The sequence below is a fragment of the Vidua macroura genome, chromosome 17, assembly GCF_024509145.1.
Source record: "Vidua macroura isolate BioBank_ID:100142 chromosome 17, ASM2450914v1, whole genome shotgun sequence".
NCBI classification, from domain to species: Eukaryota; Metazoa; Chordata; class Aves; order Passeriformes; family Viduidae; genus Vidua; species Vidua macroura.
In genome coordinates this window covers 10563943-10633776 of record NC_071587.1, presented here as the reverse complement: position 1 = coordinate 10633776, position 69834 = coordinate 10563943, and the positions used below count along the sequence as shown (strand labels likewise).

Here is a 69834-nt window from a genome sequence, read left to right as displayed (position 1 = left end):
CTCCCCTATCCTCCCTTGCAAACCTCACCCTTAGAGGGCTGGGCAAGATAGGGGATATTTTCCATGTGCTCCTTGGTTTTATTCCAATTTTCCCATTTCCCATTCCCCTGAGCGTGCCCTAACCCAAAGCCACGCTGACCACAGGGTGTGGGCCAGCCCTGGCCCTGCCAGCAGGAGATGGGAGCAGGGCTATGGCCCCCCTGACCTCCCCACATGCCAGTGAAGCTGTTGTCTTGGCAGCTCACCCCAGATGGGAAATTGCATCTTGCTTTTATTTATCTATTTTTCCAACCACGTGTAGCTGGTGGTCAGGAGGACCCACTGAGCAAACTTCCTCCTCACTTAAACAAACAGCAAAATCATTACAAAATCCTCTCCTGAGCATTGCAGTTGCATATATTCACTTATCCTATAGAGCAGAATCATGGGGCATTGCTTAATTAAGGATGTGGGTGTAGAGGCTCCAGGAGCAGAGATTTCACTTGCAAATCTGGCTGTGAGCATAGCCAGGGTACATAGGGAGCATATTAATGCTTTGTGCACTGAGCCCCCCTGCCTAAATCAGTGCTACACCCGTTCTGAGGGAAGGAACTCCTGTGCTGAGCAGCCCTGGGCTCTTTGCTCTTGCTGAACTTCATTATTTACCCAAAAGCATCCCCGGGATGGAGCAAGAGAAGTGAGGGCATCTCCACACAGCCCATCAGAAGTCCCTCCCTCATTCCTCTCCCTGCCCTGAAATAATGATATAAACCCAGCGTTTTCAACAACTTCTTCCTTTTTTTTTTTTTTTTTTTTTAATGGTAGGACATAATTCAGGTTATTGCCAAGAACTGCAAATTGTTTACCAGCCTTGTGCAAACAAAGACTCCAATCAGCCACAGAAGCACAGCCCTGAGGCTTTCCAGCAGTCCGGAATTCTTTAATTACTTAACAAAAACTCAGTCTTACTTTTTTTTTCTTCTTCTTTTTTCTTCTTTTTTTTTTTTTTTTCTTTCCCTCAGCTGTTACCTTGGAAAACCACAATCCTGGATGTCTTCCATACCACACGCTGCTAAAAACCTCATTTAGCGATGATTTTGCCCAAGTAGTTCCCCAGCTGGGAATGAAGCAGGGCCATGCTCCGTCAGGAAGAGCTGCCTGGAACCAGCAAAACGGCCTCAGCAGGAACTTTCCTGGTGGTAAAAGTTTCTCCTGAACACACACATGTGCTCGTGGACACACGGAATGAGCACCTCCTACAGAGCCTGGCAGCGGGCAGTGAGCATCCTCTAACTTATCTCCAATTTTATACCTCAGTCTTTGCTCAGATCGGGTTTTGGCCACCCCAAGAAGTGTTTTGGAGACAAGCAGGCAGCTGAGTTCTCACAAACGTAGTGGGAAAGGAGAGCAGGCACTGGGAATGCACATTGTAACTCCCACAGGCAAAACCCATCACTCCTCCAGCAGCAAGAGAAGGGAGAAAGAAATCACCATCCTTTAGCTCTCCCCTAAAACAGGCACCACCCCACCATAGTCAGGGAACAGCAAGGCAGGTGGAAGGTAGAGTTCCCCAGAATTTTGTAAGATGCCTAATTTTTACCGTCTCGAAGAAACCTCCAGCCCCTTTTCACTGAAAAAATAATCTGCACATTTGGGAAAAAGAAAAAAAAAAACAAACTTTTTAACAAAGGAGGCAAATTTGCATTGCATTAACTGAGGAGCAGTTCAAGGTGCAGAATAATTCACTGTCAGTCTCAGGGAGGTGTCTGTGGAGGGTAAATCAGGCTCTTGCACAGCCAGCTCAGTGTAAGCTGTCATTGCAGCCAAGGCATCAGTCAGGAGAAAAACATAATGTCGGTGGATCTCAGAATACATAAATTAAACATGCTTACCACTTGCCATCAGCGAAAAAGTTTAAAAAAAAATTTAAAAGCTGCCTTTTGAGCTCCCCCCCCACACACACCCCTCCTTATCTCTACTGCTTCTCCTTGTAGCATAAATTCAGTTTTCAACATCTCTGTTTTCAGACATCCAAATGGACTCTAAGGAAAAGGGGGAGGGGTGGAAAACAAACCCAGAAGTTTGGCAAAGCTGTGAAAATGCCAGCTCAGCACAGAGAGACGGCATCAGCCTCATCACAGCCCCAGGTGGTGATTCCCGGGGTTTGGGAAGAGCAGGAAAGGCATGGCAGGGTGGGGCAGGATGGGCTGAGCTCTCAGCATGCCCCAAGAACCCCGATTTTCCAGCCTGGACCCTGGACAGCCGTGACACCGATGGCATCTCCCAGCCCTCTGGCAAACAACCCCATCAATCCCCAATCAAATCCCTGGCAGCACCAATGTCACAGTCAAATGCAGCGAATTGATTTGCCATAAATCATATTTAATGTCTCAGCCATAAATGTGTCAAACCCAATTTTTTTCACTGTAAATAACGCCAGAAATTCTCCTTTTTTTAGAAGCTTCCACTACAGAACCTCCAACAGAGAACAGGAAGCGCTGTATAAAAGTGTGGGGGGTGTCAGAGCTGTGTTTACTAAAATATCTGATCCAGACAAGTTTTGCTTCATCCTCTGGGATCTACCCTGGATGGGGAGGCCAGGAGGGAGGTGGGATGGTGGCAGCTGCAGGACTGGAGGAAGGTGCAGGTGAGACCCCACACAGGGCACTCCCCAGCAAAGAGAGGAAGGTCAAGAGGGAGGGCTGGTATTGCCTTGCACTGGGTTTGCTTTTCCTTCAGCTCCTGGGGGAATTGCACCCCTAGAGCTACTTGACACTGCTTTTGGGGATGGTTTGATAAAGCTCAAGGCAAATGGCTCTGAGATGAAGCCTGCTCACTGCCAGCCTCTGCCTGTTCTGTCCCCACATCCTGAGTGCTGCCAGACTTCCAGAGCTCCCTGTGGCTGTGTGGATCCCTGCCTCACAATCAGGGATTTGGGCAGTCCTTGCTCACTGAGACCATTGCATCCAGCTTGTTCAGGGTCTTGGTTCTCACTAGAACAGCCAGAGCAGCACCAAACTCAATGCACTGCCTCATACTCTGCTCTGCATCACACCTGTGAGTCAAACACATCTGTCTCCTAAGAGCACTCCCCGGGTTGCTGCCAGACCAGGGAGAGACAGGACTGCAGTAATTGATGTCAAACTGCCCTTGCTGCCGAGGTTTCGGGCTGATCTGACAGTACCAATGGAAATCACAGCTCAGGTTTAAGAGAAACTCTCCCTGAGAAGGAGCCTGAGCTCCTGTCCTCCCCCTGCCTCTTTGAGCAGTGCTGGGAAACATCTCCTGACACATCCCTCACCTCCTCCCCGTCTGTCAGGACCATCTTGATGGTGTTTCCCTCCTCCCCTCTCCTTTCTTTGCAGTCATTTCTCTTTCCATCATTCTCCTGTCTCTGCTGACAGGATCAAAGCTCTCCCCCCTAAACCCATCTAATCACAGACAATCATTCCCATTTCCCTGGAGTTACACAACAAAATCAGGGTGTGAGGCTGCAGGAGAGTCCCTTTGCCACATGGATAAGAGCACCAGTCCCTTCCTCCAGCCCTGCCCAGCCTCTCACTGTCCCACCTCAGGCATCACTGGTCAAAGCTCCATGTCCAAATCTACCCCACCAAATGAGACCCAAATGAAGAAGCAGTGGGTCATAAATGTCAGTTCTCCTCCAGCTTTCTGCAGCAGAAATCTCAGCCCTGAGCTGAGGATCCCAGTGCCTTCATCACAAGGCTTTTCCTCCAGAGTGCCTGGCTGATCCCACTTCATCTGTTCTGTGCTGCCTGTGGAGCCCACAGAGGCATCCCTCAGAATCCTGTCCCAGCCGTGGCCCACAGCCATCCCTGCTGGCTATCCCAGCAGGACACCTGCTCTCATTGCCAAAGACCACCTTGGGACACGGTGACCTTGCTGCCACCTGGCTCAAAATGAACTTCTTTGGGCACAGGACACACTCTCTGAGGATTTAGGTTTCTCCTGCTGTTACATAAATGCTGAAGCAAAGCCAAGCCTCTGCAGCAAGTGGAGGAGCTGCTGATGTCTTGGGCTTGTGGTGGGGTGAAGGGCTCGGAGAATCATTGAATAAGCTGAGTTGGAAGGGACCCACAGGGCTTGAGTCCAGCTCCTGCCCAGTCCTTGCTGCAGACATCAGAATGATGTGGTTCAGTGGTGTCCGTGCAGGGGCTGGGCCTTGGGGGTCTTTCCCACCCATAATAATTCTATGAGTCCATGATTTCTGTGTCTGCCTGACCTCCCACCTGCCCTGGTACAACTGAACCACCACCCACTCTGAAACCTCTCTGGCCAGCTCTGGGTTTCCCTCAGTGTTAAATTGCAGGAGCTGCAGATGGGATTTCACACTGGAAATTAGAAATAAGGGCACTGCTTTGTGAACTTCCAGCTCACTGATGCTCTCCCTGATCATTAAAGCCAGCATCCTTTCAAGATGAGCACAAATCTCCCATTAAACATGCTCCAAACCAGAAGGCACACAATGGAGGCAGCAATTAGGAGCGATTACTGCATAGACAGAAAAATAATTGATCAGTATTTCTTTGGAAAAGCAACTGGGAGAGCAACTGAGCTGGGGTGGAACAGACTCCCCGGCCATCCCTGTGATCTGGACATTTTCCAGTTTTATATGGGGATAGAAGTAAGCAAAAAAGGGTCTGTGTTGAATTTTGTTTGCTAAATGTTGAAAGGTGGAAGCACCAGAAAGCCTTGGGAAAGGACACTCCAGGTGGGAAGGACAGGATGACTCTGCTCTGACTGAGGACAATTTCAGTGTCTACCTCTGTCAATGCCACCTCCAAGCACCCAAAACACTGCTCCACTGGGGCAAGCCATGGCCTGATGCATAATTTCTTTATTTTTTAACAGGCTTTCCGATTTGTGTCATGCCTAGCATCTCCTGGGCTTTGTCTGGGAGCTGTTGTTGGAACAGGAATGCTGAAATCTGCCCCTCCTGGTGTCACCTGTCAGTGGAGGGTGTCCCTCACTGGAGCAGGCTGGTCACACAAACTCACTGCTGCATATTCAACAGCTCCAGTTTGCCTCCTGAACTCTAATTTACTCAAGGTCTCTATGGGATCCTAAATGGACTTTGAGATATTTAATAAATGGACCATTAGTATTCCCTTGGTTTTCCACGTTCAGCAGTTTCAACATGTTTCTAACGTATGGCAGAGCTTCCCAAACGAGCCAGGTTCCCTCCCTGTGTCTCAAACTAAGCTTCCTGCTTTCCTCTGCTGCATCAGACCAAAGCCAATCTGACACAGCCATGGGAGTGGATATGAAACCCCCAAAAAGCTTATGCATTAGATCCTCACAGCAGCAAAGCCTTTCTTTAAATCAAATAAAGAAGACAGACCCTTCCTTCCATCCACTGGCAAAGTTTAAACTCCAAGGATAAAGTCTGCCACCAATTAAAAAGAAAAATGTGCTGTGCTAAAGGATGCAGAGGGGAGGTGGTGGTGGATGAAGCACAGCAGAGAGGCAAAGAGCGTGCTTGGACGCTTGATTTAATTTGGGCTGAGAATTACACGCTTATCTACATTTTTTTTCCAGGCTGATTGGAAATTTCACAGCTTTTCACGAGTGGCCCACGGACGATTACCAAGGTACCTGGTTCTGCCGACCCCAGAAGTGCTGCGAGCAGAGTGGCAGCTGGGCAAAGCCTGGAATTGCTCCCTTCCAGCTCAAGGCAGACAGGGATGAGGGGTGGTGCTGACCCCCGTGGAGCTGGAGGGCACGACAAGGTCAGGCGGTGATGCTGCCTTGGTGTCACCTCCTGAGGGAAAGAGCAGAGCAGCCCTTCCAGCCTCCCTGCCGTGGAACCGGCTGTACGGCTGAGAAACAGCCGAATGCAAGCACTAATTACCCTAATTCTGATACAGTCTAAACTTCCCACGCTCGGCTCTGCAACAGTAGCGTTTCTTTCCCTCATCCGGTCGGGTGTGATTATATTTAGGAGGGAGGAAGCGCAAGAAAGCAGAGCCGAGCACGTGTGGAGGAGTTAATGCTTTAGAGGCTGCTTTCCTGTTATCTCACACCTCACTCACCATATAATCAGACATGAATCCAATATGCAAAGGAGACACTGCATTAAAAAAAAAAAGCACTTGAAAGTTGCTTATAGTTTTGTTCCGTACAGACAGCATTGATCTCCCAAAACATTGGCATTTCAAGGTGCAAATGAGCCTTTCCTGCCTCTTGCAGGCTTTTCTAACGCTTTGACTCCTTGTAAGCGAGGTTAAAGAAGGTGTGAGAAGCACTTAATTACAAACACACCGAACTGCTTTGACAAGTCCAAATGAGAGTTTGCCTAAGCAAGAATCATTTCGATCCCAGCACAGAGCCACCACAGCCTCTGAACCATGTATGGGGAGGTGAAGGCAGAATAATTTAAATAAAAGTCAGGGGAAATAAATTCTTTGACTGCGAAGTTCATCAAGGAGAGTTGCTGTTTTTATACAAAGCTACTGATCTCAAGGGAGGGAAGAGTTTGCAGATCCAGTGAGGGAAAAACACAGAAAATTTGCTCAGAAGTTTGAAACACGGACTGAAATTAATAGTATGGGAGCTAATGCTTGGGTGAGTACTGCAAGAAATAGCCACTGAATTTGGAAGCTGAATTTTTAAACGTACTCACCTCATTTAGGCTGCTCCTCTCCTCACATTCACTTCCCATGAATATTCAAGCGGAGCAGAGAATTTGCTGGCAGGAATATTAGCGAGAGCAGTGCCAATATCAGAGCATATATTAGCTGGTCCTGGAAGGGATTCACAGGAAAGTGCATTCCAGAGCTGTAATTGCACTCGGCAGTGCCCGTTCAGCAGGGCCTGGCAGTGCCCTGCCAGCGCTGGGCTGGGCTGGGCACGGAGCTGAGCACGGAGCCAGGCAGCTCCTGGGGCCATTCTGGGGTCTGGCACCTCCTCAGACCCTGAGCAGCCCCAAACGGACTGGCAGCCCCAGGCAAAGGTGCAAAAACCAAGGTGGGATAAAGGAGGCTGTGAACAGAACCCTGGAGAGCCTCAGCTCTGGAGCTCATTCCAACCCAAGCTGTTCTGTGCCCATCCCAGGATGGGGGCACCAGGAGAAGAGCAGGACACACCACGGGGACAGGGAACTCATGATCTCATTGAGTCTGGTCATATTGATGAAGATGAAACCTGCCAGTGCTTTAGCAGATCCCATCCTCTTCAGATGTGAATGGAGCACATTTGTCCCCCCATGGCAGCGAAAATCTATTGATGTTCTTGATGCCTTTTGCTCAACACACTCCAATTTCTCTATCCAGCAGAGTGTTACATGGAAATGCAGACTGAAACCCATGAAAAATCCTGAGTGGAACGGGGCTGGAGGATTGTCCTCATGGCATGCACAGGATGGAGTCTGCAGAACAAAATTTAAGGGATTTTCTCCTGTGTAGACACACCTCAAACCCACTCCCACCTGCCCTCTCCCCCAGGCAGCTGAAAGCACATTTTTGCTGAGGAGGAAGGAGGGTTGGTCCAGCATTCCCTATTTTTGGCAATGTCCATATATCTTGGGGAGCCTATAGCCAATGAATTAGATGGCACTCCAGGGGAAGTGGCACTGAACATATGGCTCTGCAGTGTAATATATTCAGAGAAGTTTGATTTAATGGTAACAGGGAGGTAGGTGCAGGTCCCACAATCTGTTTAGGGGAAGCCATACCTTTCAAAGAATTTTGAGGCTATTTGCAGTGAAATGAGATGTGACACGGAGCCAAGCTGAATGACCCCAGTGCTGAGAGCATGGGGACAACATCAAAGAAAACTGCAGGAGATGCAGTGAGCTCAGGTGTGTCTGGACTGGGCTCAGGTGGGACCTTCCCACTGCTCAGAGGTCACAGCACAGCAAGAGGCCCTGGTGCTGCTCATGCTGGAAATCTGAGTCAATGTCAAGCAGTTTCCAGGGCTTTTTTTTTTTTTTTTTTTTTTTTTTTTTTTTTTTTTTTTGAGCTCCCAAGTCTTAAAACAAACAAACAAAAAATTATTTAAACAAACAAAAAAAGTAGTCCTCAGAGACCATGTGCAACGTCCCCACACCCCACATGTGCTGACTCCTGCCCAGGAGCAGGAGGGAGCCAAAGTTGAGCCTCCAGCCTGCAGCAGGGACCTGCTGGTCAGACCCAGGCTACTCCATGTAGGGTTCAAAAGAAATAATTAGGTACAGTAGTTTAAAACACACAGAGCAGCATTCTGCTGGTCGGATGACCTTAATTAGGCTGTGAAGTGGGGAAAACATTAGTAGGAAACAGTGCCTGTCTAGAGATGATAAATAAAATGCATTGATCTCTAAGTACCAAGTTGGCAATTCTTTATTTGGAGGAAAAAATATGATTAAAAGCAATCCAGCAGTTAAATCTAGCCCATCTCCCTGCCATCTGCTGTGGGACAGGTTAGTCAGGCACATCTCTGCCTCCAGTGCAGGACCAGCTGCATGGAGCTACAGGTCAGCTCTGTACAGAAACTTGGGACTGTCCTTCCCAACCTCAAAGCTGGGGTCTCTGCAGTCACCGATGTGGTGCTCGTGAGGCAGAGGGAGATTTCCTTGGAAAATTCCACTTGAACTCCCAGATGCCAAAGTGGGGAGGTCATCACTCACCTGCCTGTATCACCCCCATCTTTCACCCTGTGTCACCAGCAGCCCCTGGCAGGCTCACGTGGTTCCTCCAGGGCACAGCCACAGCCCCCATTTCCTCAGTGCTTCCACTGCAGCAGCCCCAAAGCCTGGAGGGTCAGTGCATGGTGCCAACACACCTGGAGGGCACCTGGGGCCAGGTGGAGCCAGGTTCTTAATACCTGCTCATGGCCAGCCTGGCTATAAACTGATTCTCTGCAGACCAGGAGTTCATTACTGGAGTCGTTCAATGCAATTACATTTTCCAGGCCTCATCTGGGAGAGCAAAGGTGAATCTCTGCAAGAGCAGGAAGAAGGAGGATTTCGGCACTGGTGTATCCCAGGGGTTTGCAGGTGTTTTCCCCAGCAAGACATGCTGGCAGCATATGCATCATCTCCTACACATCACACAGCTGGGGAATGGATCTTTCCCCTCACAAAGCCCCTTTCCTCCTTCCTAGGATGTGTCCCCCAGTGTTATTCCAGCTGCAGTTAATGGGGCCACAACGTCTGGCACATCCACTCACTGCTGCCCCTTGCTTGGGGAACAGAGGGGAAAGCAAGCAGGGAATTTATTTTGTTGGTTTTGCCATTAAGTGATTTCCACACAGCTGAGGAAGTCAGAATGTCTTGGTGAAGGAGCCCTCAGTGAGCAGGGCTCAGTATTTCTCATTCCCACCATTCCCACATCCACAGGGTGTTTTGCTGGCCCCCTTCCCCTCTCATCTCCCAGTCTCCAGTGCCCCTGTGCCTGTCATTTTCACCCTGTGTCTTTCTCAAAGCTAAAGAAAACCTGGAATCATGCTATACCTCTGCTCCCACGAGTACACACTAAATGTTGGGAGATGGGCAAACAGCATCAACATCAGATTTGCAGGCTACAGGCAAGAAACCTGGAGCAGAGTGTCTGCCTGGGTGCACTTTTAATTGCTCACATCCCTCCTTTTCACCCAGAAGTGCCTTCTCTGTCCAAACTGCAGTACTGGTTTTGCATGACATGTGCTTGGTTTGGGATGTGTTTTAAGGGACTTCTCTGCAGAGCTATGTATTAAATTCCTTTCCAATTCATGCTTGTTTGGTGCCAGAATTGTGTTATCATACACCAGATGGAGCTAAATAAAAATACCACGAGTGCTGCAGTACATTGATGCGATAGATATATAATAATTAGATGTGCTGTAAAGCCATTAAGGCTGCAAATCTGAAGTATCTATTATATTTTCTCCATTTCTATTTCCACAACATCCCTCATAGCTTGGTGACAACTGGCAATGTTAACATCCACATACATCTTTTTTTCAGGCACAAAAAGGCTGTAATATCTGCAGGATTTATCTCGGTGTGACTCACTCTATCTGATAACAACAGAATGAAAGCAAAGCCCTCTCCCTGCACAGAACTCGTGGGGCCTGGGGGGATTCCTCCCTGTCCGGGGGTGTGGGAGCAGCAGTGCTGTGAGGATGGCCAGGGACAGAGGGACAGTGCTCAGAGCATCCAGGGACAGCGTTTCTGGTGGGGAAGTGTCACCACTCACCAGCCAAGGGTTTGCAGAGAAACCAGCGTGGGGACAGTGCTCCCTGCTTGCAGGCAGCAGGAACACACCCTCCGAGCTCTGCCTCCCGTGGGATGCCAGCGGCTCCTCACGGATTCCTCGGCGTTGTAGGGCCCCATTCCAGGGGCAGACTCAGTCTGCAGGGAGTGGAGCATGTCTGAGCCAGCATGGGGGAACGAGCCACCTGCCTCTGGCAGGTCCACTGGAAAAGCATCCCTGAAACAGCATCTCTCTCCTGCATTTTCCCCTCCAGTATCCCTCAAATTAAGGGACCAGCACCCCCAGGCTTGCACCAGGCAGCAACAGCAGCCAAATGTGCAGGGGGATGAGCTGCCAAAGCATTTACTCTATTTTTGTGGAGAGATGGCAGCTGGCAGGGGGTGCCCTGGCTGAGCCATCAGCCCTGGAGCATCCCTACAAGGCTTTGGTGGAAAACCACCCACCCCTCGTGCTTCCCCTCTGCCCCATCCACATCCCACACACCCGCCCCGTGCAGCCAAAGGCACCTGGACTGACTTTGCTGTGCCAGAAATGCCATCCCCCACCCTGCTGCCCCCATTCCTGGCAGGGGGAAGCAGCTTTCCAGCCCTGGTTGGTGCCAAGCACCAGCCTCAGCACAGCCTCCCACCCTTTATCCATCGGCTTTTCCAAGTGCCTTTGGGCTGTTGTGTTGGCATTTCTCTCCTGAAACACTGGGTTTTGTAGCTACCCTGTCATCTGTGATGAGTAGGCTCTATTTTAAATCACTCTTTATGTTATTAAAAAAAAAAAAAAAAAAAAAGCCACTTCCAAGAAAAACATAACAAAAATCCCACAAAAAGCCACCTCAGGAGCACTGTGCCAGCTCCACACAGAGCAGCAGCAGATGCATTCATAGAATCACAGAATCATTAAACTTGGAAAATACCTCCAAGATCATCAAGTCCAACCAAACTCCACCTTGCCCACTATACCATGTTGTCCAGTGCCAAATTTACTCATTTTTCCAGTGCCAGTGCTCCTGGAGCTCTAGGCCCTTCTAAGCTCAAGCCTAACCCCCCTAACCTCAACTCTTTAAAATATAAAGGGAAAGGGGGGTATTTTCTGCAAGAACAGCTTTCAAATAAGTCTTAATTTAAGTAATTGAACAGGCAGCATTTATTTTTCCTCTCATTTTTATTTTCCTACCAGCTTCCCTGTCAGTTTAACTCACAGATAATGTGTTTTTTTTTTTATCAGTGAGCTGGGGCATGTCTGTGGGATTCTATGGGCTCTGAATCCCTAAAGATGCTTCAGGATCTTGGCACATCTGTCCAAGACCCGTGGGGTTGGTCCCATCCTGCCTTTCTTGGATGATGTTTCTGCCCTCTGTCAGTCTGCAGGAGCTGCCTTCACCTGAGCAGCCCTCCCTTTCCCCAGAGCTGCAGCCAAACCTCCAGAGTTTCTGCTTGCAGTTTTTAAAGAGCTTTGGGATACATTAGACAGGATAAAAATTTTATAAGGGAAACATTATATACACTTTTATATGTATAACCCTCATGTTTCAAGGTAAAAGGCACCTCCTAACGGCCTGGGGTAAGGGGAGGAGCTCCTCCACTGGATGCATTAGAGCCTAATTGTTTGTTTTGGATGCTATGTGGTAAGTTTTTGATACAACCTCCAGATTTAGGCTCACACATTAAATAAAAAAAAAAAAAATGGGACAGGACACTTGGGCTTGGTGCTGGGCAGGGTTCACCATCAACCACAGAAGATTGGAGGGAACTGCCTGCCCACAAGCCTGGGACAGGGCCTGGGCACTGACACGGACATGGTGGGATGGGGAGCTGAGGAGGGGCTCAGGCACAGCCCACCCCCAACTCCCTGAGCACCTGGGCTCCCACAGCGCCTTCTTCCTACCAGCAAACACAGCCAACAAACCTGTTTACATTTGAGTTGGGAACGGTGTCACATCCCCTAAGTGTCTTAAAGTAATACTTGATGATATTCTCTCCTTCAGTAAACATATTGATTAGATTACAAATGAGATTACGACTGAACACGGCCCTTCGCGGCACGTGAGGCATCACCGCGGCTTCCTCCTGCTAAGCAGCTTCGAGTTCATTTGTTACAGAAGCTCTTGATTACTGTGATTTAATGTGACTCTGCTCTTCCTCCCCCATGGGGACACCAAACAATTAGTGGCTGCATTTTGGGGTGATTATAACATACCTTGGGGGTGTTCAGGAGGCAAAGAATTAAAGAGCAAAGGATTTAACGACCTAGAAAACAGCGATTCCCTGACACGGCGCTGCCCGTGGGGTGGTTTGGCCTGGAATCCATGCAGCAGCCAGGGCTGGGACGTGACAGTGCTGGCAGCCAGGACCAAGCCAGCCCCTGAGCCACAGAGTGACATTAGAGTGGGGCTTTGGGAGCATCTTGGAGGTTTACAGTGACTTGAGCACTCAGGGAAATGGGAAAAGGAGCAGACTCAACCCTCTGATTGCTGGCAGCATGGATGGATGGATGGATGGATGGATGGATGGATGATGGATGGATGGATGGATGGATGGATGGATGGATGGATGATGGATGGATGGATGGATGGATGGATGGATGGATGGATGGATGGATGATGGATGGATGGATGGATGGATGGATGGATGGATGGATGGATGGATGAATGGAAGGATGGATGGATGGAAGGATGGATGGATGGATGGATGGATGAATGGATGGAAGGAAGGATGGATGGATGGATGGATGGATGGATGGATGGATGGATGGATGGATGGATGATGGATGGATGGATGGATGGATGGATGGATGGATGATGGATGGATGGATGGATGGATGGATGGATGGAAGGATGGATGGATGGATGGATGGATGGATGGATGGATGGATGGAAGGATGGATGGATGAGATGAGATGCAAGCAGGGTCACCCCACTGCTGTCCCCACAGCCTGGACCTGCACCCACCTCTCTCCATCACTGCATCCCTCACTGATGGATGAGGGAAGGGAAATCCCTGTGATGCACAGCTCAGCACAGATTAACTGGGATGTAGGGCCAAGTGCCACAGGGATCCTGGCTGGATCCAGGCAGCTGGGAAGCCCACACCAGCCTGCTCCTCCACGCAGCAGTTAGGTTAGGGTAAGGGCAGGAGGCAGCAGTGGAGGAAAAGAACCCAGACAGACCCTGCTCTGCAGACCCGCAGTCCCAAAGCACATTCCTGGAATAGTCGGGATTTTTTACCTCCAGCATCCACAGCTCCTGGCTCAGTTTACCTCCACCCTTTCCAAACACAACTCACGCGGACCCCCTTCCATTTGCAACTTGCAGGAATTGCAGCACTTGAAAGAAGGGGGGAAATTAAATGGCAGTGGTTAAAATGTTGATTCTGTGTGTACTGTGCTTCTTACACCAGCTTTCTTACACCTTGCCATCACCAGACATTCCCTTTGAACATCTCTGTCCTGTTCGTAAATGTTTCTAAATGACAGTTTCATTTTCTTTGTACTTTTACCCTCAGCTTGTACCTGCCTTTGCTCTTGCAGCTCACAGACATTTGCTCCACTCAGTGACTGTGCCTCCCAAAAAGCCTTAAATACATAAATAGTATGGGGCAGGCATTCTGATCAAACCCTACTGAAGCACAAATTCCTTTTCTTTAAATTAATTATTTTTAATTGGAGTTCGGCAGAAAGGGTGGGGGGGATGCAAGCTACATCCCCTTTTCTCCCCTCCCCACTTTCAGTTATTTAACAGTCAGCAAATTAATAATTAATACTTCGCATTAAGCAGAAAAATCATTGCCTCCACCGCGGGCCGCGGCTTGGGCAGGGCTGTGTTTTCGAGCGGGGCTGGAGCGGGGATGGAGAGGGGATGGAGTGTGGATGGAGCGGGGATGGAGCGGAGCTGGAGAGGGGATGGAGCGGGGATGGAGAGGGGATGGAGGGGGGCAGGAGCGGGGATGGAGCGGGGATGGAGCGGAGATGGAGCGGGGATGGAGCGGGGCTGGAGCGGGGCAGGAGCGGGGATGGAGCGGGGCAGGAGCGGGGATGGAGCGGGGATGGAGCGGGGATGGAGAAGGGATGGAGCGGGGATGGAGCGGGGCAGGAGCGGGGATGGAGCGGGGATGGAGCGGGGCTGGAGAAGGGATGGAGCGGGGCAGGAGCGGGGATGGAGCGGGGCTGGAGAAGGGATGGAGCGGGGCAGGAGCGGGGCAGGAGCGGGGATGGAGCGGGGATGGAGAAGGGATGGAGCGGGGCAGGAGCGGGGCAGGAGCGGGGATGGAGCGGGGATGGAGCGGGGATGGAGCGGGGCAGGAGCGGGGATGGAGCGGGGCTGTGCGGGGCCGCAGCCGGAGCGCTCGGGCGCGGCGTAGCCGGGCTCAGAGCACCCTCTGCCGCCTGACGAGGCGAGCCGGCCGTGCGGGCTCCCAGCCTTTCCCTGAGCAGGGAGAAAACGGATACGGCTTCTTCCTAATGAAATAACAGCAATTACAGAGCGTTTCCCAGCCGAGGGTTTCCATGTCCTCCCTCAGCGGGAATTCAGCTGATGGGATGGGATGCAGTCGGTGTTAATCCCCTCTGACAGGTGGAGGCACGGGAAAACAAGGACCAGCTGCCTCCACGATTCTCACCTCTTTGTATTATTTTTCCCAGGGGGTCATTATTGCCTTCTCCCTCACCCCCCAGGGCACGGAGAGCCCAGCGCTGACCTCTTTCCTCACCCCCACCCGGCTCCACACTGCCCCGTTCTCTACCATTAAACTCCTGCTGAGTGCTGAACTACTTTGTCAACACTTTGATTTCTTCGTTCCCCTCAACTTCTCACACTTCCTCACACCACTCCCTTTCCAAATCCAGCCACAAAATACTCTACAACCAGAGTGCTCGCTGGATATAAGGGGAAAAAGACCAGGAATTTTCCTTTAAAACTTTCCTTAGCATCCCCATCCTCAGAGGGAGCATCCCTCTGCATTTTCCATGTGCAGGATCAAACATCCAGGAGGCTCCTTGCTAGACAATTATAGAATGATTCCATTTTATACCTTTAAGCAACTTTGAGTGACACTTACACTCCCCAGTTTTGCAAAATCAGCTTTTGTCAGGATCAGGGATACAGGAGAGCTGGTGGGGCACAGAGTCAGCCCCACTTGCATGCATCAAAAATATGCATCTTTCCCATATATAAAGCTGACTTTTATAAATACCTCTTAGTGTATGCATGTATTTATACACAACTATATATACAGACACACATATTTAATGTATGTGTATATATATGTGTGTGTGTGTGTGTGTGTGTGTGTGTCCATAAATTAGGTGGGCTGGGTGCAGGGGCAGCTCATGCCAGGAGGAGCCCAGGGGATCCCAAACCTCCTGACCTTCCCTCCATGCTCACAAAGCAACTTCAGAAACTCACAGAAGAATCCATCCAAGGCTACAAACCCTCCAAGACAACACTTCCCTCTCAAGAATGTGACGTTGGCACTGGGGGGTTGAGCCCTCACCTTCTCCACGGCCACTGCTGACCACACTCACCCACCACACTCCACCTTCCCTGCTCCCTGGCTGCTTCTGTTGCCAAGGAGATGGGGATGCTCACACAGACCTGCTTGGTGTTGTGTAGGTATCAGGTTTAGCTATTTTTAGGGTATTTATTTTTTTTTTTAATTTATGGGCAGCGCCAGGCACATTCCCATAGGATGAATGTACTCAGAGCTTCCACCTCACCCACCCTGCACTGCCTCACTCCTCAGCTGTCCAGGTCTCTCATTTTCCCCTTCCCAGCTGTCAGCTCCTGCCCTCACCCTGCCCACATGAGCTCCTGGGCGTTTTTCCATCAGGGAACTGAATGTTGGGGAGTTTTTCTGGGATCAAGCTGAAGGGATGGGAGGGACAGGCCTCCCTTGGGTTTGGGGAGGAGAGGGCTGGATGGGAATGGTGCTCATCTCCACTGGCACACTCAGCTGTGCTCTAAATGGAGACCTTGAAATATCAGTATCAAGAATCAGCAAATACACACAAAATATATTCCCACCACTTGAGTAGGAGTAAATAGGAAAAGTAGGATTTCACACCATGCAAATAGAATGAAAAGGGCAAACAAAACTACTACAGGAAGGAAACCCTCCCACAACTTCAAATCACACACCACTGCTGTGCATCAGTGTGGAAAGTGAGAATATAATTATTTTTAAAGGAACTTAACTCTTATTTCTCAAATATAAACAATCAGTCCCATCAATTCCACCTGAAGATGAAGAGCCTTGCCTATAACTTACCCAAATTTTACTCTTGTCCCTCTCAAAGTGGAGCAAAGGAGCTGAACAGTGGCACACTCAACATGACATGAGGATTTTCATTTTCACTGAGCAAGGCTGTGCCTAAACATCAGCACGTTGCTCTCCTGGGAAATTAGATATATTGTTCTTCATATTCCAATCTGCAATAATTGGGCAACCCTCCAAAGTGTTCGCTTGAAATTAGAGCACCAAATGCATCACAGCAAACTAGAAAGCACTCACAACTTTTTTTTTTTTTTTTTTTTTTTTTTTTTGGCAACTTGATTTTGTTATTGGATTGAAAAAGTACATAAGTGCTTAAGTTAAACCATGCAGTACTTTTACAGAGCAGTAAAAGCCAGATTTGTTATGCATTTATGCAGCACTTTCACAGCAGTATGGTACCATATCACAGCCCAAACGCTGTTTGTGTTGTTTGTACAAGTCCTCTGTTGACTTCAGAACAGGGAAACTCCCAGGAGGAAACCAAACAGGGTGCAACCCAGCTGCTTCCAGAGAATAACAGTAAATAAGCTGAGCAGGAAAACAAAGGGAAGATAAACTGTTTCACAGAAAAGTTATTTCTGAAGGGGCAGAACAAAGTAAGATCAGGCAGTGGCTACGAGGCCTCCTCAGAATGTGCCCAGAGCTCCCCTTGCCTTCCCACATCTTGCAGCAGCACTGGGAAAGTTTCCCTCAGCTGACACAGGAAAACATGACTGAATTCCCAACAGCAAGTTTTAAAGAATGCATTCCCTTTCTCTCACAGCTCTGTGGCCTCTAGTAACAACACAAAATGAAGGAGGTCTGGCTTGCCCCTGCTGGGCTCTGGCACAACCATTCCCAGGACTCCAGTGGGAGAGGGGAGAGTGCAGGGTTTGGCCACAGACTTGCAGGAGGAAGACAGATCTGGGCTAGTAAAATGCAGTTTTAATTCCCCTAGTTGTCGTCCTGTGGGATAGCCTAACTGGGGGAAGCTTTGGTGGTGGGCAAATAAAAGTCAGGTCAGCCATGGCAGAGCAGCCCTTAAGGTGCTGCCCTCCCCATTTACCCCTCCAAGAAACATCTCCCAAATTCATCAGCCTGGCAACTTCCATAGACAGGGAAATGTCACCTGCTAAAAAACCTCCCCAAATACTGAGGAGCAATCCTTTCCAGGGGGGCTGCTGGCATGGCTTTCCCAAAAATCTAAAGATTGGGATCAACTCATACTACCTAAACCTTTTCCTCCTGGCACTTTACAGATTTTAACACATCAGGTCCTTGCCTAAAGCCCTGCTGCGCAAAAATCCTGGCACAAGCACTGGAATTCTTTGAAGAAGGGACCCTCCCACCTTGCACAGCCAAGCACAGGGCTCTGCACACTCACCTGGGCAGGTGGATCCACACTCCCACACTGCAGGGAAATGTCACTCCTGAAAGTGCCACCACCCCAGCCCAGCTGCCACCCTCCCTCACTTACCCCAATGGTCAAGACTCTTCTCTGCAGATGGACAAACAGCTGTAAACCTAAGAAAACAGTTAAAACTGTCATTGGAGCTCTTTTAAATTTGCAATTTAGACAATCTCAGAAATGTGGGGAAACTTGAATCACAGGGAAACCTCCAATAAAATCTTAATTACTGTGAAACTGGTGTTATTTATCATGCATGCATCTCTCACTATATATTAAAAGGTTTCCTGAAGATGTATTTATTTAATTATAAACCTGTGAAATAAGAACAGGCTGAATTCAGAATGCCTTATTCTATCCTACCTGTTCTGATCAATTTTTCTGCTGGGAAAATAATGATATCAACAGTTCAGCAACATTAGAGCTATGCAGTACCCGATCAAGGGTGTTAAAAAAATACAGGGACATCAAGACTTCTGTAAAACAGGGCAGAGAGCTCACTGCAAGTCACAGACTTACAAGAGAGAAGGAACCTGTCCCTGACACTGAGCTGAAAGAGTGTGATAAAATAAAGGTGCAATAAACCCTCACTGACTCACACACAGAACGTGCCAGCTGTGGCAAACTGCAGTTTTGGGGGTGCTTACAACAAAGGTGCATCAGTCTTGGTACGGAGAGCCAAGGAAAGGGGCAGTAAATTCTCTTCCATGGTCAACCCCAGTCTCTGGTGGAGCTGCACAAGCTTTGGGGCCAGGAAAGAATCATAACTTCTCTCTCTACATGTCACTAACACACAAGAGGAGTGCTGTTGTACACAGGTATTGCCCTGTAAATGCCACCCCTCCCTCAGCTGTGACTTTGAAATGTCAAATTTCTGAGCAGCTTCAAAAACAGTTACCAGTTTTATCATAAAATAACCAACAAAAAATGAACAAAAGTCTTCAACTGCTGTGCTGTGAGAACTCCTCACAGCACCAGTGTACTGACAATAATGTGCCAATTCCCCAGTCCAAAACTCCATGAATTTAAACTACTGGAGGGAGATGGATGCTACCAGCTTTTCTGACTAATGGAAACATTTTTATTTTAGCTGAGAAAAAATTATATGGAGTGAAGGGCTGTCTGTGCACTTAAAACTAATGTTATTTAAAACAGAACCAAGGGCTCTCCTCTTACAAGAGATCTCTTCCTCCTCCCTTGACCTCTCTAGAATATTTCCAAGCTACCGAGCAGGGAGAGCAAAGAACAGCACACCAGGAAATAACTTTTAAGTTTTCAGTTTCTTCCCCACTTACCTGCCCCAGTTGCAGACACTGTGCCCAGTCAGTGGTGATTAACAATTACAACCAGCTCCTGCTACAGTTCAAGGGATGCTCTGACAGTGTTTTGGCCAAAAGTCAAAGGTGTTTCTTTCCACTTAATACCATGACACAACTTAAAGGTTTGGAGTTTACAAACAATGAGTCTCGGGGTCAGTGTCACACAGGGTGTCAGGTGAGCACATCCCTTTAGGAGCTGATCCTCTTTTTCAGAGACACTGATCTCCCAGGGGCCTGCTGCCAGTGCCTGTTCACAGCAGGGCTTGGGGCAGCAGCCTGTGGGCAGATTTGTCTGTATGCAAGGAATAATCAGCAAATAAATGTATCAGCAGGATTAGGCCCTCAAAATTATTAGGTTAAGTGGCCCATGAGAGGAGGAATTAAAAAAAATACAACCCAAAAGCTAAATATTCAGTGCAGAACATCAGAAATGCTTCTAAGATTTTCACGTTGATAATCAGAAGTCTCCCTGACTATTTTCTTTCATAATTGTGCTCCAAATTGTGTTTGATGTCCTACTTTCTTCAGCAAACCACTTTAGCTGTGTTGGAGGGAGCAGGCTGCCCCCAAGGAGAGGCTGTTTTATTAAACCTTCACTAGACAAACACAAAATATTTCAGATGTTTCAGACACCTTTCCCTGCTTAAAAACCAACCAAACCAAACCCACTGTCCACTGATGCTACTCCAAGACCCTTAAGACAACAATCAAATGCCAAGATTCATGAAATCACATAGCTCCAAAACACTGATAAAACAAAACAGTATAAAGTGCATCTTTAGCAAACAATCCCCTCAAGCAGACTCATCTTTTACTGTACCAAGAAAAATAAATCCAAGTGGAGAAAAGATTTAGAGAGAAAAATACATTAGCAAATACAGATAAATTTGTTTTTAATAAAGGAGTTAATTTTCTTTCAATCCTATATAAAACAATAGCAATTAAAAACTTCATTTTTGAAAGTAAAATATTTACATATGAACAAGTAACTGTGCAAAATTTACATGAAAAAAAAAATGGAAAGACAGGATTTCCTAAAAGACAAAATAAAAGGGGTGTAACAGTTGTCAGGTGTTGATAAAAATACTGATCAGCATTCAGTTTACACGCAAGAGTTAAATTCTACCATGAGAGTCCACACAAAGAAAGCCAAAGTATTTACAGTCATAAAAGTACTATCAATAGACAATTTAATACAATAACCTCTGAAAATATAAAGAACCAATTAGTATATTTGTAATAAAAAAATAGGTACAAAGAAGGGACTTTGCTCTGGACATCTTTAAAGTAGGCCCACAGCTTGCATACAGTCTTTTAGCAAAATAATTATAGTTTACATAGCCATTTTTATGTTATGTGCCAAAAATTATGTACAATTACTGACAAAATACACCAACCATTTTTCAACACTTGATTCACACTGAGAAAGTCTTTCGATGATTCCTCTCAACTTTTGATTTTATTTAATCTAAGCTTTCACTTTAGCTAAAAAACACAGTGCAAGTAAAATATATTTATGCTGAAAAGGTTTCTCTTTTTTTCCTTTTTTTCCTTTTTTAACTTTACAGCTTTACAAACTATAGCAAATAAAATGCATTTTTACAGATGCTGCTAAAACATTCAGAAGTAACCCTCCTTTATGGGATTTCAGGGCCTCTAATAAGCAATAATGTGATTAAAATTGAGGTTATGTTTAAAATTAACTGTATATCCCTCTAGATTTTGAGCATTTGGGGGAAAGATAAATATTCTTAAAAAAAATCAGTTTGCTTTGCTAACTGACTGTTTAAAAAAAAAAAGCTAAACGAAATGAGGTCATCTGCTGTAGACATATGCCTATGTAATGGATTTAGTTGAATAAAACTGAACTAAAATGAACAATTAATGTTGAAACTGCTACAGGGCTGACAAAGGGTAGCTAGTTATTTGCTAAACGATTCCATCAGTCTTTATATATGGCTTGTTTGGCAAGAAGGCCACTCAATCAAGAGATGAGTTAAAACTTAATTGTCCTTTTATAGTATCCACAGGCCTTGTAAGTATCCTCACTGTTACAGAAATGTATTTCTCTCACACTGAAGAGTTTATTTATAAACAGGAATATAAAACTGTTCCATGTAAAGAGGTGGTTGTTTTTTAAACAATATCCCATTCGCTTGTTACAAAAAGGCGTCATTTGCAAATATATTAAAAAATGTCCTCAGGCGTCTCTCCGTCAAAAATACCTTGATCTTTTCCATTTTACTTAAGGAATGCTTTGTATAGCAATAGTGAATGGCTTGTCTCTCGCTCATTTTCTAAACAAAATATGAGGTCCCTGAGGTTCACCCGCGTTATCCTTTGTCGCGTAAACTGTCTGGTTGTTCCAACTCCAGAGCTGCCTGGGACTGCTGCACTCGAACCAGATCCCTGGAAAGCACAAGAACGGGTCAGTCAGTCCATGCCTGAAAGCACTCCAAAACTTTTCAGAGAAAACGTGTGACCTAAAAACTCTACACAGTCAGGCAGCTGTAGGCTACCAGATTAGAGATTTCCTTTTTAATTCTGATTTATTAACAACAGCTGAACAATCACAAGTTTTCAGTGTCATTCAGTACAGACAAAAAAGCCCCAAAGCAGTGCCTGTGTTTTCAGGAAGGCGCTAAGGACAGGCAATCCCAACAACCAAACCAAAAGGACAGGATTCTTCACAGTCTCAGCACACAGATGCCAAGGAGCTGTGGATGACCTGGGGAGCAGTCCTATTCCCAGGACTCTGAGGCCTTGAATCATGTCCTAGATCCTCCTGATCTCCATGGCAGGGTGTTCTCCTTCTGATGACAACAGCTGTAACCAAGCTCAGGCCTAAATTTAGGAGAAGCTTTCCTAGACACAGTCGCATATTCTCTAATGACCCCTGAATGCTTCTCCATCTCTCGGCATCACTCATCCCGCTGGTGCACCGGGAGTTTCCCGAAGCGGCAGGACAAACGAGCGGCACGGAAGGGCGGGGAGGGAGCGGGCCGGGAGCAGCTGCAGCACCGCGCAGCGGCCGGCAGATGGCGCGCGCGGAGCGGAATCCAGGCTGTGCCCCCAACTTCCAGCCGGGAATCTTTGTCCGCTGCCAGGGATTTACTAAATAATGACTTCTTCTGGGAACGGGCTCGATTTCTGAGGCTCAGCTACGCATTCATTTTTCTCTATGTTATCTTTTCTTTTTTAATGAAACTTTTATACTTCATGACACCAAACACACCCCAGCAGTGAATAAAGACTGATCTGCCACTGTGTTTGGAGGATTTTAATTTTTTTTTCTAAATAAAAACACCCCAGACTTGAAAAAAAGCCCAAATTTAGAGTGGTGCATGAGCCATGTGAATAAACTGCTGAGGCTCCCACTAATAGGTGTGAAAGTAATGTATTTAATCAATTAACATTACTGATGATCAAACCAACCTAAACCTGCACTAGAAATGATCACTCTGGGTTAGAACTCTGGTCAATGCAGGTGAGCTTGCTTCGCCACAGTGCTAACATTAAAGTCAGATCTTTGTGTTTATTTTTGATTCTGTTTTCAAGCATTCTGTTGATCCAGCAAACACCAAATCCCTAAAATCCTGTTGTTAGGGCTGCTCAAAGGCTGGATTTTCAAGGGATATTTTAAGGCACTTGCACAATTTGGCCATCTAATTTTCACCAACTTCAGTGGAAATTAGAAGATGCAGGAAAGTACTGGACACTAATTAAATTTTCTCACATACGTATGATTGCTAGAGAAGAGAAAGAATGGGTGGAAGGGGTTTTATTCTTATTTTTTAAATATTCTTTAGTGAAAGCTCAAGCCTGAGTTTTATTATGTAGACCATAATACTGGAAATGCAAAGGTAAAATTTTAGGAGTCTTTAAAGACACAGAATTATGTATGGAATAAGTTAAGAAGCTTTTTGGTAACTTTCAGTAAAATCACATGGACATAAAACTCCCAAAGTGACAGCAAGCTATTTTGTTGAATTTGGAAACAAAACAGTGCAATTACTACTATGAAGTGATTTTACATGTAATTAAGAGTCAGCATTTGTAGACATCAAAAGCTTCCATTTACAAAACTGTGTCTAAGTAACAACAAACCTTTTTTCCCCACACTTCTTGTAATATGCCTTAACCACAAACTGCATACAAATGGTGACAAGTGGAGCCCAATTTAAAAATGTCAAGTGACACAGCAGCAAAAGCACAGCTGTGAGTATCAGATCAAAGGCAGCTGCTTCTTAATTAAGCAGACAAAAAGATTGGATTTCCAGGGAACCTGTAGTTAATTGGTTAACCAGTGATTAATCCAAGATAACTAAATTAGTCAGATTTAGATGAAATACAAACAAGTGTTCGCAGGGGATGCAAAATACATCCCATAACCTCAGTGACATTAACAGACCATTAAGGTGGCACAGCTGAGCATGCAGGAGTAAGCAATACCAACATTAACTCTGCATGAGGTACTTCAGCATATTCCTCTGAGACAACTTCATTTGTGTACACATCTATCTTTGCAAAGTGCCCCATTCTGTAATTTTCATAATTTTAAACCACATCCATAAACCTTTAATAGAGTAATTTGTCAGCTTATATAAAAACAAGTCTTATTCTCAGTAGCAGACATTTTAGTAAATTTCAAAACTTAAAATTACTTTATAAAAGATGCTCAAGAGACTTGATTTTTTATAAACAAAAATAACATTTACTAGTATTCAAATTTTTCTCTACCATTTTATGTCAAGCATATGTAAATTATTACTTCCAGCAGTTCAGTATAAAACAAGGTGAACTCTTTTGAGGCTTTTCTACAGTATAAATGCTTTAGCACTGAAAGTTAAGAATGCTCAAGGAGTATTAAACAGGACTATTAAACTATTACTATTCTGTCACTTGCTATCAGACACAAAACCCCACGGGGGAAAATCCTCAAATTATAAAGAGAGCTTTTGGTCCAACAAACGACAATTTTCGAGAATGTTTTATTCTTTTTAAACATTAGAGAAATCCCACATTGAATGTCTCATGCAGAAAGCAATTTTATACCATTTCTTGTTTATTAACTTGTTTAGAAATACAGCAGATAATCATGTACCAGAATGTAAATTAAATGAATCAGACACTGAGCATTCCAATACCTGGTCTGCTGAGAATTTTTTAAAAGGCAGATTCAACAGTAGAATATAAAGAGGATGTGCAAGAACATCCTGATCAGATGGAACTGGTCAAACTCATGTGCTGTGGAGACACTAAAACTAAGGCAAATCAACTGCTGAAGAGAAAAATTAGGTAAGCTGCTGTAATTTGAAACTCCTGCTGTCAAATTTAGCAGTGACTGAATTCTACCACCCCACCTACCTCAGCATTACTCTGCACTTCAAGTTAGATTGGTTGAAACACAAAAATCTCCTTCCAGAACTATGGAGGTCCAAAAAGCTGAGACTTGTTAGATCAGAGATGGTTTTTCTAACGTCCCTCCAGTTCCATGAATCAGGGAATGAGCACTCAGATTCTATTCCCTACGCCACTACAGGTGCTAAAAATTGATCCTGGCCTTGGAGTGAGCAAATCTGAACACAACACACTTCTGCTGCTCAGGGAGCTTCCACAAACTGGGGAAAAAGCTCTCAACAGAAAGGTTTGCACAGAGGCTGAGGCAGTAAAACCAAAGGTGACAATTATACTGTACCTCTGTCCCTGATCCAGACCCTGGTGAATCTACTTTCCTTTTCTTCCTGGGACCGATGGCAGCTAACGCAGTCAGGTTGGCATCCCTCTGTCTCATTTGTGCTAGCTCTTGCTGCTGCATCTGTATGTGCCAGAACAAGGATGGGTCATTATCTCTCTTTCAACTCCAAAATAAAACTTCCAAAATAAAAGTTCATGTTAAGCTCAGCACTCACCTCCTTGGCCTTCTGTTTCAACCTAAGCTGTTCTGGATCTTCTTGTCGAGATCGAGACTGTGTTGATAAAGGATGAGCAGGAAGTGGTTGGAGGAAAAGAAAGAAAAATTAACTCAGTTACAAAAGCAGTTAAAGATTATATATGAAAGCTTTTCTTAAATTTCAGCAGGAAGTGGGGAATACCTATCACTCCTACAGAGGGCAACAGTGGTAAACAAGGTCTAGAAATTAAAAGTTTTCCTTTTCTTAACCTTCCTATTTTTGAAAAAGGCATCCCATTTTTCTGCTTTGTTAAAGATAGCAAATGAGTAGCCAGGCAATTATGTCTTAAATGCAACCATTACAAGACACAAATTACAAGACACAAATTACACAGATCTGTGAACTGAATTACACACTTTGCATATGAACAAAGGAATCAGACCTGTACTTTCTGGAACAATTCCTCCCCTTGCTGGGTAACCAAGCACTTACTCAGAGCAGATCTTTCTGCTACACCTACACACACAGGTCAGGCTGCAGGCTGAACAAAGTGCACCTGAGTGACCCAAGACCATTTACATCAGCAACTGCCCATTTCACTGGGCACCTGCACTCCTTGTGTGTGTCATACTTTTAGAATAATGAAATAATTTAGATTAGAAAAGACCTTTAAGAACATCAAGTCCACTGTTTCCCCAGCACTGCCAAGCCCACCACTAAACCATGCCTCCAAGTGCCATGTCTACACAATACTTCCAAGGATGGTGACTCAACCATTGCCCTGGGCAGCTTGTTCCAGGGCTTGACAACCCTCTCAGTAATGAAATTGCTCTCGATATTCAATCTAAACCTCCCCTGATGCAACTTGAGGCCATTTCCTCTCATCCTATCAAATCCTGAGTGTTGTTAATCCCTTACATTCTTTAGGCCAACAACAAAATCAATTTGGATTTTGACATGTCAACTCATGCTGGATCACAAAACTAACAGAAAACATAGGTTGCTTTGTGAATTATTTCTAGGGTACTCTTATCGAATCATATTTATTCTATATTCACTGAGTAGAACCACAGTTTAATATTCAATTCATGTTTACATCAACTGCTTCCTATTTATTGTATTTCTCCAATTTGTAAAAATCTTTCTGAATTCTATTTCTAGTCTCCAAAATACCTGTAACCTCTCTATTACATTTAAGAGTACCACCAAGCTATAAAATTCATCTTTCTTTGCCAACACAAAATGCAAAAACTATATTTCAAGACTCCTTTTAATTTGGGACTACGCAATGAGAGTGGCAAAGAAGCTGTTTCCCATGCTTTACAATGAAAAGCAAAACTGAGCTCTAGTTAAGAACACATTCATCAAGTTCCATCTTTGAAGATTAGTCTTCCCCTTCATTGCAAGTGTTTTAGAATGAAAAGAAACTCTGCAGTTTTGATGTCAAAACTGACACTTTGCAAACACGTGTGAAAGCCGAGCACTTGCCTTTGCTGCGCGCATTAAAATTTCCCTTTCTTGTTCATCTTTACGCTGCTTTTCTATTTGATCAAGCTGTTCAAAGAACTTGAGCTGTGCCCGAACGTCACTTGCTTGTTCGTATCTTTCATCATCCTGAAAATACAGCAAATACGTTTCTCATTACTCCCTTAAAAACAAAGCTGTTAACTTGTACTGTACTGGGGAAGAACATACACATTCAAAGCTCCAATGTTCACTTTGTCCTTTTCAGACAAATAGCAGGAGTATATTTACACCAGTTAAACCAGCTAGAACTCTTAAAAGCATTTTGTTCTATTCCATGAATCATCAGATTTTGACTTCTAAACTAATATCATCACAGCTTTAACCTCTCAAACATATTTCACAGAGCTGTGTGGTTTTTTAAACACTGCTCAGGCATTTGCATCTATCAGGAACACACATCTGTCAGATAGCAGTCTCCTGGGAATTCAAAGCAGTGCTTTTATCTGTCTGACTCTACAATCACTCACACACTAAACATTTGACATAATAAATAAAGGGGAGGGCACAGTTTCTCTGCATTTCTTTATAACCATTTTGTATATGCAAGCTGGAAAGCTCCAGTCACCCATGTGTATTAATATCTTAATGGAAGGTGAATCAGTCAAAGAGAATAAACAACCTGATTTCACAGAAAAAAGAACACCTGAACTCCTGCATTACAGTCAACACCACAGCCTGCTGAATTTGTGCAATTTTGGCATTTGATTTGAGCAATTAAATACAGTTACCTTGTAGGAAATATTCCTTTGTTGAGCAGTCTCTGATAGTTTTTCCACGAGGTTTTGTAGTCTTTGTTGTGTAGCATGTGATACGTAGCTAACTACATCAGGATGGATTTCTGTTATTCCATGTTTTTTACCTACAATCAGAACACAAGTGGGTTGCAAAAAATCATTTTACAATACAACTAAATATAAGTAAAATCTCAGTCATAGAAATTTTAATCCCTTTTTCTAAATGTGATTTGCAGGTTATTCTCAGACAAGGATTAAACAGGAAATTACACACATATTAAAATTCATATTAGTTTAACAAAATTGACAATCTGTTAATAAATGCTGTGTAGTACAGTGTAACAAAGAATTCAGGATTGCTTTTTGTTCCACCATCAATTCTAAATTACTAACTAAAGCTGATAAAAGTGCTTCTGGGTTTACTTCATTGTTCGTGTCATGCTTGATACACCTTATTAGTTTATACAGTCAGACTTTCAGCCAGATTGAGTAGTTTTGATGTTGAATTGCTATCACTTTAGAAGGCAAATCTATATTTGCTATTCCATGGCACTATTCATAAGACAAATTATTTCCCACAGTATCTGAATATACTATATATATATATATATATATATATGAATATACCAGAAAATACCAGAAGGTAACAACTCCAGCAACTTTTAATTATTCAAACCAATTTCTTTGGAAAATGCCTTGAATTAAACCTAAGAGTAGTGAAATATTTTTTTATTAATGTTCAAGATAAAGGAACATACCTATTTCTAATATCCTTCTTTGTAAAGGTGCTGGGAAAAGGAAGGTTTCATCTTTACAGGACCTTGTTAATGTGCCCACGAGCTCAGAGTTTGTTGCCAATATCCGAGCACTTTCTTCTGACAAGTTGACTCCAGCCATTGATGCAACATCATTAATGTCATCATCATCCCTTAAAGGAAGAAAAATTTATTATAATCATAACATTTAGTGCTTATCTGCACACACTGCTATGATACCACAGCTGCACATAATGAATTCCACCATAAACATGAATAATTAATTTTACATTTTATTTGCTTTCGTGATATAATAAAACACAACTCATTTGTTTGTAAATGAGAAATTACTGCTTTGACTTCAAAGAGCACTAATTTTGTACTTCCTGTTTTTTTCCAAGATCCTTTCTTACGTAATGTTTCAACACACCTTGAGAAACAAGAGACCAGACAAATCACTACTACAAAACAATAATAATCTGCCCTCACCACCAAGACAGGCTGTACCTCACTGAGTAACTCAAGCAGAGCTGGGAAGTGAAGGAATGAATTCCACTTGCTTGTCTGGGCAGGAATTGTTTATGAGGTTTAGTGCCAGCTAAATGCTAAACCCAGTCTGGCACGAGTATGTCCAGTGCTGTTTGTTGAAGTCTTTAATGAAGAAGCAAACCTGCCTCCAGAAAATCTACCTCTAGGTTATTGTGAGTTTCCCCAGATGGATTCAGCACCAGGAAGGTCTGAGTTCAGCTGCCCAAGCATAAACATACAGTTCCTCACCTAAAAGAGCCTCCCCCAGGTTCTTTCAGTTTATTCTTCTGAGCAGCAGCTACTTGTGTCGAAACTGTGGCAATAGCTTTGTTTCCAGGTAATACTGCTGGTTTTACCACAGGTACTGCAAGAAGACAGACAGGATTTGTACTCCATCAATAAGAGCTCACACGTGCAAGCCAGTCACAGGTAGTTATGGCAATAGGTCTGGTACAAAGAGTTGACCTCAATAGCTTCTGTCAGCATTTCACCCAGGTAAAAACAGGACCCTTCCCACATAATTCCATTTCTCTGTCAATGCTGCCCTGATAGATCTGTACCCCCAGCCACTATGGCACTATACATTGGAAGATTTTAGCAGTAGTACAAACAGGGCACTTATGAACTGACATTCATAAAACCACAGAATGGTTTGGGCAGGAAAGGACCTTGAAGATCATCTCGTTCCAACCCCTCTGACACCTTTCACTAGACCAGGCTGCTCCAAGCCCCATCCAGCCTGGCCTTGAACACTTCCAGGAATGGAGTATCAACAAATTCTCTGGGCAAATCACACTTCAGGTAATGCTATCAAATATGGCATATCACAAGTATCTTGACCTGTTACCTGTCTGAAGCTGATTCAGTTGGATTTGAGGAGTGGTGAGCATAATACGACTGTGTGGTTGCCGCAATGCCACCATGGGGGTCTGTGTCAACGTTACTTGTGGAGGCCTTATCAATGCCCCTGCTTTTTGAGACTGTTGGATAACCTGCAAATAATAAGGAAAAAAAAAGAACTGTAAATAATCTGAGAATCAGGTGGCAAGAACAAACCCTAAGAGCACCTTAACCTAGATGCAATTTAAGTTATACTTCTTTTCTCAGATCTTTGACTGAGCTAAGCCACCAACTTAAGAAGTACTATCAAAATGAAACCCTGTGCAATAACAAACGCTGCACTTCAGCTCACATACCAGTGGCGTGGACTGCCCTTGTTTACTGACACCAACTTGTGTGGGCTGAGTGAGGCTGATGACGGGTTGCTGGAGGGTACTGGTGACAGTGGCAGTGGCCTTGCCCGCCGTGCGCTGCACCGAGGAGCTCATCAGCACGGCCGCCACCGACGGGATCGTGGCTATCGTCGCCTGCGTCGTCGGCTGCTGCTGCTGGCTCTGCTGAATGAAAGCTGCAGAGTCTGGTGTTAACTGTCTCAAGGCAGGTAAACTCCTCTGAAAAGGGGAAAAGAAAGAGTTTGGTTGAGTTGTTTAATCCTGGCTCACACAATATAATTGTCAAGAAGCGACGCGTTTCGTTTCAGTCCATTGGATTGGTCTGCCTGCACCCGAGGAAAGGTGAGCACACAGAAATACCAACCTGCTCCTATTTAATAAGCAGGACAGAGGGACAATACCATTTGGATATCATGGGCATCTAGGCTATGCAGCCTACCTGGAACCCCTGGTATGTATTTAACAACCCAAGGCCATGCTGCCTTCCTTGACTGTCATCCTACAGCTTAAAAGTCACACTGGAACAGCAGGGAAGATTTCAGAATAGCTCAACAGAGACCACAGTGTTTTGGTGGCTTCTTGAATTAGTTGTTTTCTTATGGCAACAATTTTTGTCCTCGGGAACAGCTCAAGGTTGGACAAGCATTTAAGAACCCAGAAATGTCAACACACACCTACAACTATATCCCATAATCATACATTAGTCAAGCAGTTACACTCTTGCAATTCAGTGCTGTTGTATTTTCACTGATTTCATTGATGGTAAATGTTTTGCAATAAATACTATTTTGAGATTTGCTGAACTACTATAAAATTTATGTCAAATGTGATTTATCATTGGGAGATGACCAATTTCCTGCTTATCCAAACCAGTTTACAGCACAGGCAAAACTTCCCCAGAAGGTACAGTTTTCTGTATCATTGAATCCCTCTGCTTTCTAAGACTAAAAAGAGAGCAATAAATCAATGTATAGGTTTGTGGTTTAAGTCATAAAAAGAAAACTTTTCAGATTTCTCAAAAGAGCTACAATGTGTCACCATGGTAGAAGTTATATTACTGACTGTGCCAATGAATCACAGTAACAAACTCTAGGAACTAAGACACAAAAAGTATTTTTTGAGGGAGCAAAAGCCTAACCAGGCACCATTTAAAACTTCCATTAACGTGATTTTGGAAGTCCACCTATAAAGGCAAAGGATGTGCTTGTGCTCATTGCTGCTGATATATAAGCACAGAGATAAAGGAAGAGTAGTGAAGATAAGTTACCTTCAGGAAAGGCACAAGGTAAGGTTGAGGTGAAGAATTAAGTTCTCTGTAGAGCCTACTGGTAAAGTCTTCTGGTTCAATTTTTCCATCCTTCAAAACAGAAAATCCAAATGAACAAACTTGTAGAAATTAATTTTTACAGATATCCAACACTAAAAAAAATTTAAGGCTTGGTAACATACTGAAAATAAGTGGTTTTATCATCCTTCACTGTTTTTAGTTACCAATAGCTTTATGGTAGTAACCAACTTTACTACAAATTTCAAGTAATAAGACCTAAATTCCTCTGGTTACTGCATGCTGGAATACACAGCTTCACCATAACTTATAGGTTGCTAACAAGTAGGCTAAGCAATACTGGTACTCATTCTATAAATATTAAATATGTCAAACTTTTATATTAGTATCATTTATTAGCAACATTTATTACCTTTTTTTTTGTAAAAACTTGTGATTTCCTACAGTCAGCTATTGCACCAGCTGTAGTGTTTTCCCTCAAGTACGTAATACATATTTTTATTAATTGTTTTATCAAAATGTAGAATTTAAACAGCCACTACTTGCATTACTCACACTCCAACTGAATTCATGTTCTCATGCATGAATATAAGCAGTAATAAACTTAATGGAAAATTTATCCACCTATTTTAATTCAGAAGAAGCATAGTTAATTTGACTTAGCTCAGATTTTATAAACTCTGTCCACTGTCAAAAAAAAAAAAACCACAAAAAACCAGTTCTGAGTCTGAATTTGCCCAGATACTGTATTTTACAACTTCTGATGAACTTTTCTTACCAGCAGATTCTGTACTAATTCCTTCACGTTAGCCGCAGTCTCGGTGGACTGTTTTCCAGATGATGCCAGTTTTATTAATGTGGACAGAAAGTTTTTGCATTTCTTCACATTTTCCATAGTTTCCTTAGAAGGAATGGTAAAAGGAAAACAATCAGCGAAACGAAGACAAACTCCTCTTAATATTGGTCTCACCATATACTCCATGAAATAAAGTCCTTTAGTTCATCAGTACAGAGTAATATTACTATTACAGAGTAATATTTATAGATACATATCCCTTACCTTAAAGCATAAACAGACTGAAATTATTTTTTTTTTTCATATACTCACACATATTGTACATTTTTGTTACCAAAATTTAAGGAATTGTGATTCTTCATGAAATAAAGAAACACCAAGTATTTTAAGAATGGCACATTGGATATGGGAAAATACATGTTTTAGCAGGACAAAAAATAGTAAAGCTGCTGTTTCACAGTGCATAGTACATGGATTCTCCCTGTTTTGCCATCCTGGAAACATGCAGCTTGAATCAATCAGTGCTAGCTGCTTATCCCTTCTCATACTGATTCTCTTCTACAGTGCTGAACAATTCATTGCTCTATAAAATATATCTAATGTATTTTTTAAATGACTGCTTTAATACTGTTACAGAAACAAAAACACTTTGACAACTATCGAAATTCAAGTGACCTCTACCCACACCTTATAAATTATATGGCTCTATTAAAGTTTACCTTTTCAAGGTCAACAGCTCACAGAATTCCTGCATCTTTACTAACCTCCACTCCCATCTGTGTTTACATGTATTTGTATATATGCACATCATGCATATGTGAGTGCACAAAAAGAGATGTTACAATTCTCAGAATCTTACTGTGGCAGCAGTGGAGGTGGCCGTTGTCCCTTGCACTGTTCTCTGAGGAGTTCCAGTTTGTACAGCTGTTGCTGTCCCCAGTGTGGTTGTTTGTGCAGTACCACCCAGAACAATCTGAGGCTGCAGAGAATAAAAACACAAGATTATTTTCTGTGGAACGTACCAAGAGGCTGTTTTCCTGAGCCATCAAACAGAAGATGAGCCACGGGGCAGTAGAACACCTTTCACTGCTGCTATAAATAAGTTGCTCATGGTCTGGTGCAGTGGAAGGAAACGGCCACCAGATGGCACTAAAAACATTGGAAACGGGAATTCCAAAAATTGATTGAAAATTGCGCGATTTTTGGTCACTGAATAAAATGCCATAAAAATAATCTCAGCCGGTGGGGTTTCAAAACTCAGCTAAAACCAGTGCTGAATTCCTGTGAATTCAATTTATCTTTTTGCCTGTTTCATTAAATGCCATTTCCAAAGGGAGGAATTTTTAAAAAGGCACAATTGACACAAAAGCTTTGGTCTTACCGAGGTGTTTGTGATAAACAACAGGACAAAACATTTTTCTACTTTTGTAGACAAATTGGTAATTTGAAGTAGAAATATCGGCTCCAAAGAATCACAATTACAAGCAAGATCCTCTCACATACACAGCTCATTCATGGGCTTCCAACAGTCTAATTATTAACAACAACCCAGTCTGACAGACAAATTCCTACCAAGCTACAACTGACACTCGGAATGTTCACAAGTCATTTGTAAACTTGCTCTTTATATAAAGATGCACAAAAAAAGGAGGCTCCCCTGCTGCCAAAGCTAACTTTCTTGGTATTTTGAGGGAAACTAAGGGAGACAAGGATTTGTCTCATTTTTTGTTTAATCAGGATAAATGAAGTCCATGGTGTGCTCATTACAGCACAAAATATGCAGATGGAATGATGGTGGGTTTTTTTTTGGTTTTTTTTGTTTTGTTTTTTTTTTTTTTTTTTTTTTGTCCTGTATAACAGCAGTGCAAATTAAGGAGACTCGGTTAGGTAAATTAACTCTTAGATCTAGAAAGATCACTGGCATAGGGAAAGGCTCTCTGAGGGGAAAAAGGTTAACTGGATGCATAGCAAAACCTGCATGTTTTAAATTAAAACTCTCTAATCCTGTCTACTCAAAGGAGGAAGAAAGCACAATGAGACAGATTAGGCGACAGCAATCATATTGTATCACTGCTGCCTGGAAGCCATGTGGAGAATTTCACACTGTTACACTGCTTTTTAAACTCTTGACATCTCAAAAAAAAAGTCCAAGCAAGCCCAAAATCAATAGAGGCCAGCCCAGACTGACATCAGTCTCTCTGTGAGTTATCAGTCTCCAGAAGGACACAGACCAAAGCAGACTCATGTGAAAGGGAGAAGGCTTCAGGAAGAGAAGGCTGCCAGTGCCGTCATCTTTGCAATTTTAAATTTTGCTGCAGAATTCAGAGGACTGAGATCCATCACAGGAATAACACCACAGCCCCAAATCCAAGGGGAATTCTTGTCACTTCCTTTAAGCAGAAAGGATAAAGTATTTTATTTTAGTCAGCTCTGTGATTGTACAAACTACAAACACAGTACCTTTAAATGGAGATATGTACAGGCGTAATATGAAATAATACCAATATACATATAAAAAATTATACCTGTACATCCAAATTATGTACTGAGACCTGCAGATGTCTTAGAAAGGCTAATCCAGAAGACATTTCTTCCCTGCACTGAGCAATTGCATTTCCTGAGTGCCTGGCAGTCTCATGCACACATCACTTCCCTACACACTCACTTGCACAACCGGGGGACGCTGTAGCGTTGTCGTGGGTTGCACTGTTGTTTGAGCCTGAGACACTTGCTTGATGATAGTAGTTGGTGTCACCTGTCGTGCAATAATGGGTGTTCCTGGAGCCTGGGGAAGAGGAAAAATAAATCATAAACACACCAGTGCCTATAGTTAAATACCAACTGCTTTATGTAGTGTTCTGATTCTGCATTATTACAAACAGCAAAGAATGCATCTGAAACACCACAAAAGTCCAAGAAGGATTTTCAGTGTTGAACTTAATGCAACTGTCAAAATCTTGGTGTACATATATCCATATCAATTTTTTTTTTCTTTTAGTCTTGTATTTATTCTGGGGAGAAGAGTTGTACACATTAACCATATATGGTCTTCTTTATATCAAAGTTTTAAACTTAATGAGATTCAGATATGTAAAAATATTTTTGATGAGTAACAGCCAAGCTGTAACAGAATTAGGAACAAAATGCAATGCCTACGGCTTGTGGAAAGTAGATTTAGATTGGCTATTTGGAAGAAATTCTTGGCTCTGAGGGTGATGAGACCCCGGCACAGGTTGCCCAGAGAAGTGTGGATTTCCCATTCCTGGAAGTGTTCCAAACCAGGCTGGGATTAGGCTTGAAGCAACCTGGTCTAGTGGAAGGTGTCCCTGCCCATGTCAGGAACTGAATGAGCTTTAAGGCTCCTTCCAAGAGCTTTCCAACACAAACAATTCTGAGATTCTGTGAATCTATAAAAAGTCTGTACATCCCAGTTAGATCTATGGTTTCTTCACTATTATCACACCTGACTTTTTCATGTATTCTGCACAGGGAACAAAACAGTTTTTAGCAGCACAACTGGCTGGACTGACCTGCACTGTGGATATCTGCACTGGGGGTGCACTGGTAGGTGTAGCAGGACGAGGAGTCAGAGTGCTCTGAGGCTGAGACTGGGCGTGTGCCTGTGCCTGCATCTGCGCCAGGGCTTGCTGGGGGATCATCAGCAGCTGCCCGTTCTCACTGCGCACCAGGACCATGCCTGCAAAACAGAGAGTGGTCAAGGAACACATCCTTTGCAAGTATCAAAGAGCATATTTTTCTGTTTGTTTTTATTTTATCCAAGTTGGATACATATGGAATTAATGTACTGCTGAAGGACTAGGCAGCTAACAAGAGAGTTTAGAATAAAAGCAAAATACCCAGGTGCATTATGGCATTTTGTGTAGAATAACTTAATTTCAAAAATACTCTATCCAAATGCTCAGTATGGTGTGCATCAGAACACAGTGAGTTATCTGCCCTAACCATAAATTCCATGTGACTTGAAGTTAAAATGAGTAATCCTGTAAAAATCTTACCTGCTCTTTACTAAGAAATTTGTTTTATGAGACACCACAAATAGAAGAAAATCGTGCCATAAGGCAAGATTCCTGTTAGTTTGTCTTTAAGAGGGGAAGAAAAATAATCAAACCCAGGCTTCACTATCAACAGCAACACAATTGTCTAAATTCTAAATTAATTTCCCATAACCAATTTAGTAATGAAAGTGGCTATAAAATCATAATCTCTCTCATGTGCATCAGCAACAGACTGCACTGTGCCATGTTACAGCCCAAATGAAAAATAAAACAGAGAGGGAAATGAGGAAGTCATTCCCTGCTCAGTCACTCAGATCAATACTTTTAACCCCACTGGGTAGCTGTAGGGAACCAGATTTTAACAGGCAGACATTTAGATGTGATTCTCTCTTCCTTGAACACACAAACAGGATCTGGACAACATGAACTGTTTGCCAAGAGCTCCTTCATTCAGCTTGCCTCACTCGGTCCCTGAGAGCCTCAGGACCTCATCAGTTCTGAAAAAGCCACCTAAGGAAACAAACTGGGCACTCAAAATTAGTTGGCTTTTCTGAGCAGCTACAGGAAGAACCCTCGCCATGAAAATCAAGAGGCACTAGTGAAATCAGAAAGTTTTTCTTAAGTGTTGTTCAGTGAATCAAAAGCCCATACACACTCCCCGACAGTATCTGGAGATGTGGTCTATTGCATTTCAGAGCATGACTACTTCAAAAGAATCAAGCTTTTATTTGCTTTTCTATTCTGGTGAAGTGCTGAAATGTTTACAGACTACGCCTTAAACAGTTTTCTTGGACACTTTTACAAGTAAACTGCAAAAATTCATATACTGATTTCTACAAAAATGAGTTCAAAAGACAAGCCTTAGTTGACTTGCCCCTAATTTTTTCCTTACACTCTCTACATTAACTCTCTTTTAATGAAGCAGAATCACACAGAGATATTAAACTAGTTTACATCCAAAATGTGACTTTCCATCACAACTTATTTCAAAGTGTTAAGGTGGGACCCACAAAGTGCTATGGACAAGTGTTATATCTAGAAACAAATATCCTCAAAGTGTTTTTCTGTAGGAAAGGAGGAGGGGGATATTTATTATCTTGCAGACTGTAGAAGTAAATACTCTTTGTTTAGCTGTCTGGTCCAAAAAACTATTTTTCCAAGCCATTCCAAAAAGTAAGGTCTCTTCTCCTGCAACTTATGTAGGGAGAAGTATTTCCTTTAAAACAGCAAAGGCACACACCACCACCACCTCGTCTTAGGAGAACCTTAATAGTGAACACAGAGCTTGATCCTGTGGGCTGCTCATTGGAACCATCACTACTTCCTCACCATCAGCCTAACACTATGGGGAGGGGGCTACTGACAAAAGACAGAGAAACTGAACATTTTAAAGACTACAGAATGACCTGCTACTACATCAATCTCATTCCTGCACCAAAAGAATCTGGCATCCTTCTCAATGTGCAAACACAGAATCTTGGGAAATTAACTCACATCGCCCATTTTTGTCATCCCTCATAACGATCAGCTGAAGCAGCTAAATGCTGAATCGGTGGAAATCTTCAATATTATTATAAACTAAATAATCAGTACTGTGGAAATCTAATTAGAAGAGCTATTTTCAAGTCAACATCAAATATTAAGGCTTTTTGAGTACTTATTTAGTTTCTAGCAACAAAAGGCCCCATGCAACTACCTATGCCCGAGCTTTCAGAAGTCCTTAAATGCCACAACTACACTGACACGCCACAACAAACCCTTTTTCCTAAAATTCACTAGTTTGGGAGTTCCCTAAGGTATCCTAAAGTTAATGTGCCATCCAAATTCTCCAAAGAGTTACATATTTTTTCCTGACAGAAGCCACATTAGAAATACTAAGTCTAGTTTTGGATGGGGTGGCGTGTTTAAACTTCTTTCTCAGTGCAAAAGGGACTGAAGTTTGCAAGCACCAAGCCAAAGCAGATCCCTTGCAGATTAGACTTTTATGGCATCAGGCAGTGGCCCAGAGCTCTGTGAAATGTGCTCCTGTCTCCAGCTTGACACACCCGTTGGTCTCAGCAAGGTGTCTGCACCACACACCAACACTCCAGTACGGTCAACTTACTGCTTTGCTCCTCAAAATATGAATGAGAGAGAGAGAGAAAAGATAGGAAATAACCACAGAGTGAAGGTTCAATACCCCTGAAGTGCAAGCACAACATCTGAACAATGTAATATTCTCCCTGAGCTACATGCAAAATTAGAACATGCCTACACATTAACATAACACAACTGCTGAAACAGACAGTTGAAAAGCATATTAATGTGAGCTTTAGAAAACATATCAAGAAAGTTCAATTTTTGGCAGCAGACAGACAAAACAATCATTTGTAATTCAAACCCTGACTCTAAGCACTACCCTGTTAGATTTCTAACTCCAGGAAGTCTGAAGTACTTCTTTCAAGTATTGAAGTCATAATAAAAAAGTAACTCATACAAAGCCACATTTATATCTGTTGCTATTTAAATAGTTCTTTCATTTCAACTCAAATTTGATACACAGTTATTTTTAATTTATATAGTTTCTAACATGTCATTAAGTCAGCCTCTACCACTGATAAATTCCTGTGCACACATACTACATACAAACATGAAGACAATTACTACCATCTGACTAGTCCTGCACAAACTTTAATCACACTATGATGATATGAGACATTTCACCTGGTTGGAATGTTAGCTTGTTGGTGTCTGGGTGACTTCGGAAAAGGTGTAAAAATTCAGAACGTGATGAACTTGAAATTTCTGTGCAGAAATTCTCCAGTACCATAGTGTGCAGGCAAGGAACACAAAATACCCCTCCAGCTTGATGGGAATTCTTTAAAAAGGGAGATGGAGCTGCTCTATGAGCTTCTCTCTGCACAGTCCAACTACCAAGACTCTTTTCCAACCCAATTAGCTAAAAAAGGAACTCACTAACCCAAAACTATACCCAAGCTGGCATTAAGTGGATTTTCAGTGAAGTTCAGAAGGGTCATTGGAGATAGCTCGATTATGAATTAAAAACAAAAGTCACATTTAGCTCCTACTTCTAAACAAAATCATTGTGGGACTGTAACACCCCCTCTCTCCATTCATACATGAATCTCAGTTAACAATTCGTGACAATGGAGAAGAGGAAGGGCTGACAGCCACATGTGTAGAAAAATAAATTGTTCTTCAAAACTTACATTTTATATATTTAAATACAGGTAAGTATCATAACCTCAAACTCCAATGCATAAGGCTGCAAATGCTGAATGAATGAGGTCAGAACTGACTACCAGGTACTAGAAGGCAGCTAGAATTGTATAACTTATCTCACTGTTTCAATTAAATTCAGCAACATATTTAAAGATGGAAAACATCTTTCTGTTTTATCAATCAGGTTTTTGTTCCTGGATTAATGGATTAATTACTATTTGAGATCAAACAGCTAATAAACATCACTGGAAATGCTCTATTAGAAAAAGGTGACAACAAAACAGCCATTTTAAATACCTTTCTGCCTTCTTTTTCCTAGAAAGTCTGATAATGTGTACTCTAATATCATATTCATTATTAAAATGCAAACATTCAAGAATTCTTTCCAAGTCTCTCATTAAAAAACTAATTAAAATTAAAATTCATTACCATTTTTGTTAGAAGTTAGATGTTTAAGAGAATCCTGAAAGAGGTTCATATTTTAGTTTGAATTAAACAATTCATCATGGCTCCAAATGAAGGATTAACAAACTTATTTGGCTGTTTCTGATGCCAAAAAGACTTGTGTTCCTGACCAGTACAATGGTCACCTCACATGTTCTTGCTGTGAAGACCTTCCCACATCAATCCTGTTTACAAGACTTCAGGATAGAAAATGTCATCATTTATGTGATGTAGTTGCATGATTCTGCAGGGTCATCTTTGCCTCTTGCTTATTTGTAATTCCATTTGCTAATGACATTTCCATTTATAAAGTGTTGTGCTTTGGGGTTTTTTCTTTGTTAGTATTTTTTCATTTAATAAAACGTGTAAAATCATGTGCTGGAATAAAAAGTGAAGAGTTCTGGCCATTGGACATACCAGAAAAACACAAACCAGACTTTTTTCCTAATGCTTCCCTCTTCCTACTTTCTTTGAAACATGGCTTGGCTTAACAAAGACTAAAGAAAAAATTTAACAAAATTATAAGGAAGACTAAAAAATATTTCGTAGCCTTTGGAGACCACTCTGATTTTCTGTGTAATTCCAAAGACATACAACTTTCTTGCTAGAGAACCCCTACATCCAGAAAACAAACCAAACTAAAATGGTTTCCTGATTTTTCATCAGTTTTTACTGGTAAATCTTGATAAGTAATACTTATAGGAGCTGGAGTTTCCAGTGAGGGAGATAAAAACACCTGCAGACACAGCAGCACCTTCACATCAGTGTTCTGAGGAAGTGCACAGTCCAGCAGTGTCACCTCTGACAGCCAGACCCAGCAGGAGGCCACTCCAACAGCAGCATATCCCAGAGTCACCCCTCAGGATAACGCTCCACATCCCGGTGTCACCCCTCAGGATAACACTCCTCATCCCAGTGTCACCCCTCAGGATAACACTCCTCATCCCAGTGTCACCCCTCAGGATAACACTCCTCATCCCAGTGTCACCCCTCAGGATAACGCTCCATAGCCCGGTGTCACCCCTCAGGATAACGCTCCACATCCCAGTGTCACCCCTCAGGATAACGCTCCACATCCCAGTGTCACCCCTCAGGATAACGCTCCACATCCCAGTGTCACCCCTCAGGATAACGCTCCATAGCCCGGTGTCACCCCCAGGATAACGCTCCACATCCCGGTGTCACCCCTCAGGATAACGCTCCATAGCCCGGTGTCACCCCTCAGGATAACGCTCCACATCCCAGTGTCACCCCTCAGGATAACGCTCCATAGCCCAGTGTCACCCATCAGGATAACGCTCCACATCCCAGTGTCACCCCTCAGGATAACGCTCCACATCCCAGTGTCACCCCTCAGGATAACGCTCCATAGCCCAGTGTCACCCATCAGGATAACGCTCCACATCCCAGTGTCACCCCTCAGGATAACGCTCCACATCCCAGTGTCACCCCTCAGGATAACGCTCCATAGCCCAGTGTCACCCATCAGGATAACGCTCCATAGCCCGGTGTCACCCCTCAGGATAACGCTCCATAGCCCGGTGTCACCCATCAGGATAACGCTCCATAGCCCGGTGTCACCCCTCAGGATAACGCTCCATAGCCCAGTGTCACCCCTCAGGATAACGCTCCATAGCCCGGTGTCACCCATCAGGATAACGCTCCATAGCCCGGTGTCACCCCTCAGGATAACGCTCCATATCCCAGTGTCACCCCTCAGGATAACGCTCCACATCCCGGTGTCACCCCTCAGGATAACGCTCCATAGCCCAGTGTCACCCCTCAGGATAACGCTCCATAGCCCAGTGTCACCCCTCAGGATAACGCTCCACATCCCGGTGTCACCCCTCAGGATAACGCTCCATAGCCCGGTGTCACCCCTCAGGATAACGCTCCATAGCCCGGTGTCACCCCTCCATGTCTCAGGGACTCCATCCATACCATGGAGGACACACTGAGGGACTCCATCTCCAGTTAGCAAGTACCTAATGGGAGGACAGAGCAAGGTGTGCTCATGCTTCTCACAGGGCTTGACAGTGTACAAGGATGAAAGTCCCACCTGTGAAATACAAACCCTACACGGGACCCTATCTGATCCCAAGGGACTTCGTCTCTCTTTCTGATGCACACACTCAACAGAAGAACAGAAGGTTCAAGCACACAGATATTGCTTGTTACCCACAATGTAGTTCATGGTTAATCCAGATCAAGTCAGAACCATTACTAAGAATCTAGACTTTTAATAAGTTGGTTTTTTTCTGAGACATAACAGAAGAATTAATGGATGTATGATCTTGAAAGTGTGTGGAGAATAAACTTTCCTAGTCTCCTGAGGAAATTCTCTTCTTAAAGTAAAAAGGTAACTATAAACTTCTGAAGAAAAAACAATTGGGGGCAGGGAGAACTGTTAGGCAGCAAAGAATCAAGAGAGACACATGCTGGTGTTCAGGAAGGATGTCCAAGCCTGAAAGAATAACCAGAGGACTGATGCTTCTGGTGTAGAAAACCAAAGTCCCTACAAACATCTCTAGAAAAGGAGGTTACGGGTCATACAGTGCAGTGATATCTGACAAACCTTCAAATTCTAACTAGATTTGCCAGGGAAGTTCACTAAGAGGTTATCTTCACGTCAAAGCCCTTTGGGCCTTAAGCTCTTGAGCACACTCTCATTTGTGGCAAGATGCTGCAAATGTTTGACATGGCAGAAAAATCTGACAGTAATCCTAAGTGGGCTGTGCCATATTAGCAGGAGAAAGCTTTATGAGAGAATCCTTTTGGTATTGTCAGAAGAGATTCTGTTGCAACAAAAGAGAAAGTAAATGTGTGTGTAAGGTTATGCAAGTTATCACACATACCACAAAAACCATCTAAACCCAAGGGGCTGAGTCCATGCTCTGTAACTGATTGGATCAGGTTACACAGGGACCCGAGAATGACAAAACCCTTATAAAAGGACAACGTTTTTAAAATTTTTCCAATACAAAAATGCTGGAATACCATGAGAGCTGGAGAAAAAGACAGCTACCAATACAAGCTACAGGAAGAGCTTGCAGAGTAAGTGGTATATGTGACAGGGTCCCTTACTGCAGAAAAGGGAAAGATAACCTGGTACTGACATCAATGCTGTCCAACAATCCACCATTCCTCCTCTTCCAGTAACTGATCCACCTGGAAAAACTCCCACTCCACAGGAATGAAAGCCCAAGGAAAGCAGAAAGAACCTATTGAAGTCCACTGCAGCTCCGTGAAAATCTGGATCATTAAGGAAATCTTCCCTAACACTAGACAGTTTGTAGCAGATTTAGAATTATCTACACACATTAAAGACCAGCCTCTGTAACAAACCAGATGAGTAGCAGCTCATGAAGGACTATCTATACACCAACTTATGAGAAACAGGGATTACAAATCAAGACAAATAGAATAGAACTGTAAATGGTAACAGAAGTGTGGATTAGCTGTTATTGAAGACACACTACTTTGCCCCTGAGGAGAAACATGCACCATTGTTAAGTATATATTAGATATACTTATGTTTAGTTGCCTAGAACCTCAGGAGACCTGTGATGCACAAGTCCAGAAAAAAATCTACTTGAACTTTCTTGCCAAAGCCTTTGACCTCATCAGCAATCTGAGCTTTCAAGTTTCGTCAACAAACGTGGTTGTTTTGTGATTTCTATAAAGACGCCTTAGCTCCACAAGGATAAGCACAGTGCCTAAGGAGAAGCCTCCATAGTGCAGGGATCAGGAGGTATCAGCAAACCCAACAGCTCAAAATGATCCCATGACCATGTGAGTCTGCAGCTGCTCCAGAAGCAGCTGCCCTGCACTGGCACCACGAGATCAGGCTGCACAAACACAAGGCAGTGGTAGATATGTTCCCTGCTGAGCTGCAGATCTCAGGCTCCATAAAACTGCCAGGCAGTGACAGAGCTGTCCAGCACACAGGACAAACCTGTGCCAATTCCCTCATGCCTTGCTCCAGAGTAATGGGCACCCCAAAGCCAGAAGGCTGAGGTTCTGCACACAGCTGTGCTGAGCACACAGGACACACTGTGCCCAGTGAAAGGAACCTGTTACATGTTCAGCACCTGCTGCACTGAAGGTGTGCTACAACTTTCCATGACAAAAACAAGACATGACTATCAAGTGTTGCTTCAGAGCACCTCTAATACAAAATACTTGGAGTTTCTCCCGACAGGCACTGAAGACTGGCATGGCACAGAGTTTTAGACAAGAACTACAAAAGCAAATTCCATTTCCTTTTCAACTCATGTCACTCTGGAGTAAAGGAGAATTCCACCCAGACACAGTGCCTAAAAGTTAAGATACAACATACAACTGCAGTACTCCACTGCTGGCTACCACTACTCAATCCAACGTGCACACACAGATTCCAACCAGCCATTATGGTCTCAGAAACATTAATTCTTCAACAGCTCATTTATGATTGTTGTCAGAACAGGTGAAAGACACATTTGCAAATATCCGCAAGAATCCTCACTGCAGTGCACAGAAAGTGCATTTTGTACAGACCGAGTACAAAAGTTCATATTATGAAAAACTACCTGTTTTTTCTTACAGAAGAGTCAACAGACAAAAAAACTTGATTTAATTTTTAAAGCATTTGCTTACTATGCAAGAGTTCAGTTTCAAACAACATAGTTGTACTGTCTAAAACTGTACTGTCTAAAAGGTAAAGAAGTGAATCATTTGTAAAGTATTGATTCACAAACCTTTTAAGAATATAGTTAAAGGGATAATGTAATGTTGGAATGCCAAAAAGACCCTGCATTTAAGAGTGATCCCATATGTAAAAAATCTTACCTGCTCATTTGAAGAGCTGTTTAAGAATTGTTCTGGGAAATACATCACTTTATATAGCAACAATTGACAAATACTTCAACAACAATGTGATTTGAAACTATTTTGACTTCTCTGGAAAGCTAAATTCCTTGAAAGTGTGTTAACATTCCTTTCTAGTCAAGGATACAAAGCTAGAATACCAGAGTGCTCTGTCAAATTGCAAACCAATCATCACACAAATCTGTCTGATGTCGAAACAGCTAAGAAAAACACTATCAAGAGCTAAACCAATTGCTTTAATTATTGATCTCCAAGCAATTCAGATGTAGCTCTGCCATTAATTTCAATATACTTAGATCAAACAACAAAGCAATTATACCCAAATCAGATTTGGGTTTGAGAAAGGAAGACACAAAATAAAGTATCACTAACTCTTTACCTCTCTTATTTTAAATAGGAGTTTTAAAACTCAACCTGTCTTTATTTGTGACAGTTTGTCTCTACCAAGGTGTGTCACCATTAGTGCTGTTCAAGCACCTGAAGAAATGGGAATAGCCAAGTTACTTTGCATTTATTACCAGAGTCTGTACAGAAATACTTAATGAGGAGTAATGCTTTAAATCAATGTTTTCTTCCTTCAGAACGCAACAGCCTAAAACAACTAAGTCCATGAGAAGCCACAAAGAACACATTTCTTTAATTTGTCCCCACTGTGAATGCCCTACTCAAGGTACACACTCTTTGTAATTTTAGCTGATGCCACCTTTTCAGCTGAAGCTGTGGAGACCCAGAGCTGGACAATTCCACTGACTGACAGCTCCCCAGGGCAGCCTCAGCAAAAACATTCCCTCCACATCCTCCTCTGTGAATTCATGCCTCTCTCACTGCCCATACAGAATTATTCTGCTTTGAGAATATGCCAAACACTACGCCTGCAAGTTCAATACAAACCATCAACGGGGACATGATATTACATGCCATTTGGCTGATAGCTCTGCTTTTGCAGTTAGTCTGCACACAGAAGGAGAATTATTTTCACACCTGTAAGCTTGAATTCAGAACGCTTTTCAACAACATCAGGTTTCGTTTTGATTTTTACTAACCATCAAATGCACAGTCCTGAGTAATGACTAAGCTTAATGACTGGGTATGACTAACACTTATAAATAATTAGTGCCTTTTCTCCCCCTCCCCCATGGAGGACAGGGAAGGAAAGAAAATCAAAGGATACACTGGTAAAAAAGGAAGAAAGGAACTAAGAGTTTGAATCTCAATGCATGAACACTTGTATATTCTTCCAATCCACCCTTAATACTACTGCAAACACGACTGTACGTATGTCTGTTAAAAACTACTAACTGCTCATGCTTGTCTTTTAACTTCCACACAGTTTAATCACTGCCAGCTTCCCTACTCCAGATCTCTTCTCCCACACTGATCCCTCCACAAACACTCTTCTGGTCCCCTCCATCGACTCTTTTGCCACAGGTGCTGCAATTCCTCAGAGCTGGCCCTTGTGACTCATGTGAGCACAACTGGTCCCACTCGCCATACCACGACTCAGGCTGAAAGCACCTGATGTCATTATATTGGGAGAGAGGCTCTAAATCGAACCCTCCCTTAAAGAAGTATTTGATTAATAAACTGAAGGAAGATGTGCAGACACCTTAGTACAGCCTTGCTGCCCCCCAAACCCTCTCAGAAAGACTCGAGCATAGCACCACACCTCATTGCTTGGGGTTTGTTTATACTCTGATATCTAGAGCACACATTTTTCAACTGCACTGGTTGTCAGCACAGTCTATCCAGCACGTGCTTTATTCTGCACAAAAGCACTGTGATAGCTTTTAACAGTTCAGCTACTCTTAGAAGCATATATTAATCAAGTTATAATCATAAGTTAGACCATTTTTACAAGAGAAGCTTACTCAATTCAATACAAATCTTAGGACAGTCATGTCAGTCATGTAAAACAATATTACACACTGCTGTGAGTTTTATGTTATTCGTTGTCTAGGTACTGGTATGTGTTACTGAAAAATACATTTTAGTAAGGCATTTTAAGGGAAAAAGCATCAAAATTAAGACACACAGCATTCATATATTACAACTCAAGTTTATAAACAGAGATCTACCATGGCAAAAAGTTACTTAATTTTCATCAGTATTCTTTTCCAAGTCCCACAGAAAGAGCTTGGTATCCAAACTGGACCTTGCAGTAAATTCTGTACAAATACAAAGTAAAAGCACCATCCCTATTTAACCTATTTTATAACACATTTACACATTTTGCTGAGCATCCACCTTTGACATTCTAAGTGCAACTTTCTGATTACTGGTTATCTAAGTACAGAAACTCATAGTTTTAAAATTATATTTTGAGTCTGACAACAGCTACAGAGCCAAATATCAGCTACATTTGTACAACACCTTAAGAAAGCTCTACTGAGGTGCTGAACAGATCTCACTGCAAGTGTATCAATTCCTTATAATTATCACCTCTTTCTTGATTACTGATAATCTACACCATTATACAGTGACAATAATCAACATTTTGTTCTCACAAAAAAATTCTATATTTTAAAAACCCTTAAAGGCATAAATAAGACCTCAAGGACAATTATTATCTTTTACATTAAATATTATGCTAAAGATACCTGAAGAGAATTACTCGAAGAGAGGAAGGTTTGTTGTAAAAAACTGGCTCTCAGTTGAGACACCTAAACCTCCAGAAGACAATCAGCATTTCTGGGAAGAAAGTCCCTCAGATTAGAACTGGTATAAAAATTTCCAGAGTAAGCTGAGGTTCAACTGTCCTAGAAGGTTTAAAACAACCAAAAAGCTCTATTCATGTGTCTATGGCAAAAAAAAAAAAAAAAAAAAAGAGCCTCATTTGATCTGAAATATGGACAATCACACAATCTTTACACCTATTTAATTACAACCTGTACACAGACCAGGCTGTATCAGCAAGTTTGTTTCTCCTACAAGGAAGCAGATACAAGAGGGCTGATACAATTATTTGCACACAGGAATAGACCTGTGGCTGTGTAAAGAAAAAGCCCTTTGTCACCTGTGAGCAACACTCTGCCTAGAGTTTGGCCTTCCTTCACACAGAGCTTTAGGGTTCATAACACACCTGAAATAACTGTCCATTAACCAGGACTAAAACCTCCTCTCTATCTTTGTGATAGATACATGTGTTTCTCTTCAGTTACGAGAAACTGTATTTTCAAAATCCTTATCTTCATGCCACTACCTCTCCAAATCTTATTTCACAAGAGATAATGTGCCTAACAAAGCTAAAATTGCTAACAGTCTTACTAGCAAAAGCCTTTCTTCCTTACATGAAGCAATGACAACAAATTCAAGAAGTTTCAGACATTAATGGAGTTATAAAAATTCATAAAGTTTCAACACAAACAATAATCTTGACAAGAGTAGCTATTTTAAGGTAAAAATTATGATTTTGAATATTTCTGACAAGAAAATGAACATAGTAACAAAAAATGTTTAATGTGTTAAGTGACTTCTATGTCCAATTCTTTCTGAGCAGACTCAGTATTGATCACAGTTTTTACATAAAGCAACCTTTCCACACACCAGTACTTTCTCTTTCCTTGAACCCAGATAGTTTAAATATCAGTATTTTCAACTGTGTTCTAGAACCACTTCATACATTTTTTTAGAATTATATTTACATATCATTTCCCAAAAGAGGGAAGACAGAAAACAGTAAGAGTTCTCACACCAAAATACTTCTTTTGAAGAGTTTGTGATAGAATTTGTCTCTTATCAGTGGTCCAAACTCATGCATTTTCACCTCAGTTTGCTAACTGGGCTACAGCATCCTCTGTTAGTAAGGGATTCAAGTCCTGGGAACCATTCAAATTTGTGGTCCTCAAACCAAGAAGGTTTCACAAGCAACCTGCTTAAATTTCTGGAGATAGAAAACATGTAACTTCTTGCAGAGTGCAAAACACTTCAAAAGAAATAAATCACTTCTGATTATTGACCAATAACCTTTATCACAAGCTTAGTGATACCCAGAAGATCACAATTTGAAGATCATACAGACATATCCATACATGCACTTCCAAAGGCTGTTGGGAACAGTATTTTTCATAACAGAACTGAACAATATGTAATCAGAGTTAATAGCTTTCATAGCTTAACAGAATCACAATTATAGTCCCATTAGACCCCATCACTTAACGACACAGTCTTATCAGATGTGCACAACATCAAGACACTCTTTTTAACAGAACCAGAAAATCCTATTGCACAGCTCTCTGAGGCTCAGGGTCTTTGGGGTACAAAGACAAGCGTGCAGGAGTCCTCAGTTATGGAAGGTGCAATGTGAACAAACACAACTTTCAGTTTGGTGACATATGGCAGATCTGATGTAGCAGATTCCAAATAAAGCAGAATGTTCCTTTTGCTGATGCATGATTTGAACATAAAATCCCCCCCTGCACCCAGAAGAGTTCTGCAGAAGAGATCCATGGTCATCTTCCAGAAATACAGATACTGCTTTACACAGCAAGTGTAGGACTCCCAAGCTCTAACCCTGGCAAAATATCGATTCCTGCATGGCCTTGGGCAAGTCTGAACTTCTCTAACTTGCTCTTTCCCCCAGCTCTAAAGCAGAGTTTATACTACTTTATTTACCAACCACACAGGCAGGTTGCAAGGATTAAAGCATTTTGTAAAATGCTTTGAAAGTAAATCATACTGTAAGTAGTCTAAGAAACCCCCATTGTCATGGTGCATTGCAGACATTATTTTTAACAAAATCGAGCCATGCCAACACAGTTAACAGGCATAATATTGGCAGCTCATGCAACATACAGGGAAACTATAATGAGGATATGTTTGAACTCGCTTACTAGTCAGTGAGAAATAGAAACAACCACATTCCACTACTTCATAGTATTTCCCCTGTTCCTTTCTGTGTTCCTTATATTATGGGATTCTGATGATTTCCTCATCTATCTACATCCTAATTCCTTCAGGGACTTCTGGGGTACCTATTTCAAGTACAAAGCAACCCAAAGAATGAGGCACTCAGTATGAAAAAGTAACATAAATTGCTTGCTTTGATTCTTCCCAGTTGCTACCCTTCTCCATTTTTCTACACTCTCCTTTGCCCAACCACCTACTACCCCAAGTCCCAACTGAAGGAAACGGAATTACTCCTGCAGAAGTTATTTTTCAGTTACTCCAGCTCCCGAAAGTACAACTGCTCAAGTCAGAAGGACCCAAACCCATGCTTTAAATTATGTGTTCAGGCAGTTTTCCCATCCTAAAGCCACCATCACCATGGCCTGAGTTAGAATCCTTCTTGGATAGTGAACACAAGCTAAAAACCAATCAGTTTCTACAAAAAAGCTCCAATTTAACACCAAAGGAAGTTTTGAGCCTCTAAGGCCATGAAGAAACCCTTGAGCGTGCATATTCATGTAGAACATCTTCCAGGATGTGCAGATGTAGAGCAGTAATGCTCTTTCAGGTATCCTTTGCTTCTGGAAAGCATCAATGATAAGTTTTGACCACTGCTAGAGTTCAGAACTCAGGAACATTCCACTGTTAAAGGGGCCCCAGCAGTTTCTCAGTCTACAAAAGGCCCATCCTGTCCTCACCACAGAAAAGGCACATGAGATGCCCTTCAGAAAGAAAGCAACAAAGACATTTGTTGTTGATCCCCTATCATCAGCTACTGGCAGATCCAACCGAGTTTTGGAAAAGTAATAAGGAAGTTTTATTTTTAGATACAAGGCAAAACAATTCTCTTCTACAACAGCTGCAGAACTGCACCACTGCTAGTGGGAAAACTGGTCATGACTGTAGAAGCAAAAAAAAAACCCAAAAACCATTATGACATCCCATCCTATCTGCTATCTTCAAACAGGACTACATGTCACCAAACCATATTTAATCAGGAATATACCAGTCTTTATGATCAAGCCACCAAATTTTCATAACTACTAACAGTCATTCAGAAGGTAAATGAAAAGAGAGGGACAGAGGGAAGTGAAAGTTTCTAGATTTCAATTTCATCTAAGCTAGTAGAGAAAACTGTCCAGACCTACCTGCTCTATGCTATTCTCACTGCATACATTCAGCACTCACCAATCTGCTTCTTTCTCTAAGCAGACACCCTGAAAACTTATTATGAGATGTTGGTACATAAAGAAGACAGTAGCAACACAAACTTGCAAGAAAAGAAATCAAATCTTTGAACCCCAAGCTGACAGTACTGCTAAGTAAGCATAAACTCACACACGCTGGGTTTGTACTACAGCACTGCTGGACAAGATGGGGTTTTCAAAAATTATTTTAAAGTACCCAAGTTTTGCCAATTTACAAGGTGATTCTACCCTATGTCAGCAATGACCTCTAAACACTTTACACACTCTTACAACACAAAAGATAAATTTTAGTGCCTAATCCCAGTTATACTTTTCTGCAGACTTTTCTGAGCACCTCCAACCATGGAACACTGACTTTAACAAACTCACTGATTTTCTACCTCTTACCATATTATTGTACATAACACATTTCTCATTACTGAAGTACTCAGAAACAACAAGCTTCATTCAATTTATTTCCAGTCAGTTTCAGCAGTGTTGCATCCTTAAGGCAGTATTGTATAAACCTGTGTTCCCACCCCTTTACAAAATCATCTCACAATATTTCCATGTCTTTTCTAAGAGGGCATAAATAAGGTTATTTTGGGACCATCATTACCCAAATCTGTCCAATTGGAGCACAAAGTTAAAAGCACAGGTTCCTGAAGAAAAGACTAAGGACAACAGTCCTCTTCCTCAAAGATGTCAGAAGTGAAAAACCATCATTAATATACAGATACTCTCCAATAGCTCAGCTCCTTAGAGAAGAAATACACCAAAACCCAGCAAGGTCACAACAATTATGGCCCACTGGCTTTTCAAACCTCTCCAATATGGTCAGTCAAGCTTGCTGCACAATTGCCTTGATGCAATACAAAGCGTTATTCTAATAGTAATATATTTTAAAGACCATTGATGGAGTTTATTTTCCACATGGTCTTTCAAAGAAAACATCTGAAACCTTGTAAGGTTTCTAATTTTCAAGTCCCAGCTTATAACTACTGCTGACATTTTACATTCTGCTTTCCATACCTGTGACACTGTAACTGTATTTTGGAGAGCTAGAAACAGTAATTCTGGTTAAGAAAATAACAGTAAAAGGTGTGCTGTCATGGTCAAACCTTCCATCAGAATTTTCTAAGTGTTTATAATTCTTGGTGTAAAAAGCTGTGTGTGTAGTGTATGATTTCAAACTATTTCAAGCACTGTCTTAGAAACTCTTACTAGCACACAGTATTAACTTTTAAAAACAAACTTGTGAATGCAAATTTGATGCATGCAGTAGGTGCACAGCACACAGGCACTGCAGCTGCAGCTTTACACTACTAAACTGTCTCCAAAAACTGGCCTATGACGCTGTCATTTAAAATACAATCTCAAAAGCACAGCCACCTGTTCTCCTTTCACTATGAGTGTACCTGCACTCTGCTGAAGATCACAGCAGTTGCACATGGCCAGATTTACAGAGGTGCTTGGCCCTTGTGCCTGAGAGATGTTTGGAAGAGTCCAGTATCCACCAATTCTTAAGTGTTTTGAAAGAGATGGTTTATGCAAAGCATTTTTAAAGCTGGTTACTTTTGCAAAGTATAAAAAACAAAACAATGTAAAAGAAAAATAATCAGTTCCACTAAAAAAAATCATTTTCAATATTAAGTCCGTCATGCAAGAACTCCGTTTCCAATTCCTATGTATGCAGTCACATATACTTGCTTATTTTAAATCATGCTTATTCTTTTGAAGTCATAAATATTTCTTTAAGTGTAGGAAAGAAAAAAGAGTCCTTCATAAAAATCCAAGTGCTTAGAACCTGCATTGTTTTACTTTGATCTACTGAGAACTCCAAAGGAACAATTTATGGTCCAATTTTGCTTAAGGACTGGTAATGCTGCTTGTAAGAGTAACACATTTCAGGATGCTGTGGCAGTCTGAAAAAATCAACTACCTTAAAAAAGGTTCCACTGGTCTCCACAGTAGTATTTTCCCTCATAATCAGGTTTATAATGCAGTATTAACAAAAAAATGTAGGTGTAAATGGCACTAGACTAAACTGGATCAATCCTTTGATACAATATGGCAATAAATACAATAAGGCTTTTCCAACCTATCAATTTACAGGCTTCAAATCAAACACCACGATTTCAAGATCTGAGTTTTACTGCTATTTTTTAAATTAGCAACATGTCACTCAAATTACTCATATATGGAATAATCTTTTACAGAAAAAAAAAAGAGGAATATTTATACCAGTAAGTACTTGGATACACAGAATGTTTGACACACTTCATCAAACTACATGGCATCACATACCACATAGCATATCACACAAAAACACAGTGTTTAGTAACACAGCACGTAATTCCTGATCTACCTTATGTGACAGGTGCATTGCTCTGAGGTTGGTCAGAAGTTCCAAGAGATGTATTTTACTAAGACCACTTGTATTTTACTAAGACCACCTACTAAAATCACCACCAATTTCATTCAGTGTTAGTAGCAAAATTCAATTAGCTGTTCTTTGCATACTGCCCTGAAAACAGTGAGCACTAAGAATACAGCCCTTGTACGTATTATTATGAGGACAGGAAGCAATGTGTAGGCTCACACAAGTATTTGCAGTTAAAAATCAATGTGGATACAAGCAACAAGCCTGACTCAAAATAATAGCAAACATATAACATTAAATCTCCAAACCTGGGATATTTAAGGAGGGACAGAACAATTCTGAGCAAATAAATGCTTCTCATCCTGTTTTTCACTCGTCCACTGAGTTCAGGACTAGATTCCTTGTCCAGAGATGCTCAGCACTAAGCATGAGACTAGCTACTACAAAAGCTGCAGCCCTAGACACAACAGGGTGAGGTAAGGACATAGGAAGTCTGCCTTTTGTATCAGAATGCCAGTGACTAAAAAGATGATCATAAGCTTCAAATCTATGTGTTTTTAAGTCAGACTTTGAAGGTATTTAAAGCCAAAGTAGGTAGTTTTCCTGTGTTGTATCTGCTGCTTCTCTGTTCATGAGAGCTCTGTGGTACTGGGGGCATGCAGGGACAGGAGGGAACCAAGCAGCACACAAAGGTTACAAACTACTGACAAAAACACCTGAAAATTCAAAATGTCTTTTGCGCTAATGAAATAACATTTTATTAGATAATGTTCCATTGTCACACTTTGGTAGCTTGCAGCTTCATCTACACTCACATTGGAACAAAGATACCAGGCAGAATTATTTTCAATTACTGCTGAAAAGACTTTCTGGTCACCCAAAATCAGACACTAAGTAGTGGAATGCTACTATGCTACTACTACTCAACACCAGACCATTGTTACATGTCATGCCTTTTCCACAATTCACAATTAAATGGCACAGCATCTTACTTGGATGACTTCCTCCCTGCAAGATACACACTTCCAAAATAAAACCCCTCAATCCTCTGACTTACCTGGTGGTAACTGAAAATTCTGAATGTTAGTCGGATTCTGAGGTGGCTGAGGCAAACGAGGTGCTAAAACTGTAGGAGTCAAAGTTGCTCTGATTCCACTCGTAGTTGGTGTTGGAGTCCTTGGCAGACTTTGTGCCACTGTATTGGCAGTGCCTTTAGCCATTCCTGTGGGGGTGCCAGGAGCTGCAGGAGGTATCCCACCAGGATTGGGAGCAACATTGGAGAGCCCAGCTTGCATAGTTTGCCCAATAATCATGTTACCCCCTGTAGTACTGGGCTGGCCAGCAGTAGCCAGCGTCTGCTGTTGGGATACTGCCTGGACTATAGTTTTAGGAGACTCAGATTTGATGACCTGTGTGGCAGGAGCTGCTGGCACACTGGAACCAGACTGGCTGTTCACAAGTGACGTCTGGAGGGAAACTCCAGATCCCACAGTGGCTGTGGCAACAGCAGGAAAACTCCCCACACTGATGGTTGAATTGATCACAGTATTGCTCCCGTTCTGAGTGGCTGCACCAGCTGCAGCCACCGTGGGTCCTGCTGTGTGAATGGGGGGCCTCACGAGCGTTACCGTGGGCGCCCCGGTGCCAACGCTCGGTGGTGGCTGCGAGGAGATCACCGTGGGCGAGGAGGAGGATGCAGAGGACGCAGCAGTATTAAGGAAAGAAGTCTGGATGACAGTGTTAGAAGCTGAGGGCAAAACAGCATTAACAGCGTTTCCTTTCCCCACGGATCCAGGTCCATTGTTAACGAGAGGGGCAACAGCAGGTGCAGGAGCGGGGTTGGCAGTCACAGGAGTCCCAGAGAAAGCAGCACTTCCTGTGTGGTGAGAGTTCATGACCACGTTACTCCCATTCAAAGTCTGCACCGTCGTGGTCCCAATCTTGCCATTCCTGGTGGACAAGGCAGTTGCCATGGTGCTGATAACCACCGATTTGCCCTGACTGAGGGTCCCTGGAGCAGCAGTGACTTCAGATCCTCCTGCTGCTGCAGTGGTGGTGCTGGTGCTCGTTGTGGTGGCTCCATCCAGAGCTGAAGTCTGGGACCTGGTGTTATGATTAATAACACCCCCCTGAACTCCTCCTGCCCCTGCAAAACAACAACGAGGTTAAACGGAGCGAATGAGCAAGAAGAGAAGTCCAGCAAAGACAGAATGTTCTCCCTTATCACCAGGTCTTCTCCATCTCCCAAGCTGCCTGCCTGGAGCCAGGAAAACAGGACAGAGTACAAACTGAACATGGCTTTGAAGACATTATCTTAAAGCCTCCAATATCCCACCAAAGACTGGCAGATTCAGTATTAATTGTAACACCCCTGCTTTTGACACTACAGTACAAAACAGGGAAAACAGATTTAATATGAACCAAGGGAAGTAAGAAGCTCAGATCATCTAAGACCCCCTCCCCATTCTGCAGCCTGACATCCCGTTTAGAAACAGGACTGCAACTGCAAGGAGGGGAAAACGGCCATGGAAAACACATTATTAAGACATATTCCCTATACCCAGCGCACATTACTCTCTAATCCTGTCATCTCCTACAAAGTAAGTCAGTCAGATCAGGAGGCTCAACAACAGCAAAATATGAAAAGTGAAAGGAAAGAAAAACATCAGCCTGGCAAGATAAGAAGCACTGCAAGGCCTGGAGCAGGTTTCTAGAAGACCCCTCTTCCTTATTACAGAATTTGTTCCAACGGATCTGAAGTTCCCACAGCCAGAGATAGTTAAAAATAAATAAATAAAAAGCAAAGCTGGTTTTCAGAAGGGACAAGATGATGTAGCTTCTTGTCCTGAATAATCCTCATGCCCCTTGGTAAGGCCTGGTGTTAGCACAAGTACAATCACACACAGTCCAGGTCCTGGCCCTAAGGAGACAGAAATGGGAAAAGAATAGTGACAGGCAGACACTGAGATGTACATTATAAGGGTCAAGGAGATCCTCCTAGAAGAGCTTCATCAATCATAACAGACGGTCTGTAGTATCTTCTTACACTTCAGCAAGACAAAATCAAAAATAAAAAAGGGCGGGGGAGGGGAGGAACTGCAGAGAAATTGTGGGGAGACATTTCTTTCAATCCCCCTGAAAAACAGCTTCCCTCCATTCCCACGTAGTGAGCCCTCAGTCCCAGCCTTCACACTGCCCCCTACAAGCCTCACAACACGAAGGGGGGAATATTCCCAGGCAGCTCCGGGGGTGGGCGGGTGGGAGAAGGCGCTGTGCAAGGTGGGGTGTTGTGGCCTGAATTCCCCCCCTTGCCGGGACCCGGCGTTGTGACTGCCCCCCCTTGAGGGCACAGGAGGAATGGGAGGTCCCCATGCCCCCTCCAAGCCCCTGAAACAAGGGAGGGGGTGCGAGGGGAATATCAAGGCAGGCAGATATGGGGGGGAAGCATTTTGAGGGACTTCCTCCCCTTGAAATCCCCCCTCGCTTCCTCCTCTACAGGAAATAGGTGTCATGATTAATAACACCCCCTTCCACTTCAGCAACAGCGAAGGGGGAGGGGAAGGAGCATTTACACAGACAGCTAAGGCGGCATTATCAAGAGGGAATCCCCCCCAATAACCTCCACCCCTGGAAAGGGAAGGGGAGCAATCACAGGCGGCATGGGAGGCACAGCCATGACCAAGGGGGTGGGCTCTGCCTCCTTCGGTCCCCGAGATTAACAGAGCCCTTTTACACTCCAGCAACAAGGGCAGGAAAAGCAGAGGGGACCGGCAGAGTCACGGACGGGCACCGCCGGCTCCTTCTGCGGGGCGGCTGCCCCCACACATGATCCAACACCCTCGAGTAAGCACAGGCGAGGAGGGAAAATAAAGGGGAGGGAGCAGAGGCGCGGATACACACCGAGGGGGCATGATGAGGGGAGGCTCTCCCCCGTATGATCGATACCACCCTTTGCACTCCCGCTCCTGCCACAACGAGAAGGAGGAGAGAGGGAAAAGGGGGGAAAGCAGTGAGGGAAGGAGGCAGCGGGAGCTGGGGAGTGGGGGGAGGGGAGGGCCCCTCTCCCTCAGAGCCCCCCACCCCTGCCCACGTTACCTGCTTTTGTGATCTCTGGGGCACTCAGTCCCATCTTGCTGCCGCTGCTGCTCTCTGTTTGGGCATTAGCATTGCCTCCTACTACTACTCCTCCAGGGCTGGGGCTAGGGCTGCTGCTGCTACTGCTGCTGCTCACAACATGGTTCCCCAGCAGCCCCCCAGCGGCCCTCAGGGGCTCCTGCGCCTTGTGGTGCTGGTGGTGGTGGCCGGAGGCCGCCAGCTGGGACTCCAGGGAGCCCACCAGGTCGCTCACCACCTTCTCATCCACCTCCGTGTTCAGGAAAACCTCATCCAGCAGATCCGAGCCCGCCGCCATCTTTTTTTCGGAGGGTTCCTGTGAGCGGCTCCCTCCTCCCCCCCCTCCCCTCTCACGGCTCCCTCCTCCCCCCGCCCCGCTCACACTCGGCCCCCCCGCCCAACAGCGCACGCGCGAGCGCCCGGCCCGCACATCACCGGCCGGGCAGGGATTCCGCCCGCCGCTGATTGGCCGGCGCCCGCGCTATAAAAGGCCGTGCAAATGGCTGCGATCGCTTAGTTGGGAGTCGGGCGGCGGCGGCGGCCCCCCGGCGGCCGCGGGCGGGCGGGGGCTGCGGCCCTTCGGTGCGGCCGCGCCGCGGGTGCGGGGGGTTCGGGAACCGCGCGGGGCGGCGGGGGCGGCCGCGGCCGCCGGCGGCTCTTTGTCTGCCTCGGCCCAAAATGGCTGCATGTTTTCCCTGCTGCTCTCTGCGTCCGGGTCTCCCCCGCCGGCGCGAGTCTGAAGGGCGCCCCGCACCTGTGCCAGCTGCGTGTAATTGATCCACCGGCGGGGCGGGCGGGGCACACGCCCAGCCCCGGGCGGGGGCAGCGGGCGAGGAGGAGCCCCCGCGTCTGCCTCCCTCCCGCCGCCGTTGGCGGGGCGAGCCGGGGGCTGCAGCCCCTCGGTGCGGCCGGGCCGCGGGGGCGGGCGCGGGGCGCGGTCTGACTCAGCACGGCCGGGGCCAGCTCCGGGAAAGCGCGCCCGGCTGCGAGCCCAGCGCCGGGAAGGGAAAAGGAAGACGAGAGAGAGGGGAGGCGGGGGGGAAAAGAGAGGGAGACGGCAATTTTGAACGGTCCAGTCGCAGCTGCGAGCCGGCACGGCGGGGCGATCCCCGCCCGTGTGTCAGCCCGCGTTACACCCCCGCCGCCGCTTAACCCTTGGGGGAGAGCCGCGCTCCGCAGCGGCGCTCGGCGGGGAGCGCAGCCCCCGGGCCCGGGCCCGGCCCGCGCGGCTCGGCCGGCGCTGGCTGCAGGTGGACATGATCGCTTACAGGAGGCGGCTGCACTTTGACCTTGTTGTGCAACCATCATAAAGGAAGTAAATAAAGTAGAAATACAACCCGCCTTTCAATAAATGCGTTCTTCTGCCAGGCGCTGTTTCCCCAGAAAACTGGATTACTGGAACAGTATTACCAGATGCAATTGGAACAATACTATCAGATGGTACGATTTATCTTTCACAGAATAGAATCATAGAATCATCAAGGGTGGAAGAGACCTTTAAGATCATGTCCAACTGCACTACCACTGTAACCCTTAAACCACTAAATCACATCTCCCAGCACCAGATCCAGATTCCTCTTAAACACCTCCAGGGCTGGTGACTGCACCACCTCTCCGGGCAACTTATTCCAATTCCTGATTTAACTTAACTTTCAAGTTTTAAGGGGTAGCAAGCTTAAAATAGCACCTCTTATATCAGGATTTTAAAATAAGCTTTGCTGTTATGTTTTGGGAATGGGCAGCATTAGAGGCTGGAACTGTTGTAGTGGGATGGGCTCAGCACCTGCTGGTTGATGATTCTGGGGAATTGACTGGCCTCCTGCCTGGAGGCTGGTGGAGACCTGGAAGAACCAGAGCTATGAGTTATCTACGAAAAGGGGATCACTTTAAATCTGTCCAAGTTTTCTGTACATAGGGCTGCCCAGATGTGGGTGTCAACACTTCCCCCATCACATATTTGTGGTGGTCACTTAACTTGTAGTACTCTAACATGAATTGAATTGATCTGCTTGACAGTTGACCCCATGAGCAATGGGAACAGTGCTGAAGTACGGTCCAGTTCTTACCCTGTCCTCAAACATGCAAACATACCTACCAGGGAGAAGCTGTTTGCCAAAAATTCACATAAAAACTGATATGTATTTGCTCTTAACATACAGGCCCCAAATAATAGTGGAAGTACTTTTAAATCAAAAATCCTAGAAATTCAGCTCGTAGTGAGGGATATTATTCTTCTAGTTTCTATGTCTTCTTTGCACCTGCAGTAGACTTTGGCTGATAACTAAAAATTACAATGTTAAGCCTTTCCCAAGGCTCTGCTCACTTACCCCCGTGGCATCACCCTGAGAGATTGCCTACATCCTCTGAGTTTTATATTAATATTTTATTCTTGTACTTAAATGCTTTTCCCAGGCATCACTTGAAACTCAAGGGTGAGCAAGAAACTGCTCTTTTCATCTGTATGAATTTTAACTCCCATTTTATCAATTTTTGACAAATTACAGTGCTGCAAAGTGGATGTGATTTTACAGGCATCACTGTAGGTCATGTTACCCTTTTCTTACAAGACAGAAATGCTGCTTTGAGCAGGGCAGTCGCAACCTCTTTGCTGCTGCCTCAGTCGAGCACGTTGCTAGTTTTAGCTATGGTGAAATTCTATAAGCAACATACCAAAGAACTCTCTGGAATAGAAGCCTGGTCACATTCCCTACCCACCAGAAGAGTTAACCAGCTGCTCAAATTATTTATTAAAGGTGAAAAAGCTTGACTCAAACTAAGCCAGCCTAAAGGTGCAGAGTGGCTGAAAGACTTTCTTTGATGGCATCTAGCCAGGGCACAGCCCCATGCTGGGCCACAGTGCCTGAGGAGCACGGGAGGAAGAGAGGGAGGATGTTATCAGGTGGCAGCAGCAGTCAGCATGAAGGGGCAGAGCAGCCTGCGCTCTTGCTCTGCTCACATTCTAGGACAGCTTGAATGTAGTTTACAGATGCCTACAAAACTGGAAATAAAAACCTCGAAATCTTCACGTCCTCATTCTAACACTCTCTTTAGTGTACCATATGGCACATCTACCATATTAGGTAAACAACTTTACAGAATTACAAGAGCAACTGAGATTCATTACAACTTGTGCATTATAAGTGTGTAGGATCCATTACTGAATAATTTATCTTCTCATACACTCTGTCTCTTGTTTGACGTTGGAAGTAAGCTTCTAGACTGAATTCTTCAGGACAGGGATTCCAGCTCCTCTGTGCTGTACTACTCCATTTTAAATGGTACAAAAAGAGCAACTTGCACAAGAATTCTAGTAATTGAGTACAGGTAATTATTAGTGTTGGTGTAGAAATAGACTCAATATACAGTGAAGGCTGTGGACCCATCAGCACCTATCAGTTACATCAAAAGATCTTGAACATTACAGGCACATATGGGTTCTCTGTGTGTCAAAGAGCAGAAGCTAGCAGGAGCTATCCAGGAAAAATGGATAGCTCCTTCCTTTATAGCATGTTATTATTATTTCAAATATTTATTCCTCCCCTAGATCTACAATGTAGATCATGACACAGAGACTGTCTCAGATTAAGGTAATGCCATTCTCCTGTTTGTTTTCCAAAAATGAAGTTAGTCTAGAACTCATTACAGAAACATCTGACAGAGGTATGGATTGGGGTGACAAGGGATGGAACAGAAAAGCCTACAGATGGTATTAGTCTTAACTGACCCATCAGAAGACTAAAGACCCATCAATAAATAGATGAAAAACTTATTGCTTTGATGGATGATTTCTTGCTCTTCTTTCCTGTCCCTCTGCTTCTCACCCAGGATCACTTGAAACACAGAAAAGTTGGGATTTTACCAGTAATACCTTGATTTCAAAAGCTCAGTCAAACAAGATGACAAAATTCATACTTGTGTCAGTTTCCAGTGGAAAGGGTTCAGCAAGACCAAAATTTTGGGTCAATTCATAAAGCTGCACTAACCTTGTAGCCAGTATCCTTCCCTACCTTTCTGCCTTGTACCTCATTTCCTTTTTTTTTTTCTTCCTTTTGGAGGAGCACAGGAGTTCAATGGATAATTTGGTAAGTAGAGAGTGTTAGGAGCAAAGGAATGAAGTCCTGGTTGAAGATGATGGAGTTCTGTGCAGAAGTTGGCCATTGATAACCTTGAAAGTCTGTGTGCTGATTCTTCTGCAAATGGGTGTCAGTCTCCACTAGCAAGTGATCTGCAAAAGCAGCAAGACTTCATTTGCATCCAGAATAGGAATGTTTGACAATCTGTAGGAAAAATATTCCTGGTTCAAGTATTTTTCTTTGACTTTAGGGGCAAATACAGTTTTAATCCAGACATGCACAAGTAAATAAAGCATCTTCAGTGCCTCTTGTATTTGACACTCTTGACTATCTTCTCCCTGAAATCTCAAACTATTGTTAAAGTCTTGGTCTTCAGCTCATCCCGTGTACTTCACTTGTCCTTAGGTGAATGCCTGAAGTCTAATGCTCCTAATAGGGATTAATATTCATAATTAAGTATGGTATGCTGCAAGAAAGTGTCTTAACCCTTGCACTGTAAAATAAAAAGAGGTGAACAGTAGATTTGGACAGCAACAGTACGGTTCCTTTTTCTTTTATGATAATCATACCTACCTACACCCATATTTCCACTGAAGGACAGTGTCTGTCCTCATGGGTACTGGACTGTTTCTGCCAGCCACAGAAGTTCCAGCCCTGTGCTGCAGTTCAGGGTTCTGGACAGAAGCCTCACATGATGCTGCCAGAGAAGAGAAATGACAAAAGCACCCACTTAAATAAGTGTTTGTATCTGCATAACAATTACTGGAACTCCAGAAGTAGAGCAGAAAAAAACCCAACTATTTTCATAAAATATACTTGATTGAATAAATATATTATGTGACAACTTAAGGGATATCCTCTTTTTAAAACCAAGGTATTTAACAATACCTAGTTATTAATTAGGAAAGACATAGGAAATGTCCATTAGAGGGACACTGCTTGTGAGCTTGGTTTTCAAACAAAATGTTAGCTGAGCACACAACTGCCTTGGCAATCTCCTAAGTGTTTCTGGGACAGAAGACTGTGCCACTGGAACATGCAATTCCCACAGGAGTTATTTATGTGTGGCTCTCCTGAGGCATTCCAAAGTCCACGCAACTCAACATCCGGTGGCCAAAGGAAAACGCCCTGAGAATATTCTCTGGGATAAAGGATTATTGTTTAAAACCCTTCAAGGCTTTACAGCATAAAAGAGACATGGAAAACTTTTTCCTTCCCAACTTCTCTTCATCTGGCTCGTCATGCTTGTTACTGCCAAGATGGGAAGGATCAATACCCAGACTCATCTGTAAGGGAATTCTTAAGAAACTTTACTCATAGGAGAAAATGCAAGTTTCTAACCACACACCTCAGCAGCTAACAGAGATTTCTAAAGCAAATCTTCTGAAGGGGTTTACTAGCAAATGTCCAGAATTCTGTCTGTGGAAGAGACAAGCAGCAGAGATGTTGACGAAGATTTGTGTTTTATCTGTTCTGAAAAACTTCTTGTGCAAGCCTACATGATTTATGGGAAAAAGAAAAATACTATTAGAAGATTAGAGGTCTTTCTGGTCACTACAACCAGCTTCAGTAATTTCACATATTTTGAATTTAGCAAATTATTAGAACTGACTGGGCAAAATGGAAATGCTTTCCTCTCTAAGTAAATTAAAGGACTTTTAGAAAATTGAATCACTATTTCCAAGACAGAATATGTCAAGAAAATGTGCCTACTGATGGGTCTCATTACTGGAAATCCAATTTGCACATTTTACAGTCAGGATTTGTTAGAATATGTTAGAAATATTTATTTTTAGGAAGAGGTAACTTTGGCAGGTTTTGCTTCAATTTTTCTGTGAGTCTTTGTGAGCAAGTATGATCCTGCTATGGATGTTTTTTCAACAACATATCCTCAGACAACCTAATGGTACATGATACCAAGGATATTCCAATAATGGATTCCTGTCCTCTCTTGATTCAGAGCTGGACACATTTAACAATTGCCCAGTTATGGCAATCAGTGTTATCCTCCTTCTTTACATGCTTCCCTCCACTCACTGGCCTTCAAAAATACATAAATAAAAATAAGTGAAAGAACCAAAGACGAATCTTCATCCTGTTTGTTCTTGGTCAGTGCCAGAACAGGTACAGCCAATGCCACATCAGTTGTGAAACAGCACTTGCTGTAGATGAAAACATTTGTCCTATGGAATTTCATATCACAATGCCTAGAGTCTGTAGCTTACAGGAGCAGAGCTGGACACACTCTTTATCCAAATCATTCAGTAGCCCATGGTTCTTCTCTTTTAAGATAGAGGAGTTATTTCAAAAGATTTTTTGTGTGCCTGAATGCCCAGGGCACTTTTTAGCTCAACAATAATATCAAACAAAACTAATGGGCTGTAAAGTTGGTAAAACTTTCAGCATATATTCAATACATAGGGCAAAATCCAGATTCTTTCACATTTGAACTGGAAGAATAATCATGTGTGCAAGCAGTTCTGAAAGTCATCTTCAAATGACAAAAATGGCTAAATCATTTTCCCCACTCCATTTCTAGTTCCCAGTCTGTCAAATGCTCTTACCAAGCCTTAGGAGACAATCAAATTCCTGAGCAACCTTAGTGAGATTATAAAGAAAACAGACACAAAAGACACTGAACTGGAAAGCCAGTGTAGACAGAAGAGGTATGAAAACATCATCATTTACAGAAAAAAAATGAAAGCAGTCCAGCACAGGAGGTTTGTTTTGGTTGTAATGAAAGGAGATTTTATCTAAACTTTTTGTGGATTTGGAATGCAAAAAGTATGTAAGGAAGATTTTGCCGAGTTTTTGTTTTGTTCTTTTTTTATTTAATGACTCCTCTGTAATAACTGATTAAAATAAATCATGCCATAGCTTCCTTATTGAGCTGTCTCAGACTTAATGAAAACACAGCTAGAAAGGCTATTAGACAAGTTTTTGTTTTTTTTTTCTGGATTCTCCAGCAGTCTAAATAGTTAGGGATACGATTCCAGACCCTAGGTTACTTTCTTACACTACCTAAAATATATTCTCACTATCAGAGAAAGTTCTGGAATTGCCCTGATTCCTTTCCATTTCGGAAACTGCAAACAAATCAAATAACTCAGTTAAATATGGGATGTGTTCCCATAGTTGCCTGAATAAACTAGTGCATGTTTTGAAGCAAGTCAAAGATTTTATCTCTTAAAAGACAAGATGGGCAAAACTTCCAGCCCAAAAGAAATGACACACCTGGATGTGGGGCCAAGGGAGTTAAGTTGTTCCTTACTGTTACCTACCTTTGTTTGTATGGGGTACCTTGCAGTACTCCTCCAATACCACACAAGTATAACAAAATTGCTGTCACTATTCTTCAGACCAGCTCATGCTCCAAGTTAAGCTTGTACAAATCTTTTGTCTTCAAGATGTCCTACTAGCAACTGTATGTCCTAAATAGCCTTTGGAAGTTAGGCACAGGTGATGTCATAGGCAGAGTAAATGCTGAGGATGCTGCTGAGTAAAATGCAAAGTCCAAGATGAAGATGTGAAGTGTTCTGGAAAAAAAATTAAACATATTAATCAGAATTAAGTGAAAAAATGTAAAAGCCAAATCTCATTTTAGTTACTTTACAGGAAAAAAAAACGTGGTTTAAAAGTGCACTAAATCTCAAACACCTTGTCATACATGAAGTGATGGAGAAATGAGGCATGAGGCACAAATAATGCAAAGACTTTGGAACAGTAAATGTCAGAATTGTCATGTGTTTGTGAAAAGTGTGTACACAAATACTACAATGGTAAGAAGCGTGAGTTAGAAGGAGATAATTCCCAGTTTATTGCCATACAAAAAAAATTTACTTCCCGAAGCTGCACTAAAATACTATGAATTACTTTACCATTCTTGGTATCTTTAGCCTAAACCTGAATTAAAACCTATAAACTTTAAACTCCAAAGCCTCTTCAGTCTTATTTTAAAAAGGAAAATAACTAAGATAAATGAAGAACACCCTAGAAGATAAACAACGAGTAATAATTCATACCCTCAAAGACATTTCTGAAACATGACTTTTAAAACAAGTCCAGGAACAATTCAAGCCATGAAAACTGCAGCAGATGTTGTGCAGGGAAAGAACAGCACACTGCCAAGGCTGGTAAAATGATCCCTTACCTCACTGAACAGAAAGAAGCCGAATCTACAACCCATTTGTAAAACAGGTAAGGAGAGGGAGATTCTTTGGCTGAAGAAGAGTCCATTGTAAAGAATGAATGCAAATGAGGTCTCTGAACTAAAACATCTCATAAAGAACTCTCCCCTCTATGTTCTCAGCCCAGTGATGTACATTATTGCCCTATGGTTTGATTTGCACAGCAAGAGCTGTGCAGCTGGGTCTTGGTTCAACCCCACTGAAGCCTCAGTGCCAAGGAAATAGTGCTCAATACTGATAGCTGGCATGTGTTCAATAATTTGGAGAGAGAAAAGTCCAGAGAGGGAAGGGCTTTTGGACTTTTAGCCAAACCCAGCTGGTGAAGGTAGATTTCTGCCCAGGGAATGGTGACATTTTCTGGTCTGCAACATCCAGGGGTCTGCAGTATGTTTTGTACTCTCAAAAACATTTGCCTTTGTTCAGAAAAGACTGGTCTCAGAGTAATGTATGAGGCTGTACTCCCATCTGCTCCTTGGTCTCTCATCTGAGACACTGTCAGGTGTACCAAGTAGGTCAGTTGTGACAATCTGGTGGTAACTTGGGCTCTCTTCAGCCCAGAAGTGGATTTAGATCATTAGTTATCACTGCAGCTCTTGAACCTCTCAGAAAGTTGGGCATGAAGTTCAATACACAGATTCTATTCTCCCAATTAATGCATAAATGTAAACCTCTACAAAATCTTCCCCTGCAGACTAATCCTCTGTAGCATTTAATCCCTATAAGCCAATTTTTTACTTCCTTTCTCCATTTATTACTTCCTTTTTTTTTTCTTTCATTGCAGTATATCTTCAATCCACCTTTTGCTCACTTCATGCCTGGAAGAACTTTATGAAATCCCACTTTTATCCCATGCTCTCACATCAGTGCATCTGTGAGGATACACAGAAGTTTGCCATTCACTCCAGTGCAACATATTCCAAAGAAAAGCAGACTATGCAGCAAAAAAACAGTCAGAAATTTCTCCTAATGGAGCTAAGTATCTTAGGCACTGTTCAGTTCTCCCCACTCCCTAGATAGACAACTGTATCTCTTTATGCTCTAATTATTTCTAAACTTAGGTCTGAATCCTCTTACTCTTTTCAATGGGAGATAGATGCATAAATGCCTTTTTTAGAATGTGTCTGACTTAGAAGTCTTCATCCTTCAACTTTTGTCACCAAACTGCAAACTTCAGCTTTGTCAACGTTTTTTGTATCACATACACTATCCATTTAACTGTCTTCATTAAAGGATCTCTTAAAATTATACCCAGCTTCCACATCTGTGAATAAATCCCTACCTACTTAGCCAGGATAACTTCATCTTGCCATTCAAGATCCAGAAAGCCTTGGTATAAAAGGTACTTGCACTTCCTTAACTGCTTAATTCCCCAAAACTTCAATGACAAAGTGAACTGCAAGAGCAGGCAGGATTTTGGGCTGAGTTCTCAGTCTTATATCTAGTACTGAGTGTGAGTTTTAGTCTCATTTCTATGAAGTAGACAGTGGTAGGGTGGTGTACATGTGGAAAGTCTGGAATAGCAGTTTGTGTTCATTCTAATAAAAGATGTTACACAAGCCCAAGATTTAGTTTTATAAAAACAAGTAAATGTATGTTCCCTCCTTACTCTGTTGCATTAAAAGTGACTCCATGATAGATTAAGACAATCAAACACAACTTGTAAGTAGATTCATGGCATATAATCAGCAAAGACTGATTTGGCAGGTCGGAACAGCACTGTTGGCTTATCCCACCCATTTAAGTGGATATATTGATATATCTTTAAAAAAATTAAGAGTTCCAAAGTCAGACTGGTAATTTGAATCTTCCACATGGAAGTGCTACAGAAACAGAAAAATCCTCCAGCATGTTTTTGTAATTTTACCGCTGGATTTTCACAGGTACAAAAAGAAATTATAATTTTGCATTACAGCAAGGAACTGCATAACCTTTTAGAAAGTAGTCGATTTTTCCTGGAAAAGAATAACTGACTACAGTATGAAAAGTGTAACTGAATGCATTCACAGAACAAAAAACTAAAAATGCATCATTCTAACGTGAGTGTATTTACAGTAAAGCTGGCTAAAGTATGGATTAAGAGCCTGTTAATTCTAGTAAGTAATACAAAATGCTGCTTTTTAAATTTTTATAGGTAATTCCTTGTCTCATACACTGACACCATACATTATAGACACTGTGTATCTGCACAAAATAAGTTTGTTTTCAGCCAAACTCACGTGAGCATTTTTTCCTCTTACGTTTGTATTTCATACAGTTGGAGCATTCAAATGAACAGTGCCAAAGTGTGGTTTTTGCTTTCATACTCACAAACTCTGTGGGTCTGGATAAGAAGTTTAATCTCTCTGCCATCTCCTCCTTTTTGGTAAAATGTATTTTGTCTTGACTGTGCAATGCCCTTGGAATGCTGAGAAGTTGCAGTGGAAAAATGCAGATTTATGCCAATGCCACTTGAATACACAGTCGAGGCACTAATTAAAAGAACCAAACCCCTATAAGCCTAAAACTATGACATTTTATACAATATTTCATTTAAAACCAGAAGTTAAACTGAGTTTATATTTAATATATGGGGGTGGAATGAAAGATGTCAAAATTAAAATCCCTGAGGCACAGACTGAAAACTGAGAAAAAGAGAAAGAGAAAAAGGGTAAAGAGGACAGAACAGCATTACAGGTATTACAGTTTCTGATTTATTTCTGAAATAAAAAAGGAAACAACACATTGTTTTGATGGATTATTTTTTTCAGGAGAACCCTTTTCCTGAGATGTAAGGCAAACTAATGTAATGAAACACTATTTTCTCCATACATCATTGTATCTCTTTTTCTTAGACTGTGGGAAATTGAGAAACTAATTTTACAAAGCCCACAATATCTAAATACAGGTTAGCAATTCTTCTATTTTTTCTACTTATTAATATTTCAAATTTTTGTTCTCCTTATTCCATTCTCCACCCCTCACTCTTCCCATCATTTTAGTTTCCTTCAGTTTCCTTGAATTTACATGCTTTTTTTTTATTCTACTTCATCAGCTTTTCTTTGTGTAGAATAAAACCCCTTACAAGAGTGGATCATTTTTTTCCTTCTCATCTTTTCTGTTTCTCCATCCTGTTCCAGTCCCTCCTTCATGCCTGGTCTCTTTTCTACTGCCCATTTCCCACACCTCTACACAACAGTGTCCCATACTTGGTGACCTTCCCCTCCTTCCCTGCAGTTGCCATAATCTTATTTTGAAATTACTGCTCTAACATCTCTTCCTCTAGGGCTCAAGCATTTCTCTCTTCCTTTGTATCATTTGTTTGCCGCGCCCAAATTCAGATCTCTGTTCCATCTTCAGTTCCTCCATTTTCCATGCTTATTTGTTTTCTTCCCTCCTTTTTTTAATTTTTGCCACCAACTGCAAACGTATCCCATTGTCCCCAGGTGCAAGAGGTGATGCTTCAGCAGGCAGCGCCTGGCTCCCTTCCTCCAGCAGCTGGAGCTTGTTACAGGTGTTCTGCCAACTGCTGCTCTGTCCTTAACTCTGCCAGAACTCACCTGAGTCACTTCAGCTCACATTTCCACACATGTGGCCATCATCCACCACAAAAGCTCTCTCTCACCATCACTCACCCCACAAATTCTCATCGCTGAAGAAAGTCACAGGTTTGTCTCTTACATGCTATGAAATGTGCTTAGATACATGGGTGCTTTACCCTCTCAAATGCCTCTAGTTGCCTTCCAGCTGCCACAGGAGACTCCTGAGTTCTGGCAACACAGGTTTTCCTGTAAATAAATTAGCTATACAGTTACATGGTGTGACTGTACCCTACCTTCACTCTCCAAAGACCACAGGTACCTGTAGTCCAAATGGCCGTGGTGTGAATCCTGTGTCTGCTGTGATCACGAGGTGCCTCTCTGCCAAATTTCTTCCTACAGCCACGATGAACTGCAGTCAGCATCTTCGTACGAAGCCAAATGTTCCCTCTTCATGTGAGGGATGCCTGGGATAGCACACTTGTCATGAATTTACACAGTGAAAGATGCTCTTTGCTTCCCCCTTTCAACACTTAGTGGATGAGGAACTGTATTTTTTAGCAGAATAAATAATACTAACAGGCCACTTAAAATGTCAGGTGTCATATTTCTTCTTGCTGATCGCTTGTTATCTCTGACTGTTGTCAAACAGAAGATATTGAGGAAATTCATTACAATAAGAGTATCTTCCAGAAGCAGGCTGATTTGTGGCCATGGTGATTATAACTAAAATTCTGTATGTTTGCATATCTCTCCTTACCAGTGTATAGGTCATGCCAACTTGGTGTAGTTTTCTTTTTCCACACTGCTTTAATTAGCCTTCCTGAAGGATCCACATCACTGTATTGGTACATGTGACTGTCTCTTTCTTCAGGTATTAAAAAAAAAAAAAAAGCAGAAAAAGTGGAGGAATAAAACAATCATAATAATACCTTGTGTTAAAGAAGTAAGAAAGTACTGGAATTTACAGGTGCCTATGAACCAGTGACATTTTGGTTTGCATAAAGAAAAAAATTAATTGAGCTGCAAAACCTGGAGCCCCATTTACTATTTCT

General features: G+C 43.0%; 1 protein-coding gene and 1 long non-coding RNA gene across 3 annotated transcripts; both read right to left on the bottom strand.

Annotated features, from left to right (window-relative positions):
* Window positions 1-19929: 19929 nt before the first annotated feature.
* On the bottom strand, window positions 19930-57319 carry TAF4 (TATA-box binding protein associated factor 4). Its single transcript, XM_053993111.1, has 16 exons — window positions 56987-57319; window positions 53949-55037; window positions 35420-35586; window positions 34555-34674; window positions 32749-32868; window positions 31872-31994; window positions 31076-31165; window positions 29773-30027; window positions 29424-29568; window positions 28826-28940; window positions 28052-28221; window positions 27288-27418; window positions 26521-26646; window positions 25051-25107; window positions 24837-24956; window positions 19930-21547 (listed from the first exon to the last, which is right to left on the bottom strand). Exons 1-16 carry the CDS (start codon window positions 57300-57302, stop codon window positions 21380-21382), a joined length of 3312 nt encoding a protein of 1103 aa, XP_053849086.1. The 5' UTR covers window positions 57303-57319; the 3' UTR covers window positions 19930-21379.
* A 2714-nt stretch (window positions 57320-60033) lies between these two features.
* Window positions 60034-69630, bottom strand: LOC128816030 (uncharacterized). Of its 2 annotated transcripts, none has more exons than XR_008439772.1 (7): window positions 69102-69630; window positions 68922-69028; window positions 67572-67668; window positions 64359-64613; window positions 62426-62572; window positions 61651-61774; window positions 60034-61506 (listed from the first exon to the last, which is right to left on the bottom strand). It is a non-coding gene; the product is annotated as an uncharacterized LOC128816030 (long non-coding RNA). The 2 variants fall into 2 exon arrangements; XR_008439771.1 differs by having other exon boundaries at window positions 60034-61774; window positions 69102-69246; window positions 69540-69610.
* Window positions 69631-69834: the final 204 nt, after the last annotated feature.

What these genes read in the sequence shown, in the direction of transcription:
- TAF4 (XM_053993111.1), bottom strand. Translation starts at nt 57,302, where the DNA reads ATGGCGGCGGGCTCGGATCTGCTGGATGAGGTTTTCCTGAACACGGAG. An exon ending in GAATTTTCAGTTACCACCAG is followed by an intron (nt 35,587 to 53,948) that starts GTAAGTCAGAGG and finishes TCTGTTTTGCAG; the next exon opens with GCATGGTCCTGGTGCGCAGT. An exon ending in GGTCTGGATCAGGGACAGAG is followed by an intron (nt 21,548 to 24,836) that starts GTACAGTATAAT and finishes TGTGCTTTCCAG; the next exon opens with GGATCTGGTTCGAGTGCAGC.